We start from the raw sequence: 61,559 nt of genomic DNA, 5'->3' as shown, positions 1-61,559 counted from the left end.
CACCATGTACGCCAGGCAACTTAAATATCTATTCAACCTTCTTGCTGGACAGCAGGAACAATTTGGATAAGATAATTTCATTGGCTTGTTTGTTGACCTTTAAAAGTTTTCTTAATAATACCAGAGTATAACATCCAATTGATTATAACACAGCGCAAGTATGGTTTATTACCATTAAAATGTTTATAATATTATACCATGAATCCTAAAATTAAACCTTAAACTAATACATTCAAGATTTTTTTCAAATTTTGCTTTAAAGTTAACCAATTTGGATCACCTGATCTGTACTACCATGTGTATATTTTTCATAACGTAATTGTTTCCTGTACTATTGTCAGACAATTCTTAAATAAATATTTAAATTGAAACTGAGTTTATACAGTAACGTTATTAAAATTAAAACTAAGCAAGGGTGTATTTTCATTTAAAAGATTATGTATTGAATGCTCAGTGAAAAGTGTGCATCCATTGGAATAAATGAATGAACTAGGCTGTAACTAACAAATTTTGACTTGAATGAGAGTTTAAAAATTACATTTGGCATGTGTTTTTTGTTACTTGCATGCATGGCTGAGTGCATATTTGTGCATGTGGTTATGTGTGAGTGCATTTACAGGAGTTTTGCATACTGTTTGTGTTTGTAGTAAAGATGTTTATCTCCAGGTTAAATCAGGTTGAGGGTGTTTATTTAATTGTCCCACGTTGTTGTGTCATTTGATGAAGTTCAAATATGAGTGTTTGTTTTAAAAGCCCAACATTGTTGGTGTCCTATGGATGTATGATCAGCATGAGGTTAATTAATTGGCCATGTTGTTGGCACCATGGTGATGTAGTTCAAGTTATTCGGGTTATGATGCATTCCCCAAGATTGATTGGTGATGATATATGATAAAGTCCAAATGTGAGGTTGGTTCTATTATAGTAATAATCTAATAAATGTCCGATTTAGGTTAATATGAAGGTTGAAAAAAAAATAACCTTCAAACAAAGAATAATATGAAGGTGTTGAATTATGTTATATGATGTGGTTCTAGTTCAAAGTGAGGTTACGTTAACCCGAGGATGTGGTCACTATCATGTGTTGTAAACCAATGTCATTTAGTCTTATTAATAATTTGAATTCACTGCATATTTTGTTTGCACTTTTTTGTAAAATTCTATTTAAGATCAATCAATAACATGAGTAAAAAGCAATTCCAATGAGGTCTACTCAGTAAAAACACAGTTCTCACCAATTATATATATATATATATATATATATATATATATATATATATATATCATGACCATCTTAATAAATCCCATATGTTTTACTCAATTACATTTATATTTTGTACCTCAACATAATTTCACTCACGAACCTCACTTGCTTTAACATGTGACCGAATTTAGTCACAACTAAATTTTACACGACCATGTGCTTTCTTTCAAACATCAATGCACGTATTTTCACACTCACAGATGAGGCAAGAAGAAGGAAGAAGGTTGAGAAAATCTGCTATAACTGCCTCGGTCTACAGACCAGAAATCGTGAACTCTTTCAGCCTTCAACCCAAACTAATACATTTTACTTAATGTTAATTATTATCACCAATAGATTTCAAATTTCTTTATTGATTATCTTAATTAAATAGCTCGAATTGATTCCAGTATAAAGTTTACTTACCTTTTGCTTTAATAATTATTTTAGACTTAACATGTGATGAAAAACATAACATCTGATTTGCTTTATTAGTTGTTTGTCGTACACGACAACTTCCGCTTACCGATATTGCCGCAAACCATTTTAAATTTAAATTTGACCGATGTTTATCTGTTACAATCTATGTGCATGCAAGTTGGATGAAATGTATTGTATTGTAATACACTGTTTCAAAGTTTGTGACAAACTTCTTTAACCAATAAACGTAATGGAGTGGTAATGATTTATATTCACGGACAGGTAGAAATAATTGCTTTCTTACACCGCAACAGTATTCCTACAGCAATCTTGTATTGTTAATTGATTGTAGTGCTATAATTTAGTAGTATGAATTAAATGTTGTATTCCTTGTCATGTTGTTAAGTTGCTGTAGAGAATGAAATATAATTCACATAGTTTCAACTAATCTCCTGAGATTTTACACTTTCTCCAGCCTTGTTAACCATGAACCTATGATGAACTTCATGCTAGACATCCTACAAGGAACGTTAGGGTGACATGAATAATTGGTTAAGCTTGAACTCCTACATCATGATGCTTTCTGGCTTAATGAGATGTTAACAGCTTTGGTCTATTTCTACGGTCTTGCCAGTTGCAAAACCACTCAGATTCCTGTTCTGTATCAGAGATCCTGTGGAACATTTCAGTAAAAAAACCATGTATTGGTAGATTCTTACACTGTTTTAACTTGACATTTATCTACCCAATGCTTTAATGAGTAGCCAAAATGTTCCCTGTCCAGTTTAACTACTAGTCATGCCAATAACCACAACTACTCACCCTTCTTGCCGGACATCCTGCAGAGAACGGTTGAGTGAGATCATGTCACTTGCTAGGATATTGAACTGGTTCAACTTGAACTTCTCCTTCATGATGCTCTCCTGGTCAGCTGGGATGTTGACTGCCTTGCCCAGCTCTCCAGGTTTGCCAACCTATACGATACATTACCAACATTGACAAAATCATGACAATATAACCAGAATAACTTTGTTTATAATTTTGGTACTTTTCATAGAAATATTTCAGTTCAAAATCATTATTTATATAACCATATATTGTTTATATCTATATTTTCCCTTTTTTATCATGTGAAATTTCATGAAAATGAAGTGTGTCTTAATATACATCAGCAGAAACTTGTAGTGTTATTGTGATCAAATAAATAAAATATCTTCAGTGCAATAATGTTTATACCTAAACCGTCTAAGTTAGAATATTATGTTTCAATTAACCTATGATTTTTTTTTAAATTAAATATATTTAGAATATAACAATTTGTATACAGATATCTATGACGTATAACATTTTTAATAATTCCATGTGCTTTATATGATGAAAATTTAAACAAAATTGCCAGAATGTATTTTTATTTTTAGATTGTCTTTTAGGCCAAAAACATACGTAAACTTTTTTGAAAAATCACTTGTTGGACTCAAGAGCGCCAAAAACCGATACATCTTTTTTAAACACTAAAGCTTTGAATTTTTTTTTTTACCCCAGGGCAGGGTTTGAAATATGGGTCAGGAGTTACATTGACAATGCCCTTAGGAAAATAAGTCATGATTTTCCAAGCAGAAGTCATGACAATATAAAACATGCATCAGGCAGCTCACACACAAGGGACCTAAAGGTGAACGTATGGCTGAATTGTTCTGATATTTGCAAAAAGCCAGGAAACAATCTGGAGCTTATCTCTTGAGCCCAAAGAATATCAGAGAATAGGAGCCCACAAATTTATATGTTTTTTTGCAGAAGCCTCAGATTTGAGGATTAAATACAAGTAAAAGACACAAAGATCCTTTGAGGACTAAGTACAGTATCTGATTTTTTTTACAATATATATAAAGTTTTTATTTGTAAAACAAAAATTACAAGGTAAGAGTTGTTAGTCATTATAGAGAAACTTGCACATAGTCATAGGTGACCAATTATTTATACATCTAAGAAAAGTTCTAAACTCAAACCCATCTCCCAACTTTGTGTTTTGCGCTAACTATTCTACTATTTTATAAGAATAGTCAGGTAATACCTATTTGGGATAGTTTAGTTCATTGAGATCATGATGATATAATATTTGTTAGGGGATTTGTAGAATCCGTAGAAGTATATGTTAATACTGTCCAAAACTAAAATTGAAACTTGACCTTCATGATCCATTATGTTGTCTGCAATGGTAGTCTTTACACACCAATAACTTTATCTCTAGTCAAAAATGAAAAACTAATAGAAGAAAGGCCAAGAAAACACACACAAGGAAAGTAAAGTCTGCAACTAATTGATTGTTTGCAAACTGCCTTATGTAATATGAACTGCACAGGTACAATTCTACAATAAGTGATATGCCTTGTTTCATATTTATTTTTAGATAATAATTCTACTCAGACCATATTTTGATAACACAATGTTACTTTTCACAGTCAGCCGTTTCTCAATATCATTTAGAATATTATTTTTAATATTCCATTATGGATTTACTGTATTTGAATAAAAATTTAACTTTAATGTTTAAAATTCATGAATGTTTATTATTTGAACAATGCTACGGAACCTAACCATTGAACAAATGTAAGTTAATGTATCATGTGAAAAGATAGGCCGAGAAAGATTTAATCTGTAGACTTTTAAATTTTGCACAAAACTTCATTTCTACATAGACAAGAATGAGTTTTATGATGGTGCATGTCCAACCATGCAATTTGGCTGAGCGTCATTGAAGGCTACGATTCGGTAGGTTGACACAGTTTCTCTTTTGCCTGTTGGAGGATACGTAAAAGTTTTCTCTATGGTTGTCCACCTTTCTCTCTGCAGGATATCTCAAGAATTAAATGAGTTACAAAATTTGAAGTTTGCATGCAAACCTCAGAAGAACCTGGTATGTGACACGAGGTGTAACATACTAATACCTTGTATATGTTTGCACAGTGTTTCATATTTTCTTATTGGATGGTAAATTCTGTACGTATATATATATATATATATATATATATATATGTACTATATAATATATATATAGTATGTACATTTGCATGAGACATGTATATTTTACAACAATTCAAAGAAGAAAGAAAAAACACTTTTAGAAATTATCCAAAATGGGCTTGCCGCCAATACCTGAGTTACTATATGGGCAGGTGGAGGGTTAATGATATACAGTATAAATTTTTGTTTTGGTTACGCATATACTTCTAAATTAGATATTTTATCATTGTGAAAATTATAACTGTGTCACAAAATAACCTTAGCGCATTTTTTTAATACAAGGAGGGTTTCATAAGTCCTTAGAATCACCGTCACATGTCAGCGCTGGCAAGGTAATCCTATATCAGTAAACATGTGGCGCATCAGTGCTCTGCATGGCTGTAGTGCAGATATCACATTATTATACCTCTGAAGCAAAAACATCTCAAGGCAGTAGTGTGAAGTCAATCCATCACCAAGAAAGAAAGCAAAGGCAATGCAGTCAGCCAGAAAGGAGTTGTATAAGTTTCCTGAAATATGAAAGGAATTCTGTTGATTATCTTCTAAGTTGATAAAACTGTTCTGACACACATTTATCTCCTGAACAAACAATAGCACAAGATATAAGAAAAAGATAAAGTTTGGCAAGTATAAAAGTTATCTTGTACAAAGAACACATATATACAAACAATTGTAATTGGCAAAATACACGATTTAAGATGTAACTGGTGCTATCAACGTCTTATCAGACTGTTTCAGCACCATCAGATTTTTATCTCTTTTCCAAATTCAAAATTGTCCTTGGTAAACAAAGTTCTCTTTAAAAAACTGACTGCCAAAGAGTATGGGCATTTTTGACCTGGGGAAACTCATTTTTAAGATGATATCACGGCATTGGAAACATCACTGGATGAACTGTGAAATGATGTTAAGTTAACATAAGATTTTAGATTTTTAGACTAATATCATCACAGATACAGGTTATCTGTATTTGTGACACTATTCTGACTGTATTTATAATACTACAGCTTTGAATAAAGATCTATGACTATGACTATGACTGCATTATTGTACAGGTAGACCATTATGAAAAAATCAATATTTCTTCCATCCTATTCTAAGAACTTTCCAAATCACCCTCGAACATGCTACTACACATACTATTGTAGTAGTGTTCAAATCAATAGAAGCTTCAATTAGTTTATATGAACATATGGCATTGATGATTGAAACTTCCATTGATCTGAACACTACTTTAGTAGTATAGGCTATGTGTTTAGAATTGTTTATTATATCAGCATGTTTGCCAGTTGTTCAGGCCTTCAGACAGAAAATGAATCTTATGAATAGAAATTGCCACTTGCAGAATCCCAGGATTGTTTACTTTCTCTTCAACTCGTTGGGAACTATTACATCTATGAAATCTAAACTAAAAAAATTACATTACTGATTTCAGATATGCCTACTTTATTCTTGTCACTTTATACTGTTGAACTGTTTTTAATTTTGTTTAGTGGTATCTGGCTTAACAATTAACTAAGTGCATTTATTTTTCTATGGACAAAGTTTAAAAATTACCAATCACACACACAATTCCATTACCCTATTAAATCTTCAATAAAATATAGCAAATATAAATTTAAATAATGAACAAAATATGATATGTGCCAAAATTCTTGTTTTTGTGGACTTGTCGTGAGTTGCTATTTGAAAATGCAGAGTTACAGATGTCTGGTTTCCTTTTGGAGTCCAATCCTTATTAACCCTTTAACTGCCTTATTCCTGGATTGGCAGCGATACTGAGTGCCAGGATTTGTTAAACACTAAGAACACCCTAGGACTGAGAATTTTTTCTTATTTTTAGGAGTTTTTGACATAACAGTTTTTTTTAAGTTTAATGAATGGAGTAAACAATCAACAATGTTTACAAACATCTCACATAATGTCAATTTGTCAAATAATACAACATATTATCACTATGAAAGCTCTATCTACAAATAAACACTGGAAAACATCTTGTAAAATATCAACGTAAACATTGCAAAACTTGTATACTATATAAAGCACATAGCATCCAAGACGTTTGAGTAATGTCCACATCATTGCAATCACCAACTGGACAGCTATCTTCAAGACATTTTTAACATAATAGAACACAAATTAACGCAATATAACAGCTGATATAAGAAAAATAAAGCAGCTGATAATAAGAAAACAAGTATACTCGGGCGTGGCGGTTGTTCACAAAAATACAGTCGTAAGGCATATCTCGGGTGTGATTGTTGTTCGCAAAACTAGAGTTACAATATATATATCGAACTTGTCAGTTATAAAGGGTTAACACAGAATTCAACAAAAACTAGATTCCACTGGTCAAGAAATACTCTAAAATTCAATTTTTCTAATTGCAACCATTCAAACATTAGAACAAGGAATTGACTATCTGAACACCATTTTACTACACCTGCATATCAAAAATTTAATATTAAAATCATGCCTCTTATGACATTCAGCAGTTCATAATGATAATACTTGATTTTCAGGACTTACAATTTTCAGAACTTATAGCCAGAAAAAAATCTAATCCACATTCATTTAGCCGAATTTTTGTGTTAATCGAGGGATAATCCAAAACAATGAAAGCTGTAAAGATTGTTAACAAAATGTAATGTATGTAAGTATAATAGCAGTTATTCACAGTTTTGCATATGTATGAGCACTTCTAGTTTGATTTAATTATATTTCTGATATCAATGTTGAATTTTCCTTGTTACCACAATCAAGAAAATATGACAAAAAGTGTTTATTTATGATCATTGTAATTTATTCTGGTTTTACTATCTTTGTTCCATAGTTAATTTTGTCTTGTTTCCCCCATTAATAATATAAACACACACAGCCTACTTCTATCAAAAGATAATAATATGGGTTTTATAACAGTGTTAAAATTTATAGTAAATGTTACATAGTAACTTTGTCTTTTATATATAATACTCAATACTTGCTAAAACAGTATGGTTAAAAGTATATTTATACTAAACATTTTAATTTTCTTATCAAGATATTTCCTTACTCTATGCTCAGTGTTGTTGTTGTCAAGCGCACAAAGCATCTATGCTTTCACACTATAATTGTAAACCAAGTGAAAATAGTGGTTAAATTCATTAAAAGTATGGTTCTGTTGTGATTAAAAATTGTTTACACAGAACAGTTGATTACGTTTAACAGGCTCCTTCAATTAATAGTATTTGCTGTAATGCAACTATAGATACAAAGATGGGATTTTTTACAACTTTAGAGGCCAGAGGAGCTTGGACCAGAGTGATTAAAAAAAAAAAAAATAAGCATATATATATATATATATTTTTTTTACAGTAAAGTTGTGTTATTTAAACCATCCATAGAATACAATAATATAATAGAATCATCATCCTAGCACAGTTGTTTGCATCACATGACTTCTAGTAATTAATAATTCTTTGCAGATCACAATCATCAATAATCTTGCATATTGATGCCCACCCATGACATTACGGAAGTCATGATGATCCACAAGCTTTCATACTAAAGTTAACCATTCAATTCTGCAATACAACAATTTTTTACTATGTTTTACAGTGCAAACTGATTAAGCCTATAGGTTGTTGTCTACTTTGGTTGCTGTGAAAAGCATCTTTATCTGCTTACATTGTGGTATACGATCCATGTTAAATAACTATCATGATAAATAAGTTTATAGTTAAGATATAGTATAGTATAATATCTCTCATGTTATACTATAAAAGAAGTGGATAAAAGAAGAAAGACTAGAAAATATAAAGTGACTAAAGTGGTACAATGTAGGCCATAAAATTATAAATAAATAAATAATATCTCTCATGATAATTAGGACTGAAGATAACAAGGATAATAAGATACATAGATATCATTTAAAAAATGTTTATAAATATCAAATTTAAATACAAACGGATTAAAACTTGTATAAATAGTATACAGACCTGTTCTTTGACAGAGGGGGCAGGTTTCCACTTCATCAGCTCCCACGGGGAGTAGGTCTTCTTGCCACGGTCTCGCATGAGCTCATGGAGATTGCCCCGCCCTTTACTGCTGGTGGCCGTCTCCCCGCTACTGGTGGCCACTAGAGCCTGTGGGGTAGGAGGCTCGGGCACACCACACACCCCCCCGCCCCCACCCACCACGCCCCCACACAATCCGAGTAGAACGTCAGCACCACCACGTCCACGAGAAACCACACCAGTGATGTCACCAAGATCACCTTACATGTATGGATACGCACTTTGGTCCGGAACATGGTCACTACACTACATCACAACCTGAGGATATGTCGGGGTAGTCTTGGCACCATCACAGCCTTCCGTGGGACCTGCCACAGACAATCAGCTGTAATTAGTACAAAAGTCATTACTCTCACTACTAAGATAACATTTTCCGTTTAAACTCCATGGTGGTATCAAGTACAACTTCAGCTAGTGCTGTGAAATTAGAATAAAGTTTTTTACATTGAACTTTACCCCTGATAATCTGGTTTATCTTTTGTGCGTGTGAAAAACCATTGCAATTTTTTATTCTTTGTATAGCCTAACTGTTATCTGTTGATGGTATGCCAATAAATATTAATTATTAAGTTCCTTTTAGTAATTTGAAAACTTTAGAAGGCTTAAAAAATTACATAATCGCAAAATACTTAGGAAAATACATTAAGAATGATAGAACTGCAGTGGTGGAACTATAACTGTATGAAGTTATATAAAATTTACACCTTTTCCTGATATAAATTTAGTTTAGTATTATATAATTATATTAGGCCATGTAACACTTCAGGTATTTCTCAAAATTCAAATTCACACAATTTATATTCAAATAACACACATGGGTATATACAGATGTCACAAAGCAACCAGTTGGTGCATCGTCATAACTGGAATAAAATGGAAATATTTGTGCACTAAAATATTTTAAAAACTATAGTTATTATAACAAAGCAGGATATAAAATTTCTACCTTAAATCATTTTTAGAATTTATAAGTCTACACAGTTTTAGATGGTAAATATTTTCAAATACCAAGGTTCAACTTTATTATCCATTTTAGTAACAGACACCAGTAAATGTTATTTATTACACAGTTATTAAATTAAAATTGCTCTGCTGGCATGCATACAATAAATAAATAACGTGGAGAATTGCGGGTTACAATTAACACTAATATTGAGAGATGGAAATTATAAGAACAGTCATATCAAAATCAGTGCTATCAGTTCTAATTGACATGAAAATTAAAATCCATGTGGCCCGTGTGGACTGCAGATAGAAGTGTTTAATTTACCACATTTTGTTATTGTTTGTTTTTTTTTAATTATCATTATAAGTAACAAATAGTTAACTACTTTCAGAAAAACAAAATAGCCTTTAATACTTTAACAAAGGACATTAATTCAATAATCTTTCATTCATCCTCTCATATAGTAGTAATAATAATATGAATAATTTCTCTCAAAAATTAAACATAGTTTCGTGTGAGAATTATTTTTTAATTACTAAATGCACTAATCGCAATTGTAACACTGGAAAATGATATATGGGAAACAATAAAGAACAGTGGTCTGATGATTGTGCCTTGAGGATCAGTTGTAGCAATATAGATTGTAGTTACAGTACACAGACAAGCGAAATGAATCAATGACAGTGAGAAATGACAAGAAGACAGCATGAATTAGTAACTCTCCCGGTGAAGGGCCCACAAGTAGCGACCGGAGCCCAATTAAAAGAGGTAATTGGCACACGACTCGTTACCATAATGTGCTAATGCCTGCAACTAGACCATGGCAACAGTTAGCCACAGTATCTATCCACCACAGATGTTAAAATCATCTCCACTTACTTACATTCTAGCTTATAGTTAGTATTTAACGTTTAATTTTTTATAACTTTACTTTTACAAAGTTTTAAGTTACTTTCCTTATTGGAAAACACTTTAAAATATAAAATCTAATTATGCAATAATAGATCATTAACCTAAATCTCCATGTGTTATAAGAGAGGGTACTCCGTTGCATGCAATTTTATGTAAAATAAAGAGAAAAAAATACTAATTTAAAGTATCAATTATCAGCTTTTAAACCTCACTCATTTCATACTAACAAGATAGAGCCATATACTTTTAAACTTTATGCTTTAAAATAATTAAACATTTATTAACCATTAATTATTTAATTAGATCATTAATTATTTTTAATGGATGTCCAAAACAAGACATGTTGTATGTTGTTCTACAACAATTAGCCATGTGAGACTTGGCATTTGTTTAACTACAAAACAAAAGTAATCTATTTTAAACTACTACAATATATATGTTAGGATGGCAACAGTCAGAATGGTGTCAGAAATATCTCTCCAGGACAAGACTCATTAGACCTTCTATTATAACTGTACACCAATTAGCCTTGGATTGTACACCTGCCAGACTTCAGACTTCAGGCTCATGTTACTACTGTATTGGATTGTCAAGACAGAAATACTTCAACTACAATCTTTGCTTGCAGAATCTTACTGGATGGAGTTTCCTTTTCTTTCCTTGTTCACCATTTAATTTAATTGGAATAGCTACAATTTCTTTATTACAGGGATTGTATTTGTTATAACAGAGGAATATCTTAATCAAGCTGATACAACACAAAAATTATATTTTATACATATATAAAGTAGACGCATATTTTAAACGTACAAAAATATATTTAATACATGAAAAATAGCCTTGAAACTTTGTTGTTAAAAAAAACTATCAAAAATTCAAATAAACCAAAACTTCAAGAACATTATATACAATTGTATTCCTTCTACAAATGTTAAAGAAAATTTTTTTTTAATTATTAAATTTGTTTTTTATTATTTTTAGAAATAAACGATAAATAAATTAACTTATACATTCCTGTTTCTCTGTGAGTCCAACAGAGAAATCTATTGTGTAGTTTTCAGTTTTTTTTTTAACCCTTTCAGTGCCGATAACTTATCTCCAAAGTGTGTGCATACAGTGTTAGGTATATATAGCTCTATATGTAGATGCAAGAAATGCCAGGCTATATTTGGCAATTATTAGCTGTTCACAATAGATGAACGTATCTTCAATATTTATTGATTAAAATAGTTGTTTTAGTTTTGCTCATTCATGAAATACAAAATAAAAATTGTGAAATATCTCTCCATTTTCATTTTATCATTCACTTTCTGTACAATATCATTAGTTTGCCAACTTTTTTACCCATGTGAGTGCTATTCCATCACTCATACTGTTTTGTCCAATACACTTCACAAATTCTGATGGTGAGTTTTAACTGTTTTCACGCATTTATCACAAATAACAAAATAACCGCACTTACTTCAGAGTAGATGGTATTCTCAACAAACTGAGGCATTTTAAATATGCATTAACAAGTGTAAAAACTATTAATTATTGGTGTAATTGTGTCTTTCAATCTTTTTAAAGATTCTTTCATTAACTTTTTATTTGGGAATTTTCCACTTAGAATGTGTTAATATTATATAAATATTGGTTGTAGATTCTTAAATATAGGTTTTATGACACTGCATATTGTAATTAGCTGTTTAACATACTACAAATTAATACTGAAAAATAATCTAAGAGGATAGAGAACAATAATTTTGTATTTAATGGTTTCCTTAAATGTAGATTTTTTTCTCTTAACTGCTTTCTGCCCTATTGACAGCAGTAAGAAACTACTACAGTGAAGGAGTCAATGTTGCTTATACAATCCAGGATATTGTCAGTGACCTGACAGGATAACAAAGAAAGATTACAATCAACTAGAGCCGCAAAACGGACACATCCTGCGGTCCTGATGTGAATCGCTCATTTCAGTCAATTTGCGGCAACTCACTGTGAAAATAGACTGGCTGACTTTAATTATCGTATTTCCTTCTTTTTGGCTTGCATCTTTTACAAACAGAGGAGTGGGATATTTTTGTATCAGTTTCAGTGATGTTAACATGATTTCAATGCTGAAATATAGAAACATCACCAGTATAATCTTCCATCAGACAACATTGAATATTTATTGGTTATTAATGTTTGATGAAGTAGAGCTTAGTGGATAAGTTACATTTGTTTGTTTCTTTTGTTTGTGGTAAATTGTAAACAGTTCACACATGTTTTCTGAAATTCTATTTTATTATTGATTTTTAGTATGCTAAAAATATAATTACAATATGCATAATGTGCAATATGTCATACAAAGTACATCTATAGTAGTGTTGACAATCAAAGAAATCCTTGAAATATACTACTACTACTACTTCATTTATTAACAATGTTTACTAAAATTATTATAATTCCAAAATTAAAAATTGTTTGTAAAATGAGTATATGAACCTCATAACACAAACGGAAACCTCATAACTTAAATCTGAAATGTTTTCTCTTTAAAAATTTGATTCTCAAGAAATATTCCAACGATGGAAGTCTTTAGCCACTTTAAATATTTTTGGTTTTATATAATTTAAATTAACTAGAAGCACTGAATTGAAGAAACATATTTTCACAAGAAGAAATGTGGTATGTATAGCCTAGCCTATGTATTGACAATATGGTTTTCAAACCTGAATTAAAAGTGTTTTGTCATTTCAACATTACAATGCCTAAGGAAACCTCCAATTTTATTTTTCTTCTTATCAGTTTAAAAATTTAATTTAATTAAAACCCTTTGGATTTTAAACCTTCTTGAAAACTGTTTCCTGATTAAAATAAGGTACAGTTTGTTGTTACTATACAAACATAATAACCTCAGGAGACTACTGATGAGAAAGTTAGTTTCAGGGTCAGTTTGTAATGTCATCTCTGTAACTGTAATATCAATAGCAGGAAATCTGATGATATTAGAGTAGCAGGAGATTAGCGAGGCTGACATAAGCGAACTTCCGAGAGTGCGGAACGGACCGGTTGCCTGGGACAAGAAGTGGGGGAGGACAATAGTGGGACGCTGCAGCCGCTGTAACACCTGACACAATGCTGAGAGCCGACAGTCATGGTGAAAGTATTTAGCAACAGTACCCAGGTTCCAGCCCCAACTGTATTACAGAAAGTTGCCAGATGACATTCCAGATGCAGTGGCCTTCAGTCCACTCAGCTGTTGCTCATCCTGCTAGGGGGAGGGTGGAGGGGAGGGGAGGGAGAGAGAGGCAAGGACATTTAAAAACTGGTTTGACCTCATGCAAAGGTTAAATGCTGACTAGACTATCTTGAATATATACACTGCATTGATTCACTATAAGTTAAAAAAAAATGTCTACACCACAAAATTGTTAATTGATTTAATTTCAACAATAATTAATCTAATCAAAATAATGATTGAGACTCATAACAGAAGCATTCACTGTACTCAATTATTTTGTTTCAACACCATTTTTCAATTACTTATCAGATTCATTAAAACACATTAGAAAATGAAAACTTTGGAAACTCTTACCACTATTCACTATCTATTTGTTAATATAAGATAAAAGCTCTCTACACTTTACTTTATCCCACATGTATAATAAAAAGAGAGTACAGTATTGATGACAAAAATATTTTTGTTGTCATTTGATTTATCCAATAGAGATGAATTATTATTTTATCTGTAATTTTAACAAGTTACGGCCATAACGAAGTGAATAAGCTGACTTTCATCACGTTTGTAATATGGATACAGTTAGAAAATATCACATATTTTTGTTTTAATTTTGAAAATTTAACCTTTAAACCAAAAGCAATAAATGAAACTAAAAATAAAAAGCTGCTACAATTCTGATTAAATATTGATTATAAAACCATTACAATACTTAACCCTTTCTGGACTATTTAAAAAGTGCTAATATCTCTATCTGGTTGTATTTTAATGTTCAGTTAAAGTACAGTGTCAGTGTTGTATTTTTTTATACTGACGCTTTTTATTTTGAAAAAAATAGAATAATGCACGAGTTTTTTATCCTTAGACTAAATGGAGAGTAAAACAAGGTATAAAACAATGAGTTTTGTACACCATTATATTTTTACTTTATAAATATTTTCCTTTTGTTTTTAAACCAAAATCCCCAGTTTAATGTTTATTTTAAAGCTGTTGGTGCATCAAATCATATTTGTCTTATTGAATATGTGTATTTTATCTTATTTATTTTGTTTTGTAATATTATTTCTACTCCAATAAAATTTATACAAATCACTATTGTTAGGGATATTGAGGCCTACATCAGGTAGAGGAGGCAAATTGGTCTATTCATCAGTGGATGTTAAATCGTCATCTAGTATATCATTAATTTTTAACCCACTTTTACTTGCAGCCATTAGACAAATAAATAGTACTAAATGAATAATTCATGCATTGTTTCAACACTATAACCTAATAACTCAAGCCAAAGTAATAAAAGTTATGTACTTTCATGTGAAAATGAGGCTTAAAACATTACATTATTTGCACATTACAATTAATTGCACATTACCCTAATTTTACAACAGATTAAAAACTAAAACAAACTTGTGTTATGAATGAAAACAATAAAACTACAAAGAACCCGATTCACAGTGGCTCGAATAGTTTGTTTACATTGGCAGACAATTCACTCAACTGGAACTTGTGTTAAAGCATTAAGGGGTGAAAATGACTTAAAAAACATCTAAATAAATACATCACTCTAAAAATAAGATTTTATTTTTATTTTGTAACAAAAATTACTGAAACCATATGCATTAAAATGATATCTCAACCTAAATTTTCCAGCATTATTCAGTGGCTAAATTCAATGTCTTCTATGACAAAAAGGGAGATTGTTTCATATTAAGTTTACATGTGTGTGTATATTTTTGCACATTTATTTTCATAATAAAACCTGGGATAATGTTTACATTAGCTATGTTAGCTATAACAATCTAAAACTGCTTTTATCAATTTCTTAAAATAATATGTTCTTGTTTCCAGAAAAACTTTTAGGCAGTCGCGGTCCATAATTCCACAGCAACTGATGTTTGAAATTTTAAGTTGATCTCAAATATTCCATCAATTTAGGGATCAAGGGTAATCGAGGTTTTTTTGGGGGGGGGGGTTAGGGTAGGCATTGGTCAAAGGGATAGTCGGAATACCAATAATCACACAATTACAAGCAATTTTAGAGGTCAGAGAAGGGCTACCACCTGCAAATGCGGATAATATAAGAGTTTTCCGGTACTTTTTTTTTGTAATTTTTTTAAACAGTTTCTACCTCTATAGTGGTTTAATTTCTTTTTTTATTTTATGATCTTGTTTGTCAACATGCATCGTGTTTGCATATCTATGTAGTTATCCAATTATTTTTTCTCATTTAATGATTGGTTTGATTTTGCTGTGTTGTAAATTTCAAATAAAGGTGTTTTTATATTTTGTCATTTCCATTAGCCATTATATATTCAAGTTTGTGTTGTGTTTATGTGATGTTAAGCTTCTATGATATATGAGAACTGTGTTTTCGGCCATTGTCTTCTAGCTGAGAATACACTGTTTGTTTAGTTGTTTTAGACGGGTTTGATTTTTAGGTGAGTTTTTAAATATTTAATGAACATTAGTGATTGGTTTTTTTTTTAAATTTTATATTTTATGAATCAGTACTATCTTGAGGGATGTTTTTTTTGTCACCATCAGAATGGGGCAGCAACTATGGTGCTAACAGCCTGTGCTGGTGGCTGGAGGCATTACTGTTGGTCTATTTAACTACTAGTGCTTTTTATGAGATTAAAAATCTTTCCAAAATTTAACAGCTGTCTGTTGTTTTTTGTATAATTTTTAAGCATTTTGTTTTGAAAAAAATCAACAAATTTGTGAATTGGCTAAAGTAAACAATTAACAAAATCTGTTTTTCTAAATAACCATTATTAAAAGTCTATTACAATATTATTTACAATTTACTCTTACAATTTTGAAAACATTTTGTTTCTTCTTCAACTTTAATGTATTACTTTTATGTACTTTAATGTTCTATCTCAATTTGTACAATATCCTATTCGTAATCTATTAAATATTCGGTATAGAAGATTTTGTACAGCCATTGATAAAACGTGAATACAAAACCTGCAAATGTTAAAAAGTACTTATTAAAATTTTCAGATAAAAAAGTATAGATTCTCTCTTTCTGTCATAGGCCTTTTTCATCAAAATCATCAATTATACATCATATATTAATATAGATCTATTCAACATAGATCTATTGAGTAATCAGGCATCCAGTAGACATTTCATTCATATCATGAAAACATTTGGTCTAAGACATACCATAACCTCTTACACCAGGGAGTTTAAGGGTTCAAAAACTGCAATTGACAATATCTTTACTAACATTGATCCTAGCTTGATAAATAGCAATGTGGTGATAACTGCGTTATCAGATCATCATGGTCAGGAAGCTGTTATCGTCCTCCCAGCTAAGACCATACCTTTGCCTAAGTTTAGAATGTCGCGAAGGATAACGTCCCGCAATATCCAAACATTCAGGCATTTTCTAAAAAATGAAACATGGAGTAGTGTGTGTTTAAATCAGGGGACTTCAATGATAGATTTAATGAATTTACAAATCTAATTTCTTATTACTTTGAAGCAACTTTTCCTCTGACAAAGACAAGAATACACCCTCTTAATTCTTCTAACAGGATCGTCACGGAGAGTCCCCGAAATTCTAAGACTCAAGGATCAGCTACAGTTCCTGTAACCAAGTCGTTGTTCTTGTCCCCCACCACAGAGCGAGAAGTATCGCGTGTGATACTTGCTTTAAAACCTAAGCCATCTTGTGGAAATGATGGACTATCGTCTAAGCTTTTCAGGCAGATCCATGATTTAATTTCTTCCCCACTTGCTTATTTAATTAATTTATCTTTTTCAGTGGGTGAATTTCCTAATTCACAAAAACACGCTATAGTCCACCCTCTCTACAAGAGAGGAGCTAGGAACGTTTGTAGTAACTTCAGACCTATTTCGCTGGTTACAACCTTTTCTAAGATATTTGAAAGAATATTTCTGGATAGATTGTTGTCTTTTCTGGCGAGAAACGGAGTTCTCTCTGCAAGTCAGTTTGGTTTCATTAAAGGAAAAATCAACCACTGACGCAGTTGACTCTGTTATTTCATTTTTGACACAGGCTCTGGACTCGGGCAATTCAGCTATGGGATTGTTTTTCGACTTGACCAAGGCCTTTGATATGGTTAATCATAAAATTTTGCTAAAAAAACTTCACTTACTTGGCATTAGAGGTGTATCGTACTGTTGGATTTCATCTTACCTGCGTGGGAGGACGCAATCAGTTCAGCTTCCTTTTTTGGACAGCTATAGCTGTCAAAGAACAGCCTCGTCAAAACCATGTGAGGTAATAAGAGGAGTCCCGCAGGGTTCAGTACTGGGACCAATCTTGTTCCTCTTGTTTGTGAATGACCTCCCAAATTGCATTTCTGGTCCCAATGCCAAAATTTGTCTTTTTGCAGACGATACATCCCTCACAGTGAAAGCCCCAAACCACTTGGACCTCATGACTCTGGCTTCTGAAGAAGCACAAAAAATATCCCAGTGGTTTCAGCATAACCAGCTCGTAGTAAATAACGAGAAAACTCAAATGATCCATTTTTCTATCAGAAGTTCTCAGGATTTGGAGCAAATTCCATTCCACTTGGGGGATGAAGAGATTTCATCTGTAAGTCGCTAAAGTTTCTAGGCGTTCAGATAGACAATAAATTAAGCTTCCACGATCATATTGAGCTCGTTTGTAGGAAACTAAGCTCGGGGATTTTTGTTATTAGAAACCTGTCAAAGTTTGCTGATGCCAGAGTGACCTTGGCTGCTTACTATGGGCTTATCTACCCCTTTCTCACATATGCTGTAGTCATTTGGGGATGTGAAAGTGTACGTACAAAATTCGTTTTTAAACTCCAGAAAAGGGCGTTGAGAGCGGTTTTTGGGAAACCGTTGTAGAACTTCTTGTAGGTCGCTTTTTAGGGAGGCAAAGGTTCTAACATTCCCATCGATTTATATCTTGTACTGCGTGACATTTGTTCACAAAAACCTCCACCTTTTCAAATCTCAAAATCCCCTACATCGTCACAATCTACGTCACTCCAATATGATTACCATTCCTGCCCATAGAACAAGTTTTTTTTGAAAGACATTTATTAACCAGCGCGGCATTAAACTATATAATGCACTCACAGACTCTATGAAAAACAAAAACAAGTCCTTCTTTTGAGAGGGAGGTCAAGCGGCATTTGGTACAGCGGGCTTACTACAGTGTCAGGGACTTTGTCGAGTGCTCTGGTCAGACTAGCTTATATTAAGCTTTATGTTAAGACTAGCCACCTATGTAAGCTTTAGTTTGATTTATTTTAGCATTGACAAAAACTTTAGTGCTGTTTAAATTAATCTGACGTTTTTATATTTAATTTTATTGGGTTATTCTGAAAATAACTTAGTGTAATTAACTATTACATAATATTGTTGACGCTATTTTGCAGTGTTCTACTGTCTGACAATAAAGAATTTCTGATTATAGTTTTCATTGTTATTTATTGATAACTTTTATATTTTTCATTTAGTTGGTAGGACTTTTTATATTTTGAATTACAATAACATACTAAATAAATATTTTAACCAACTAATGCTATTTTACCTTGTGAACATAAATACAGTTTTTAATAGATTCCAACAAATTGATATTACTGTTTCATATTATTGTACTTTTTGGAATGTTAATTTGAAGTATAATAATGTCAATAAGAAAACAATTTAGAACACTATGTTTACAAAAGTAAAGCTATCTTAAATTTTAAAACCAATATACAAAGACTTTGGACCCCATTGTATTGTACTTTCCGACTGATAAAGAATATCTCATGAAGTGGAACAAAGTAATTACTAAAGTAAACATAACAGTTCCAAGAAAATCCTAAGTATAAATGTGTACCATAGTGTGTGAAATCAGCTTGAGCAAGAGATTTATACTAAATTCAACAATAGTATACAAAATTCCATCATTACATCTCAAAATCCCACGTAGAAAGTTTGTCCATGTTTGTATCAACTTCTCCCTACAAAAATAAGTTCTACAGGTGGAAAATGGCATTTAAATATCTAGTGCTCTGCTGGTTCCAACATGTAATATATTAATATATAGCTGCTGCAGAATTCGTGATGGTCACAGTAAACGTTATGACTCTATAAGGAATGTGGTGCCCAGTGACTTTATACAATGCTAATTGGACTGTGGCACAAGAGCCATGTAATTTAGGTCTGCAAAAGGAGTGATAATCTTTGTTTTATCGAGAATCAGATAGTGTTCTTGCACTTACTGGTTTGCATGCCAGAAAGGTAAGATGTGCTTATGGTATTTAATGTCATATATCTATCGTACCACACTTGATACCACATAATTGTGGTGCTTGAAATAATATAAAATTGTTTGAAGTTTAACATTGGTCTTACAGTGATAAATCAAGATGATCACCAGGATACCCAGTTGTTTGTTTACGTAGACTACTTTTACTTGCATTCATAAAATCTGAGCTCCTCCCGCCCCCCAAGGGTGCTTTCTAATCATGAATTTTCAAATGGAACATCCTCCCGCCCCCCCCAAGGGTGCTTTCTAAGCATGAATTTTCAAATGGAACATTCCTTTTTGTGATGATGCCTTATTAGAAGGAAAACAAAACACTAATTTTTTTCAAGATAACAGTTATTTTTATTATGTTATAGATATTTAAAGTTTAATTCCCAATTTATATTAACACCACTATACAGAAAAGTATGAATTCTAATAAAATATTCTGGAAAAAGCAACCTATGGGTGAAATTGAATTTTCAACCTCCAACAAAAACAATCGAGATTCTATATCAATAAAGGTCAACAATGTTTAATAGACAATTTCCCTGTTCTTATTTTCGAAGTTCTTGAAACACCCAGTATTTTTCAGTCATAGTTTTCATTTTCCAGTTGTGTATGTCTTTTTCTACAACTTCTTCCAGTACTATAGTACAATCTTTCAAGTCTATTTACATTTTTATTGGTTTAATTCTATACTCATTAATTCACTTAACTTGGTTACAAACTTCTATTGACTTCTACAATGAACACCACTCTTACTATCTTCATTGGATTCCCAAATTTCCTTTTCTGGTAATAAAAACAGATACCGAAAATAATACACTGAATAGAAATAACAATCTATATATATAAAACAAAGTCGTGTTAGTTACACTATTTAGAAGTCAAGAACGGCTGATCCGATTTGGCTGAAAATTGGTAGGGAGGTAGCTAAGAACTGGGAGAAGGACATAGGATACTTTTTATCCCGTTCCCGATTCAGGATTCCACCCCACTGGTCTCTAAAAGTTACAGAAATACCCGTAAGAAATGCATTGCAGCAAACATATGTTATTAAGTGAAAGAGCCTTTTCAAATTTAATCAGCTGTTCTTTGTAAACATATACAGTGCGACAAAAGAAATATATGTTTATATCATTTAATTACTATTTTAAATTTCTTTACACTTATAGTTTGAAAGCATAGAGTAAGCTTAAGAGAAATAGCAAATTTTGTTTCAACTGTTTCTGCAATCACTGTTTCTGTCTGTGTAACTTTACTATCTAGATAATACAATTCAAATTTGACGTAAAAATTCACCTTTAACTGCAATATTTATCTAATATAAACCATGCAAGTGCTTGATCAGAAGAGCAATGCAGATATCAAAATTACTATCTTACGTTGGCTACAAATATAAAGAATGTTATAAAACCAACCCGAGTTGTTTTTTTTTTTACAGAAGTATGGTTCTCAAAACTCCGTGTGTACATATTCTCTCAATCGAGAACAACAAAGAAAGCTCAATCATGGCATCGGAGATATAACTAATTTGATCCAGAAGTGATACACGCGCAAAGCCTAAAATAAAAACCATACGCAATTTCGCTTAACATCTGAAGCTCATAATCATTAGACTGTAATAATATGTACCTAAAATATGCCTATTTTCGTTTCAAAATTACATTGAGCACCATCATTTATTACATTGTATGTGCATTAATGAATTCCGACTTTTTGACTCCTGTCCACGATGGTCTAATATGGTTCAATTGTATACAAAAATCATAGAATATTGGAGAAAAAATTCCAGTTATTTCACAGGTGCATATTGAGACTGTTTTAAAATTTAAATCTTAAATAGACCATGAGCTTGGAGTATTTTTCAGTGACTATCATTTATCTCAGAAGGGTAATAACGACGTTCAAAAGAAATATGCCTCCTATGTCCCAATTTTTTTTGTAGGAAATCGTGTGCGAAGCCGTGGGTATTTGGTTGTAATTGGTATTTTATTGAAAATGAAGAGTTATAAAATACTATGAATTTATTGACGAACTAGCTGTACCCGCAGCCAATCGCGCATAATTGCTTTTACTAAGTAATATAAGGACTTCGGTTCTTAAGATTTGCGTGCGAAGCCGTGGGTAACAGCTAGTATGGAATAGATTAAACATATTGGTGTAATCAAGTTCTTAGAATGAGTCTTCATTGATGGCTTTGAACACCTCAAATTAAATTAGCTGTATATAAAATACGTTTATATATTGTACAATATACATGTTTTACCCTTCATGTGTAAATTATAATAAACTATATGTTAATAAAAAACACTACTTTTTCCAAATTGTTTATATTTGGAAAAGTAGTGTTTTTATTAACATTTAGTAATATTTAAAGAATTTTCCAATTGCTCCAAGAGTCTACAATTATAATAAACTGTTTGAAAAGAAAATTAAATATTTTTTCTCATTAATACAGATTAATTACAAAAATACATATATTTTTAATTAATTGATTTACAACATAAAACGTCTTCATCAGTTGCGGTGAATGTTCATTGATGTTAGTAAAGAGAAACAAAGTCACATTAGATTTACTGTAACCGACAAGAGTATTTAAAAATAAACTGTTATACTTGAGTAGTATACAGGATGGTTACCTCTAGTTTAAAAACACTGTTACGTAATATATTTGATGCAAATAAACTGGAACTAATAAAAAAAAGCATAAGAAACAACAATTATCCACGGGGAAGTTTAGAGAGGCTGAGATGAAATAGCAACAACGCTGCTAACTGAAGTGTACAGAGTGAAAGTGCTGCCGGATCTTGGTCGGACTACAGTTCGGAAACCATTAGTTTCCACCCACAATATCCTCAGGTCATCTCCTGTAATTTAAATCTGCATCCTTCACCACTTGAGAGATCATTCAACAGAACATATCGTTCTTATCTAGGCTTACTTCTGCCAATTTCTAGAGATCTTCTGACCTAGTTTACAGAAGTATATTACAAAATGGTGAATCAAGTTAAGCCATCAACGTATTTTTAAAACTTTAAAGAACAAATTATTTTAAAATTCTTTGGATTTTGCATCAACAAATACAGCATCACAGATTATAAAACAAATTATTTTGTTAAAAGATTACCATAGAGAGATACTATTTTTATCCTGTGTATTTTATACATAATGTATTAATTAATAATTAAGATGCATACAATGACATAATCTTAAATGTTATTTTTAAGTGTAACATTAATGATTTTTTGTAAAAATATTTGTGTTGCGTGTTCCAAAGGAAGTAAAGGATGGCCTAAAAAGGAAGATATAATGTGGAATTCTAAAATCAGGAGTAAAGTGAGAGACTGTACTGTACAAAGAGGATAATACAATAAACTGTTCCAAGCAGCATTAAAACCTATACTTTTTTTATGAGAAGCAAAATAGCCCAGCTAGTCTCCAGAACAGGTAGGTTCTTGAGGTGGCTCATCTGTTATAACAGTAACTTTAGATTAAAGATCTGAAATATATGAATGAGTTCGAAGCATCCTTGCTCTGTCCTATTCTTTTTATTTTATTTACGAATATTGATAATGTACACACAATCCATGTTTCTTAATTGTCAATAATTAACTGGAAACCTACAAACGAACATGTCTGTGAAAATTGCTACGGACTATTGCAGGACCTAGTTTTAATGGATCACACGCAATAAATTTCTGCTACACATTACCTCAACCAATTATTTAATAGTTAATAGCCATATTTGGGACAATACGGAAAAATTGTTAAGGAAAAGTTTATTTTTCTTACGTAATTTTCTTGTAGTGAAACTTTAAGGTTGGCAACTCTTAGTTCATTCAATATGATTTGCACATTCTGAGAAACTTCTAGATGGTGAATATTGTTGTTCTCATGTCTCATTTATGAAGATTCAAAATGGAATTGAAATAAGGAATTACTACTAATTACTTCTAGTAATTAAGTAATTTTTTTCTTTAAAGTTATTGTTTATAGTTTACTTTAATAAATACGTCTTTATTTTTACTAATTCAATAAATGTATAAACATAGCCTCACTTTTTTTAAAGCTCCAAAAAATGGGGCATTGCAAATAGCATGTACCATGGTCATACATCTTGCAAATGCTATATCACATAACAGAATTCAACTGACAAATTTACTAAAGTACGTAGACTTTGGAAGTTATTGAATCAGAAAAGGTTCTTATACTACCCACAAGACCCCCTTAGTACTGATGAGTCTATGGTGAGGAAGGCACAGAAGCACAGAACCATACAAAACATTCACAATAAACACATACAGTTTGGTTCCAAAGTATATCAGGACGTCTCCACTGGTAACAAACATCCAAACCTAGGTTGCGGGAGCTCAATAGTGATGGACCTAATGAATAGACTGATCACCAGTACAGTCTATTTGTAGACAATTATTTTACATTTGTGCCTCTTGTTGATGAATTGAAAGCTAATGGGCATGACTGTACTGGCACCATTTTGAACAGACCAAATTGAGCATGCCCCACTAATTGACTAAAAAAAGTCCAAAAAGATGCTATGAACAGTTTAACAGACACAGAGTCTGTGTCAACTCTTGTTAGATTCAATGACAACAGTTATGTAACATTCCAATAGAGCTCGAGTACTTCCAAAGGGGTCTTCCAATATTTTGTGTAACCAGGAAAAAAAAGATCTGTGTCAGACCACAATCCTATATATATATATGTATATATATATATGTATATATATATATATATATATATATATATATATATATATATATATATATATATATATATACATTAAATTGTATAAATGGCAATTGCCTTATTTAATTTCAATAAACATTGAATCGCAAAAAGTACTTGCTCCGCCGGGAGTCGAACCCGGATCTCTCACTTGCCGGGTGAATGTGCTACAAATACAAAATAATTGAATCGGAAAAAGTAGGCGCTCTGTGGTGTAATGGTAGCACATTCACCCGGCAAGTGAGAGATCCGGGTTCGACTCCCGGCGGAGCAAGTACTTTTTGCGATTCAATGTTTATTGAAATTAAATAAGGCAATTGCCATTTATACAATTTAATGTAAATAAAAGTCGTTTGACAGGTATTTGGTCTTCCGATCATATGTTAGTTTGCTTATTTAAAACGCATATGTGACAGATACGGCCAAATACAAAATAATTATATATATATATATATATATATATAATTTGTACATGGGGGGAGTTGACAGACTTGACCAAAATGTTTTAGCCTATAGGCCAACCATAAAAATGGAAGAAATTGTATTGACAGCTTATACTTTTTTCTTCTTAGTTGCAGTATGAATAATGTCTATCAACTCTACAAACTAAGTCCGACTGGGAGAAGCAAAGGGGCTTAGATTTCCTAGGATATATAAAGGAGGTTGTTCAAGTGTATCTTGGAAGAAGCGTCGTTCATCTATCAATGGTAATACCACTAAAGCGAGCAAAAAGGCGAGTTCCACATGGTGTGGCGGTTAGATGGTGTTGGACATATGATTATGTCTAGTTCCACTTAGATACCATATGCAGCATTTCAAAAAAATAACGACTAAGAAATGTACCAAATGTGGTGTAGGATACCACGCCAACTGTTTTGTAAAGTTCCATGCGCAATAAATGTAGGCAGCACTGTATATTATAAATAAATCATTTTGTATATTTTTGTCTCCTAATATTTAATAATAATAAAAGAAGTGTAATGTGTTAATTTTGTAATAATACCATATCATTTGCTTTGGCCAGTTTCTTTAATGTAGACTATCACCATATTTGTATACTCGAATTTTGTTTTAAAAAATAACATCCATCAAGAAGATCAGGTCTAAATTGTGTTCATGTGCATTTTGAAGAATCATAATATACCATCATAAGTTTTTGTCAATAATGTGAAGTAAAACCTTGTAAAATCTCATGTTGTTACTTTTTGCCAAGGGAATTCACATACATCCGTTACTCTTTCTATCCCAATTGCCATCTCTAGAATTCTATCAGAATGGCATTATTCATTCTTTCACTACTTAACAACATACAGTTACAAATAAAAAATGTAAAAATGACTCGTAAATATTCCATCATAAGGATGATTGCCATTGGCTTATTTCTAACAAATGTGCTTAATTCTATCTTTTATTAAAGTTTAAGAGCAATAACTTTGTGGGAAAATTCAGTTTGTGCTATGTTGTTGCACATCTAATTGTACATAATGAGAATTTTATTACAAGAATGACAGCAGGAATATTTTAGGAAACTTATTTTCTCAATTAAAGACATAGTATTTTAGATGAAAAACTATAAAATAATTAAGTATTTAAAAACAAACAAAATATTTGAGTATTTACATACAATCTGCTCATCAAATCATCAAATTTGGTCCTGAACACAATCCATTTACTTGGTCACAGATAATGTTTACATTTATCCACATACATGTAACAATAGATACTTTAACTGTGGAGAATTGATATTTCCGTAGAACACCAAAATTCAATATTTATAGTCCAACATGTTTCAACAAGTGTGTGGCAAACAATAACATTCTTCTAACATAATGTGGGTGTCATCATGTCTGTAATAGATAACAGCAGCAAATCATAAATGTGATTTTATAGTCTGCAATTTCAATGACTTTATAGAAGGTATGCAACATTAATGTATACAATGGGCCATTATAGGTACAACAGTTAAATACTAAGTGAATAGTTTGGTACAACAGTTAAATACTACTGCAAGTGAATAGTATGGTCACACATACAAGCCAAACTGATAAGACAAGTTACCACATAACAATTGTATTATTAAACATCAATTGGAAATACTTAAAATTAGTAATAGTCAAGTGGTATAGTGAATAACACGTAGAATTATAATCAATGGTTATTTAGATATTTGTTTAATCAATAAGAACTGATTACTGACTAATTCACAATATAGAGAGCACTTAGAGAATGCTGATTAGAGACTAAGTACATAAAATGTACTCTCATGTTACCAAGAATATACATTAAATACTTTGGAATTCTTTATTTTAGTTCATACTATAATGAGGTCAAGAAAATTTGTCCTTGTTTTCAAACAGAAATGATTAATTGGTTTCAAAACATCCAAACAATTCCATGAAAAGTACAGTGTGTTTTCAATTTTATTGTGCACTGTTACACACAGTACAGTAATACTTTTGCATGGAAATTATATGAAAACGATTCTAGGTATTCACATTTTGATCTACTTTCCTTTATAGTACTACCTAATTTGAGTAACTAAAAACAATATTTCTTAATAAATAGTGGATTTTGTTTTTGTAGCGATAAACGTTTATCATTTAGTTTTAGATCAACATTTTAGAGAAACAATTTTTATGACAGACTTAATAAATTACATATAAAACCCTCTAATTTACATTCTAACAGAACATAATAAATAAATACATTTAAGTACGTATGTGTGTTGCACTTACAAATGTTAATTAGTATGTTTTTTTTTCTCTGATTAATACATTACTGGACCTTGCTGATAAGTCTTGTTGACTTGGCAGGGCCATGACTTTGTAACAATAAACAATGAATCAACATAGCCTGTTTTATTGGCTACAGTCACACCTCTGACATTAATATTATAAAAAAATATAAATGTTTTCAATTTGTGTTTAGAAAAAGCTTGATGAACTTTAACGTTTTAAACCAAATCTGTCTAGGTATCCTTACTCAGATGTATCCTATTTATTCCCTTGGGTAGGATGGTTTAAATAAACCCAAAAATTTAATAATAGTAAGTGTATAATAATATATAAAATAAAGCATTTTGAAGAAAAACATCACAGGGGTTAATTTTAATTGGTTTAAATCCAACCTTTCCAATAGATCTCAATAAGTAGAAATATCATTCCTTGAAAGCAATGAAATTAGAAAAATCAAATAAAGAAAACTTAAGGTGATGCAAGGAGTTCCCCAAGGTGCAATTCTCGGACCTGTGTTATTTCTCTGTTATCTTTAGGGATTTCCTAATATCTTAGATTATATTACATGTACTAAGAGTCAACTCATCCTTCTGCCGATGACTCGAACTTGATCGTTTCAGTAAATAATCACAATGAAATTGAACAAACTGCTCAAATTTCAACTCTCAAACATAAGAATATTTCTTAAGCAATAACTTGTTTTTATAGATAAGCAAAACTAATTATATTAGTTCTGAAACAAAAGAGAATAGAAATACAACCAAACCAAAAATTTGTATCAAACAGGATTATCTCAGCCAAATTTTCAATACAAAAGTTTTGGGATTGCAAGTTGATAATAATTTAAGTTGGGACATACACATAGCCAAACAAATTTATTAAAAAAAATTCATTCTGGAAAAAATATATATATTCTAAAGCAAGATGATCATTTAAAAAAATATTTTAGTTCAGAAACATTGATTTTGTACAATCCATTATATATTCAATTGTATCTTATTTTTTTAATAATCTAAAGAAATTTAGTGTGTGCTTTGAAATACAAGATATAAAAAAATTTTAACATAAAAAACACAGTAGGCTTTATTTTTTTAGTACAAAAAACAACTACATATGGGAACAAAGTTTTGGAAAATACTATTACGATTAAAAATGAACCAGATCAGAATAAATTTAAAAAGGCATTGAAACATTTTCTGTTAAACAACCCTTATTAATCCTCTCATGAGTTTTTTTTAGTAGTTGTAAGTAAGCTATAATAATTATGATCATTTACGTGTTATTATTTGTATTAAATATTTAACGCTATTAAGGTACATAATTTGTGCTGAATAAATAGACATTTTGGGTAATATTTCAATTTTACATATAAGCAAATTTAATTATTAAAAATGGCAGTCAATTTTAGAAAACTATACGACATTGCTTTGAAAGATGATGACATAAATAAAATATATTGTTTTTGTGGCTTCAACATGTTGGACTCGTACCGAAAACCCCATTATGTGAAATTTTTGGGAAAGAAACAACTGTAAACTGTGATAGGAGCAAATATGGTCATCTTCAGTTTTCCTAATTTTAGTTATAATGATTTGTTTGATGACTATAAATATTAAATTCATATTTTAATTTAAAACATATGATTGTTATTGAGGACTATAGATACTTTTATATCGATTGATAGTCTAGGATTTGAGATGCGAATATTAGGTATCGAAGACTACATTCTTCGATATAAAAAACCGGGTCCGCTTATCGTACCTTACCCTATAACCTTATCTAATTTCAAATATGTTATTAATTTTTTGTAAATGTGAATTTTAAATGCCAAAATTTTATAGATATAAAGTCTAGTGCCTTTCAAAAATTGTTAAAAGTGGTTTTAGACCATATCAAGTATCATAGGTAAAGCTAACAGGCTATTCTCCAATTGTGATGTAGGTAACAGCAATTGGATAATTCGAGAAATAATAATACATCGGCCAATGTGATGTTTAAAACTCTAAATCTGAATAGCCCCTGAAAATAATACAAAATTAATGGAATAAAATAATTTACAAAATGTCTCAAGAAATGCCACAATAGCAAACCAAATACAATAACAATTTACATACTGTTAATGTTAAACATTCGTTAACATTTCTGAATGTTAAGTAATGTTATAAGTTAGCTAACAATTTCATAGATAAGATTTGTATGCAGTACAATAATTTCAATGGATGTTTTGTGGTATTCTGAAATGAAACTGTCAACACTACTAAAGATTAGAATTTGTGAAACCATACAACCTTAGAAACGCAATAACTAATTAACTTAAATACTCACATTAAATTTGGAGGTGATTTTGCATATGATTTTATTTACAAAACACAAATAAATTACACAAAATTTCATTCAAAGCATTGAGAAACAAATTATTTACGTGTCAACCGCATCATACCCATCACATTCACGGCACACCTGATTCTGAAAGATTCTGCTGTTGCTTCTTCTTCTCTCAAATCTGGTCAACGTTACTAACTGGGAAAAAACACGGTTTAGACAACGTGACAGAACTGAAGTTCTATTTGCCTCGGAAAATGATAAAGGCCAGCACAAAATATATAGTAGTAAGACCATCATTACATATTTACAGAATACTTTTGCACATTCAGAATCAAAATCTGTGATTTTAATATCGCAGTTATTGCTTGTTATTATTCTAATAGGTACTTTGGGATTATACCGACCACACCCAGACATGAATCGTTATTTGACATTTTGCTTCTACTGATTACTAGATTAGCATAGAACAAATATTTCGTCAATATAAAACAGGAATAATTGTCTTATCGCAAACCCCTCCCCATCCTAAGACAGAGGTCAAAGTCGAGCGGTCTAGTAGATAACGCGATTTGCAGAGTCTCAACCGCCCGTTCAGCTGGTGCGTCGCTTTGTTGTACTTTCCGTGTTTTACCCCTACATTTCTCCAAACACAAAAATTCAACAAAAACCAAACATTACCAAACAAAAACTAAACTCTTTATTGAAAAAAACACTCAAAACTTGTATTTATTCTTGATCACACTCCGCCTCCCAAAATGCGAGTGCCTCCGGCCTCCAGCGCGGGCTTCGGCAGCGCTGATGTCAACGAAAGAAAAACATCCCTCGAGACAAAAAAAAACCTATCAGTAAAAATATCAAACTCTAGAGGGGCTGATCAGAAATATAAAATTGAATTGTAATGGAAAGGCAATTATGTACCGTGCAAAAAACTTAAATAATCATGTAATGCCGGGCGGCCTGCCAGGCCCGTTTTACCGAATAGGCACGGTAGGCACGTGCCTAGGGCGCTAGGCAATTGGGCATTTTGGGGGGGGGGGCGCAAAAAATGGAAAATCACATTGCCGTGGTTGTATCTGCACGCATAATCATCAAACACACTTTTTATAGGCTGTCTTGAGATGATAAGTGAATTATTGATCTATTTCTCGCGAAACACATAGCAACACATGGTAACAAAGGCAAATGTAGTGTATTATACCTTTCGTCTGACATTTGCAGTGAATTTATTGAGATTATAAAGCAAAGAAGTACTGAAACAAATGAAATTAATTGAAATCAAGCAAGCTCGCTATCTCTCTTTAATCATAGACTCCCACACCTGACGAGTCGCACACAGACCAATTGGCTGTAGTACTGCGGTATGTTTCATTGCCCAATGCTTGCGCCAAAGAACGCCTGATACAACTCAGAGTGGAAGTCAGAAATAAGATCATCAATGGTTGATGAAAAGATTAATGGCTTATTGTTGCTGTGCATCCAAAACGACATTACTTTAAAATTAGACTAATAAAACATTATTGACGACTTTGCAATACGGAAAACCAGAAAAAAGCTATTGCATGAATCTCTAGTCAGTCTAGTGGTAAGCCAACAAACCAAAAAATAATCCAAAGAAAATGTGATTAAAGGAATACTATAAATAATGTAAATACTTCAAATGTAAAGAAGGGAGAATGGGTGTAACAGGTATGTTACACACATTCCCACCAGAGGCCAGTAGATTACCTCACGGCTTACCGGTTGGAAGTCCGGGACACACGGCGGGTCCATAAGTGGTGGATAATGGGAAGGCTCTCGAAAAGAATCAGGATAATTTGTAAAGGAAAGTTAAGGGATATTAAGTCTAAAGTTCCTCCCAAACCAAAACTGGTATTTCAGACTAAATCTAAATTTTACGGGGTATAGGCGTTATGGTAGGGCTGGTGGGGGGGCGTAGTCAGCTGGCAGGGGTATAAAAAGGGGCGCAACTCTTCGTTGTGCCCTAGGGGGCAGGGTGTAAAACGGGCCCTGCAGCCTGCCATAATCGGGATTCTCGAGAAAGATAAAATAACAGCGACAACAATACCGATCACAATACATGGAAATGCTTGTTGATTGATGGAATGTTTAGTTCTGTTACTCAACTACATCGTTTTATAACTTTCTAAGTTCAATTGAAAACAGTTTAAGCGTTGAGGGCATATAACGGAATCTGACCCCATTAACAGTTGATAATCGTTGTAAGTTTGTAATTTTGTAATTAAAGAGTTTGTTTTTTCGTTCTATCGTGTTTTTTTCCATAAATTTATATTTTTTTGTGTTCTTCATACTGGTGTGTTAGGTATAATCCCAAAGTACCTTCTAATAATTAGTTGAATATCTAATGATTTTTACGTACATGAATTGTTACTATTATATATAAATAATCTAAAAGTCGTTTCCGACTAATTGTAATCTACCCTGACTAAAGCCAAACTGTTGATCAGAGAAAATACCCACGTACTTCCAAGTACAGGTGGTCCCTGCTTATACACAACGTGTTCAATACTTTACCAAAGACTGTAATAAGCGCAATGGGAGAGGAACTTGCCGGTCTTGTTTTTGGCTGCTTTTTTAAATACCGGTATTACTTTCGAAATTTGTGACTATCAGGCAATACACACTGCTCCAGGCATAAATTAATACTAATGATAAGTGGTTCTGCAATATGATCTACTATTTTCCTTCAACATATTGCTAGATAGGCCATAGAACTGCCTTTTTTTCTTTTTTTCTTTTTTTTTGCCAGACCATACATCAGAGACTGACACTTGATTGCACACATTTCAGTAGCCAATACTGAGCTAGGCTTCTTTATATTTACCTTATTACACTTATAGAATCAATAAAAATAACTTTAAAATATTATCAGGGTTTATGTCCAGTTTCGACTTATATTAAAACTGTTAATTAATATAACTAACAATGGCCCAGGCTGCTTTACACTTGTTAGTTGAGTTTTTTATTAGAATTAGCATTGTAATTTATTTTAGCTTCAACAATGGCTGCTCGATAAGACCGTTTAAGTGTGGCATAACAACTTTTTAAAAATTTTTTTTTGGGGTTAAATAAAAAAAGTTGAAAAAAATTTTTTAAAAAAAATTTGGGAAATTTTAAAATTTTTCCCAAAAAAAACAGTTAAATTCTAACCCCGGGGGCGGGTGTTTGGGTTGGGTTTTGGTTCTTTTTGTTTGGTCCCCGGGGGTTATAAAGGGGGTTTGGGGGTTTAAAATAATTTTTTTTTTTAAATTTTTGAAAGAAAAAGGGGCCCCCTTTTTTCTTAAAAAATCGAAAAAAATTTTACGATTGGGGGCCAGGGGTTTTTTTTAAAAAACTAATAATTTACTTAACATTATAAACATTTTTCAATAGTTTGAAAAAACCCCTTTTTAAATTTTTTTTTCCAAATTTTTTTGTAAATTTTAAAAATTTTAAAATCAATCAATCTTAGTTTCGTTTAAAAAAAATTTTTCTTTGAAAAATTTTTTTAAACCTTTTTTTGGGGTTGGGGGGGTTTTTTGTAAATGACGCCCCCTAAGCACCCCACATTTTCAGGGAATAAACATTTTTATCTGTTTTACCCCGTCCCGGCGGCCCCACAGTTTTTTTTTTTAAAATCCCGGGGGGGTTTCCCGGGGCGGCGGACCCAGGGGACGGGCTTTAAAAAACTTTTCCCGGGGGCCCGGGTTTTCATTTTTAAAAATGTTTTACTCCGACCCCAAAAAAAAATTTTAAAAACCCCGTTGCCGTCAAAAAAAAAAAATTTTTTAATGGCTTTTTTTTTTAAAAACGCCAAAAAAAAAATATTTACATTTTCATGAAAAAACCATTGCCCGAATTGCCCGGGCATCATAAGTTTTGGGGGGCATTTAAAAGTCCCGTGTTTTTAAAACTGATGTCGTTTCATTATTAGCAAAAAAAAATTTTTAAAATTTTAAAAACGTTTTTCCCCAAGCAAAAAAAAAAATGTTTAAATAACCCCCAAATTTCTTTTACATCTAAGAGTTCAATAAAAAGCACTTTATTTTGAAATATTTGCTTTAAAAATTAAAATTTTTGGGGGCCCCCCTTTTTGGTTTTCATTTTTTCCCCCATAAAATTTCGCAGACCCCAAGGGCCCTTTTTAATTAATTGAAAAAAGGGGTTTTTCCCCTTTCCCTTTTCCCTTTTTAAACCCCCAAAAAGGGGCCCCAAAAAATTATTAAAAAAATTACCTTGTTTTATAAAAAATTTTTTTATTTTGGGGGGTGTGAAAAAATTTGGGGTCAAAACCCCAATTTTTTTAATTTTCCCCTTTTTCCAAAACCCGGGGGGTCGAGAAAAAAAATTTTGGCCAAAAAAGTAGCAAAATCTATAATCCTTTTTTTTTCCGGTTTTTTACCCCCGCACCCAAATTTTTTTTTTCCCCCATTTTTGGAAAAGGAAACCAAAGAAAAAAAATGAAAAAAGCGCTGCATGATTTTTTTTTAAAACCCCATCACAAAAACCCAAATAAAAAAAACCCCCGCCCCAAATTTTTAAATTTAAAAAAATTTTTAATTTGCCGGGTTTTAGGTATATAGATTGTAGAGGGGGAAAATTTTATCTTTGTCAAAAAGTTTAACAAAAATGACACAAAAACAAAAAAATGGAAAATTTTAAAGGTTTTAATTTTAAATTTTTTTTTGTTGATTTTAAAATTTTCCCCAATTTTTAATTTAAAATTTATAAATTTTTAAAATTTTTTTGGATATTATTACTTTAAAAATTCCCCCTTTTTCTTGGTTTTTCCCCGGAGGGGTTATTTTAAACATTTTTTTTTTTTTTAAAAAAAAAGGGGCCCCTGTTTTTTTTTCCCGGGTTTTTTTTTTTTTAAATTTGGGGGTTGTTTTTTGTTTTTTAAAAACTAAAAAGGGTTTTAAAAAAAAAGAAATATTTAATCAAAATTTTCCCCTTAAACCAAATTTTTCCCCCACAGGAAACTTGCAAAAAAAGAAAATGTTTTTTTTTTTCTAGCCATCCAAAAATTTCCCAAATTTTTTTAGCAGGGAAAAAAAAATTTTTTAATGTTTACCCGTTTTTTTAACCCAAACGAAAAAATTTAAATTTGGGCCCCCAAAAATTTTCAATCAGAAAAAATTTTTTGTGGGTTTTCAATAAGGGGGTGAAGAAAAAGGGTCAGGTCCGGGTTTAAAAAAGGTATTTTTTAAATTTTTTGGGGCACAAGTAAAATTTTTAAAAATTTTTTTTAGCGGGGTAGACTTTAAAAAAAAAGCCCAACCCTTTTTTTGGGGTTTTTTTTAAAACAAATGGTTTGATTTTTTTTTTTAAAAAAAAAAAAATTTAATTTTAAAAATTTTTTTAAAAAAAAATTTATGGGGGACTTTGGGATTTTACCACCACACTTTTTGAAGAACAAAAAAAAAAAAAATTTTTTAGAAAAAAAAATAAAGAAAAAAAAAAAAAACTTTCAAATTCCCCAAAAATTTAAAAAAAAACAAATTTTTCCCCGGGATTTGGGGGTTTGCTGTTAACCCCTTTTCTTTCTGAAAAACCCCATTACGGGGGGGCCGCCCCCGGGATCACGTGTTTTTTCAGGGTTTTCATTTATTGCCCTTTCCCTTAAAAATTAAAATTTTTATTTCTGTTTTCCCCTCTAAAATTTTTTTTATTTTAAATGATAGGACTATCTCAGGGAAAGGGGTTTTTTTTTTGTCGACTCCCCGCGGGGAAAAACCGAAGGGGGGTTTAAAACCCCCGCTGATGGCCGGGGGCCAAATCGCTTTTTTTGGGGGGCCCCGGGAAAGGGGGCAAGAATAAAAACAAGTTTTTTTGTGTTTTTTTAAAAAAAATTTTTTTTTTTGGAAAAAAGATTGTTTTTTTTAAAATTTTTTTTTTTTGGGGGGGAAAATTTTTTTTTTAAAAAAGGGAAAAAACAAAAAAGGGAAAAAACCCCCCCTGAACGGGCCGAACTGCAAAAATTTTTTAATAGACGCCGGGGGGGTTTGACCTCTGTCGAGGGTGGGGGGGGGTTTTTCGTTTTAAACAATTCCTTTTTTAAAAATTTTGGGGCCAAAATTTTTTTTCCAAAACCCAAACTAGTAACATAAAAACAAAAAAGTAAAAAAACGATTCATGTCTGGGGGGGGTTTCGGTATAACCCCAAAATCCCCCAATTTTTTAAATTCCCATTTAAATTTGTAACATTTTTTTTTCCATGTAAACAATAAAAAAACCCCAAATAACCAAATTTTTTGGGGAGGGTACAAAAAACGGCCCCGGGTTTTTTTTTACAAAAAATTTGGGAAAAGAAAAATTTCTTAATCAAAAACCCTGGGGTAAAAAACAATAAAATGATTTAAAAAATTTTTTTAAAAATTAACTTTTTAAATTAAACTTTTTAAAAACCCGCTTAAAAAAAAAGGGGCGAACCCCAAGGGGGGGGCCCGGAAAACCCCCCCAAAAATTTTAAAAAAATTTTAAAAAATAAAGCATGGAAAAGGAAAAAAAAGGGGGGTTATCATTACTCTTGTTTAAAAACTTTAAAATTGTTTGTTTTAAATTTAAATTAAAAGGGGGCCCCTTTTGTTAAAAATAACCAAAAAATTTCCCTTTTTAATAAAAAATAAAAAAAGTATCAAACATATTTTTGGGGGCCCCGGCCTTTGGGTTATTTTTTTTGTCCCCCTGGTATTTCTATAGGGGGGGGTCACATGACCCCGAAAAAAAAAACCCTAAAAAAAAACACGGCGAAGGGTTTTTAAATTACCCCCCCCATTTTTTTAAAAAAATTCGTTTGGGGGAAACGAAAAAAATGACTGCTTTTTTAATTTAAAAAAACTTTTGTTTTTTGGTGCCCATTAAAGTTTTAGAGGGTTGGGGGCCCTTTTAAATTATCGAAAAAATAAAAAAAATCATTTTCCCCGGTTGGAAAATACACAAAAAAAAATTTTTTACTGTTTTAAACTTCAACAAATTTCCCCCTTTTTTTGGAATTGGGGGTTTTTAAAAACGTGGTGGTTTGGTTTGAGTTAGGATAAAAAATTTTTGGGGTTTCTTTAAACTGAAAAACTGTACCAAAAAAAATTTAACAAAAAAAAAAATCATTTCCCCCCCCGGTAAATACCAAAAAAAAGGGGCCTCTACAGATTCAATTTTAAAAATTTTTTTTTTTGGTTTTCATGGTTTGGGAAAAGTGGAAAATTTTAAAAATTTTGTTAGGACGGGGGGTTTTTTTGGTTTTTTAAATTTAACGCCGACAAAAACCTAAAAAAATTATCGAAGAAAAAAAATTTAAAAAAAATCACTTCCGGGGGATAAAACCCCCGGAAAAAACTCTACGGGGTAAAAAAGACCCCGACTATTTTGGGTTTTTTACTAACGGGGTTTTTTTTTTTTCTTTTTCCCTTTGTATTTTTCCCCAGGGAAAAGGTTATTTTTTTTTTTTTTTCTGGGGTTTTTTATACTTTTTAAATTTTTTGTTTAAATTTTTTACCTAAAAACAATTTTCCTAACATAATTCTAAAACCATTTTTTTCCCCAAACCCCCCTTAAAACCCCAAAAACCCCCAAAAATTTGGGGAAACGGGAGGGGAAATTTTTTTTTCCCGTGCATTTTCCGACTGTTTTGTTTTTATCGTACCCGAGCAACGCCGGGAAAATTTTTTCCCCCTTTTCCAAAAAGGGTTTTTTTGGCCTTTAATGGCCCAATGTCCCCCGAAGGGGGATTTTTAAAATTTTTTCCCCCAGAATATATTTGGGGGTCAAATTTTCCCCTTTTAGTGAAAATTTGGGGTTTTTTTCTTTTTTTTTTTTATCCAGTGAACCCAAAAAAATTTTTTTGGGGCCTTCCTTTCTCGGGCCCAAAAAACGAACTTCGAAAAATTTCTGTAATATCAAGATAATTTGGGGGGTATAAGTTGTTTTTTGAGAGTTGAATTTGCCAAAATTAAAAATTTTTTCCCCTTTTAAAAGGGAAAAGTTAAAAAAGGGGTTCCCCCTTTTTTTTGGTTTTTTTACCTTTTTCCCCGTGAATTTTTTTTAAAAAAAACAAAAAAAAACGCCCCCGGGGAAAAACCCCCCGGGTTTTTTCCCGGGGCCCCCCCCCCCCCCCAAAAAAAATTTTTTGGCTACCAAAATGGGGTAAACACTTTAAAAAAAACCCGAAAGGGGGAATTTTAAATTTTTTTTTTTTGTAACATTTGAAATTTTTAAAAAAGGGGTTTTAATTTTAAAAAAATTTTTCAACTTTTCTTTAAAAAAAATAAGACATTTTTTTAAAAGGCTTCAACATTTTGGGGGTACCAAGGGTTGTTGGGGAAAAAACAACTGTAACTGAAAAGGGGGGGTTTTAAAAGGTGTGTTCTTTTTTTTAAAATTTTGGGGTTTTTTAATTTGTTTGATCACTGAAAAAATTTTAAATTTATAATTTTTAAATTTTAAAAAAAATTTTTATTGTTATTGAGGAAAATTTTGATTTCTTTTTTATCGAATAATAGTCGGGGTTTAAAAATTTTGGGGAAAATTAGGTATCAAAAATTTAAAATTTTCGATTTTTAAAAAAAAGGGTCCCCCTTATCAAACCCCCCCCTTTTGAATTTGAAAAAATTTTTGGGGAATTTTTAAATTGTAACTTGTTTTTTTTTAATGTTTTTTTTAAAAATTTTTTTTTTAAAAAAATTTGAAATTTTTTTTATTCTTTTGTTAATGTTTTTAAAACCCCTTGTTTTGTAAATTTTATGTATAATATAAAAAATTTTTGGAAAAAAAAATATCAATAGTTCGATTTTTTAAAAATTTTAAAAAACGAGTGCGGGAAAATTAAAATTTAAATTTTTCCCCAAGGGGCCGTTTCCCCAAAAGTTTTTAAAAAAAAGAAAAAAAAACTATAGTAAAAAACCCACAGTACAAAAAAAAAACCCAAAAATTGATATTTACATTTAGTTAAAAAAAAAAAAATAGTTATTTGTGATTCCCCCCCCTTTTAAACCCGGGGGTTTATTTTTTTTCAGAAGGCCCCCCAAAATTTTTAAAAAAAAGGGTTGAAGTTTTGATTGCCAAAAAAACCCCTTTAGTGATCCCAAAAAAATTTTTGTTTTGGGGAGCACTTCTTTCTGCCCCTATTGAAAGGGTTTTTCCCCGGGGGAAAAAAAATTCCCCCGGCCCATGGGCTCGGGAAATAAAAAGGGGGGGATCAAAAAAAAATTTTTAAAAATTTTTTTGGCTTTTAAGGGTCGCCTTCGCCCTGTTAAGACACATAAAAATTAGGGTTTTTAATTTTTCCCCCCAATAAAGTATATAACATCCAAAAAAAATTTAAAATTTTTAAAAATGTATTTTTTTTGAAAACAACATTTTTTTTTGTAAGGCATTTTTCTGTTTTAAAAATTTTTAAAACAAACCAAATTTAGTTTTTTTCATTTTGGGAAAAAAGGGCATGTGTAAACCCCCGTACCCCTTCGGTTTTTTTTTTTGGAAAATTTTTGGAAAGGGGGCTTGACTATCAAAAAAAGGGTTTTAAAAAACCCCCCCGTCTTAATATTAAAATTTTGACAAAAAAAAGTAATATCCAAAATTTGCCCCCTACGGGGGGCCCAGACATTTAAAAAATTTTTAATTGTTTTTTTTTTAAAAAAAAAATTTTTTTTTTAATGAATATAAAAATTTTTTATTGATATTTTTTGGGTCTTCTGTTTTTTTAAAAATTAGAAAAAAGTTTTTTTTTTTAAAATTTTTTTCAAAAGGGAAAAAAAATTAGCCAAAAAAATATTTTTATCTAAAAAATCTTCGTAAGTACCCCCTTTCTGTTTCTCATTTTTTGTATCTCAAATTGATTTTTACATTTTCCCTTTAAAAAACTCTGAACAATGGTCATAAAAAAAACGAGGCTTTTTCGTCGTCGACTTCATGTGGGTTTAAAAATTTTTTGGGCCCCCTTCCAAACCCCGGCGTTTCATGTGCAGGAAAAAGGGGGTTGTGAGAGGGGCCCCCAAAATTTTCCCGGGGTTTTTAGGGCGCTTTTTTCGAACTTTAAAACCCAATTTTTTAAAGTGTCACCGGGTTTTTGGGGCCGAGATTGTCAGGGGGGAAACCCGATTCTTTTTTTTTGGGGGTTTTTTCGAAACCCCCTTTTTGCCAAAAAAATTTTGGGTTAAAAACCTTTTGGGGGAAAAATCAATCAGAAAAAAACCCTTTTTTTTTCCCCCAAAAGGGGACAGGAAAATAAAATGTTTGCAAACTTTTCCCCCGTCTTGAATTTTTTTTTTTTTGGGGGTTTTGGGGGGGGCCCCACCCCCCCTTTTGATTGTTGTTTGGATTTAAAACCCCCAAAAAGGGGCCCCCATGTTTCAAAAACCTTTTTAAAAATTTTTTTTTAAAAAAATTTTAAAAAAAAAAATAAATGTCCCTTGTAAAAAAAAAGGCATTTAAAAATCTTTTGGTTTTTTGCAGGGGCCCCCAATTTTTTTAAAAACCCATCGGGAACTAGTTGCAAAAAAAACCTAACCCCCCCCAAAAACAATTTCCCCCCCCAAAAAAGAGTGCGAGAAATTTTTTTTTTAAAATTTCTCAGATATTTTTTTTTTGTTGCCCAGGGTTTAAACCCCCCCTGTTTTTTTTTGGTTTTTTTTTGTAAAACTCCCCTTTTTTTTTTGGGTTTTGCCCAAGAGAAGGAAAAAGGGCCCCCAATTCTCTTTTTTTGAACTTTTGGGAAAAAATTTTCCTTTTAAAAAATTCTAACCTATTTCCCCCACCTTTCCCCTTCACTTTTTACATTTTCCCTTTTAAATTTTTTTAAAAATTGACAGAACGTTTCCCCCAAAAGGGGGGGATCAAAAATTTGTTTTAAAAAAAATTTTAAACTTCAAGAAAACTAGAAAAAAAAAAAGGGGCCGGGGGGGTTTTTTGCCATGAACAAGGAACTATGCACTTTTGGGAACCCCGTTTAAAAGCGCTACGGGGGGGCCAGTAGAAGAAAGGGCCTTACTTTCGAACACCCCTTTTGTGTTTTTTATTTTTATATGTGTGGTGTTTATAAATCAAAAACCCTTTAGTATTAAAAAAAAACAAACAAACATTAAAATTGGGGACAAAAAATTAATAATTTTTTAAATTTTAAAATTTTGGATGTCAGCAAGTTTTTTTTTAAAAGAAAAGGGTTTAATTTTAGCAAAATACAAGTGTTTAAATTAGAATAAAATTTTTTACTACACCCCCACTTGTTATATTGTTCATTTTTTTTTATTATTTTGGGGTTTTTTTATATTCATATATTTTTTTATTGTAAAGTTTTTTTTGTTTTTTACTTTGTTTTTGTTTTTTTAAAACTTTGCCGTTCATGGGGGAACGTAAAAAAAACAATTTTTTACATTTTTTTGGGGAAAATTTTTTTAAATTTAAAATTTTTTTTGGGGATAGTAAAAAATTTATATATCCCCCCCAAAATTTAAACCCCTTTTTAAAACTGCCCCCCAGCCCTTTTTCTTGGCACTTTCTCTTAACTAAGAAGTTTTTCATTAAAATATAAGGGAACAAATTTAACTTTGGGCACTGGGAAAAAAATTTTTATTTAAAAGGGGTTTTAATAAGTATATTTGTAAACTTATCTTTATTGTTGCTACCCCGTTAATCCGAATGCAAAAACAATTATTGTATTTAATAAAAAAAAAAAAATGGATAATTTTATAAAATTTTCAACAGTTTTTCTTAAATTTTTGTAACATAAAAACACAAAACAAAATGTGGTAGGAATGAAAAATTTAATTAAAAAATTTAAAAAAAAATTTTGCCAAAAAACACCAAAAAAAAGGGAAAAATTTTAAAAAAATAAATAGAAAAAATTTAAATTATTGAAATAAACGGGGAAAACCAGACCCAATACATTTTTTTTAAGTGCTTTTCCCACTATTTTTTTATTTTATATATTTTACAATCACCCCAGGAATGAGCCAGAAAAAACCCAAAGGACTACTGCACTTTAAAAACACTATGAAAACGAAAGTTGTTCGTTTTTTTATGGTTTCTGTATATATTTTTACCTGGGGGTTTTCAAAGCTAAAAAGTTTGAACCCTTGTTGACTCAATTTGCTTTCCCCTCTCAAAAATTTAAAAATTTAAATTTAGGAAGAGAAATTTAAAGAAAGGTTAAAAACTTAAAAAAAAGGTTAATTAAAACCGGGGGGTGGGGGCCTCAGATTTTATTTAAATTATGTTTTTCCAACAATTTTTTGTTTTGGGAACTCCAAGAGGATGTGATCCCAAGTCTTAAAGAAACCCAAACCTTTGGGTACAGAAAAATTAAAAAGTAGTTTCTACTGATCTGTGTTGTAGTAGTAAAACATTAAAAAAAGCCCAATTGACGAAGTTTGACAAAAATTTTTGTCAAACAACTTTTTTGATAGTTTTTTTTAATTTTTTAAAAAGATCTTAATTGTTTTGTTTTGGGGAAGGGTTTTCCATACTTGGGGACTTTTCCTTTCCTTTTGGGCCCAAAACTGCCAAGACAGTGTCTAACTAGGTCTGCCCTTCGCTCGGGTAAAAATGGCAGATACGGCTTGCGTCCTACGGGATGAGAAGAAACTAAAAAATATTTTGGGGTCGACCCCGACTTTCCAGAAAATTTTGGAATGGAAATTGTTGGAGAAAAAGTGAGAAAGGGGTTTTTTGGGCTTTCTTTTTAAATTTAAAGTTTTTAAATGGGAAAATACTCAAGATAATAGGGGGGAAATTTATTTTAAGATTTTTTTTAGACACTACTGAATATATAATATACATAAGTTATGGAGAAAACACAGTATCAATTCATGTAAATAACTAATCTTCACCAAAGATTTGTTTAAAAAATTTCAAAGTTTTATGAAGATTTTTAAACTACTTAAGGGTTTTAAAATTATAAAATTTCTGAAAATCTTGATTTTTTGGGCCCTATTATCTAATCTGAACCTTTTAGTTTTTTTGGGGTTATTGGGGGTAAAAAAAACCCCTTTACGAAGAATGTCCCAAAAAAAGTTAAAAATTAGATCTTTTTATGTATTAATTGTATTACTGGAAAAATTCTTTTAATACAAGGGCCCCACTCTAAAAGGTTTTGAGTTTTCCCGACAGCCCCAAAAACATACTGAAAATAATTTGATCATTCTTATTAACTGTCCGAGAGCCTGTCAGTATCAAACCCAAGCAATTTGGGGTTCACCCAGTGTAAATCTGAAACCGGAAAGATCAAATTTCTGAAGCCAAAGAGATTGAGAGAGCTTTTTTGGGGCAAAACGTTTTTCACAATTTATAATCTTTTATGGGGGCCCTTATCGAATGTCTCAAAATTGCCTTTGGTTGAAGTCCCTTTCCCCGTGCAACTGTTTTTGGGTTGGTTTTTGGATTTAATAAAAAATGGAAAGGGGTTTGTAATTCGTTAAAAAAGAAAAAATTTTCGGGAAGGCCCATACTTTTCCTTTTGCCCACTCAGATAAACTTTAAACCCGGGTTTTAAAAGTCAGGAGAATTTTTTTTTAAATTTTGCTCCCAAAAACGTTTTGGACAGATGAGCAATAAGCTGAATGTTTTGAAAATGAGGGGGAGCGGGACTCTCCAGCTGCCTAACAACAGTCTTTTAGTTTTTTCCCCCAAAATGTTTTACTCAAATTTTATTTGGAATTTGAAAATTTTAAGTTTTTATAACGAATGTGTTAAGCAGAAAAAATTTGCATTAAATTTTGCCAAAAACTTGGGCTTTCCCAGCATCAGGCGTTTTCTATAAAAAGGAAAGGTTTATGAGGGACTTTCTATGGGCGATACACAAATAAAGAGTGGTTTAGGGGGTTTTAAAAAAAGGGCCCCCAATATCATATGAGGAAAAGGCCCGGGATCTGGCGGGCCCAAAGAAACGTTTGAAAATTTTTGAAACGGTTCTTTTCAGCAATTAATAAAAAACCATCGATTGACTGTTCCGAGAGCGGGAAAGAAAATTTAAAATCCCAAAAAACGTCAGTTTGTAACTTTTTAAACCCCAAAGATTTAAAAATTAACTGTTTTTCCCCCCCAAAATTTTTGTTTCCTGGGGCTGCTGACAGAATCCAAAAAAGAACTGTCGACTTGAAATCGCACGGGAGAAATCTGGTTTTGAAAAAAAGTGACCCGGGGGCTATTAAAAAAAAAATTTAAATTGCTGGTTTTGTTTCAGGGGTTTTTTGGGCTACAACCCAAAAAACAAAGGCTCAAATTTTAACAGTGAAAAAACCGCAAAGAGAAATAGGGCCCCGGAAAAAAGGCAAGAAAAAGTCAAAAGCAATGTAAAAGAAAATGTTGCCCAGTTTTTTTTACCAGGAGGGGCTTTTGTTCACCCACGAAATATCCCCAGACAGTGAATAAGGAGTATTATCTTGGGGGTCCAAAGGTGGCTACGAGATGCATAAAAAGGGAAACGGCCGGGAACTGTGGACAACCCGGGAAATGGATTCTGCCCCCCGCCCAACGCGCCAGCTCTTTCCTAAAAATTTTTTTCCCAGCTTTTTTTTGGTAAAAAACACAACATCAAAAAACTACGACGCCCCCCCTACAGCCCGGGACAGCCCCTTTGGGGACTTCGGGCTTTTTCCGGAAAAAAAAAATTTTCCCTTTTGAAAAGGAAAAAGATTTGACGATGTTAAACCCAAATAAAAAAAAATAAAACAAAAAAGGGAACCTTTTTGCCTTTTTTGCAAAATAAATTTTAAGGGGGGTTTCCGGAATTTGGAAGCGTTGCAATAAGGTAGGGTTTGGTGGGGGGGGAGTATTTTCCCAAGGGGGGAACCAATTGCTGTTGCGGGCCCCCCCGGGGAGAAACCCGTCATTTTAAAATTGCCAGGGCCCCAAGGTCAGATTTTTTTTTGGACAAAAACCCGTATAGCTTTTTTTAAAACGACCCATTTCCAACAATGGTAAAGAAACAATTTTGGTGAAAAAAAGTTATGAAATGCTGTTTTCTACAAAATTTAGGGGAACGGGTAAAGGGTTTTTTTTAAAGCAGGAAAAAAAAAGGGCCCCCTGCCCACAGCAACCACACTAAAACAATGCTTGCTAAAAGGGTTTCTTCATGACTTGAACATTGAGAGTTTAACTTTCCCCTTCTAAAATTTGCTTTTTCTGAAAAAAAATTTAATTTTTTGGGCAGGAAATGGCAAAGAAAACAAATAAAGGGGACCCTCTTTATTAAAATTTAACTACTACCCCCATGTTTTAAATTGGGGTACAAAACCCCAGCCAAAAGTTTAAATTTTTTTAACAAGAAAAAATTATTTGCCTAATTTGTTCCTAATGAAAATGTATTTTTTGTGATAGTTTTAATATAATTGAAATTATTTTGGGTTACAATTTTTAAAAAAAACCCGGTGACGGCCCCGGTAAAACAGCTTGAAAGAAACATGTGCCCCACTTAGGTGATTTTAATGGGGCAGACAGGGACATAAATTTGTTTTTTTGAAGTCAATTTTTGTAATACAAGCTTTTTTGGTTGAGCAAAATGGGGAAACATATTATTTGTGTTTCATGGGACTGTCCTCGAAAATCAATAAATGTGTTTTAAAATTTGGGATTATAAAATATTCGGGAGGGTTATCCCTGTATTTTGGAGGGAAGACCTACCCCCCGACCCTGCTGACCCCCCAGGGGACAAATTACCACCCGACATCCCCCCCAAAACAAACCCCCCCCTACCAGCCCCCCTTTTTTACACTGTTTGAAAGAAAACCGTCATTTTTTGCTGGCAAGAAGCTGAAACAACATATTCCCAAAAAAGAACTAAAAAGTTTAAAGGAATAAAAGCTAAAGGGTTTTTCATGAATGACTGGCACATAAAGGGCCCCCTTTTCCACCCAAGATGAATATGGGGCCGGGGGAAAAGGGACATTCAAGAGTGACATTATTTTTGTTTAAAATTTTAAATTTGTATCCACTTTTAAACGGACGCTTTAAAACCTTTCTTTTAAAAATTTTGGGTACTTTGGGATTATACCGACCACCCCCCCAGAATGAATCGTTATTTCAAAATTTCGTTTCAAAACTGATTTACTAATTAGCGTAGAAAAATTATTTCGTAAATTTAAAAAAACAAATTGTTTTTTAATCGCAAACCCTCCCCATCCTCAACAGGGGTCAAAGCCCAGCTTTCTAGTAGTAACGTGTTTTGCGAGTCTCGCCCCCCGTTTTTCGGGCGGGTTTTATCGTTTTGGGTTTTTTATTTCCCGGTTTTTTTAAAACCTCTACTTTTTCTCCAAACAAAAAAAAATTCAAAAAAAACAAACATTTTCCCAAAAATAAACTTTTTATTAAAAAAAACTCAAAATTTTGTTTTTATTTTGATCACTTTCCCCCAAACCAAAAGGGCGAGTCCCTGGGGCCATCAGCGCGGGCTTCGCCCGCCCCTTTTCCGGTGTTTGGGCCCCCGCTGTGTCGACGAAAAAAAAACCCCCTGAGATAGTACCTATTCAGTAAAATATAAAATTTCCCAAAGAGGGGCAAATTCAGAAATAAAAAATTGAATTGTAAGGGAAAGGGAATGAGGGTACCTTTGCAAATCACTGAGCCCCCCGCTGGCCCTTTGGGGTAATCAGGATTCTCGAGAAAGATAAGATAACAGCGAAAACCCAAATCCCGATCAAAAATACCTGGAAATGCTTGAAATTTTTGTAATTTTGAAATTTGGGAAAGAGTTGTTTTTTCTTTTCTATCATGTTTGTTTCTAAAAATTTCTTTTTTTTGTGTTCTTCATACTGGTGTGGTGGGGAATAATCCCCAAAGAAAAAAAAATTTTGTAAAAAAAGATTTTTCTGTTTTCTAAAACAATCATCATGCTAAACAACATTAAATAAAATTTTAAACCCCCAATTTTGGGGAAAAAAGTGACCCCCTTTATAAAAAAAAAACCGGGATTAAAATTGGTAGCCCTAAATATAAATTTTTAAAAAATTTACTTGGCGGGCCCTGAGTTCAAAAAAGGCTGGGGCCTTGGGGCCAATGCCTAGGTTTTCTGAGGGAAAAGGGACCCCCCACTTTTTTAACCTGTTTAGTATCATCTCGGGCCTCCCGAAAAGCTATTAATCGATTTTTCTTTTAAACCCTTTGGAGCCCAACTTCCCGATATAGGTTTACAAAAGGGGTTTTTGCTGATCGGGCCCTTTATTTGGAGACGGGAAAGTATGACCATGGGGTTTTTTTTTTTATTAAATTAAAGAAAATAAGGAAATTACTAATAACATTCTTGAATTTTTTTTTGGGTCCCCGATGGGAAAAAACTCACCCAAAACTTATTTGGCCACAAAATTAATACCGAAGTACGAATAATACTGAAGTACTCGGGGCCCTTTTCTAATTTTGTTTTTAAAAAATTAGTGTTATTTATGCTCTTTATTTATTTCTGTGTTTTGTTTGATTTAAGGAAGAACAATAAATCAGTGAAATTTGAACTAGAGTAGGCCTATCTGGCAAAAATTTTGGGTTTAAATTTTCACAATTTCAATTTTATTTTTCCCAAATTTTTGGGGGAACACGTGGAAATTTGGGTTTTTGTAAAAAATTTTTTTTTAATATATAAAAATTTTTTAAATTTTGAAAAATTTTTTCTTGATTTCATATTTTTTGTAGTGTATTATCCCATACTCACGGTTAAAAATATATAGGGCTTTATCCCTAAAACCTTTTTTTAAATTACGGGCCAAGACTTTTGAAAATATTTTTTTCTATCTTTTCAAATTTACAACTTATAAATTTTTTTTAAATTTATTAAAATTCATACAATATTTTTTTCCCAATTTAATGAAAATAAATTCTGGTAGCCCATTTTATAATATACAATAAAAAAAAAAACCCGGGTTTAAAGGATTTGATTTGTTTTGGCCTAAAATATACCCCTTTTCTCTGAAATTAAACCAAACCCCAAAAAAATACCCCGGTATTTCTGGTTTATTTTTTTGAAATTTAATAGAGGGTTTTCCCAAATTTTAAAAATGTTTTGTTTCATTTTATTGAGTCTGTAGATGCATCCCTTTGGGCCTAAAGGGGTTGTTTTAGACATTAAATTTTTTTAGTTTTTTTACGGGAAAAATTTTTCATTGGTTGTTAAAAAAAATAAAATTTTAAGCTTTGGGGGGGAAAAAACCTATATAAAAAATAAAATTCCCTTATTTTCAAGAAAAAAAATATTATGGTGCAACCTTTTTAAATTGGGACTTTTTTTAAATTCTTTTTTTTATATTTTTTTTTTTATACTTTTATTACAAATAAGAGTTCCCTTTACCCTCCCCAAGATCAAATTTTTAAGTATAAAATATATGTAAAAATTAAAAACAAATTTAAAGTAAAAAATTTTTCCGGTTTTTGCCCCTTAAAAAATTTTTGAGAAAAGGGGAAAGCGAAAGCAAGCAAAGAAGATATCATTAAAGGGAATAAAAAGGAAAGAGTGCAATTTTCTGTTGTTTAAAATGAAAAAATTTTGACAAGGATTTTTTTGAAAGCTGAGGTACGTGATAGTGGGTTTTTAAACACTTCTTAATACTAAATTGCACTTTGTTCTTGAGAAAATTTTTTAAAAAAGACTTTTTTTGGGACAAATAGAAAACATTTAAAAAAGGGGCACATGTAATATATAAAAATATCAGTTTTTAAATCATTTATCGATCGAAATTTTTTTTAAGTTTTTGTTTTTTATGTATTTTTTTTTAAACCATTTTTTCATTACAGAAGGGGTTTACTTTTTTTATTGATAAAATTAAATTTCAAAAAAATAAACTTTATAAAATCCCCAACCCCCATAATTAAAAACCTTTAGTGGACAAGAATCTTTGAAACATAAAAATTTTTGTTTGTAAAAAACGTGAACTTGATTTAGAAACAATAAAATCAAAAATTAAACTTTATAAACTTTTTTTAAATCTTTTAAAATTTTCAATTTTTTTATTGTATACTTTTGAAATTTTTTGTAAAGCTGTTACATAAATATTTAAATAAAATTTTTAAAAAACCATTTTAAATATATTACCAAACCTTTTTTAAAAAATTATCTAAACATTTTTAAAACCTACTTTTTTTGGTCAGTGATGCAAACAAATTCTTTTTTCATCCAAATTTTTTTAACAACAAACCATTTTTTGGTCCCCCTAGAAATTAAAAAAAAAATTAATAAGAATAAAACCCTTTTTTAAATTTTTAAAAAAATGTAAAATAAAAAGAGAAAAAAAATCTTGCACAAAGAAAACCAGGTTTAGTTTGAATAGACAAAAATTTGGGGTTCCCACAATGTTATTAATGTCCCAAACAACTTTTTATGACCACCCTTACAAGATTTTTTAAAATAAAAAAATTTTTTTAAGAAATTTTTTAAATTTAAAAAAAAAATTGTTTGTAAAAAATTCCCTGAAAAAAAAAAAAAACCCCTTTTTTTAAAAGACTAAACCCAAAATTTAAATTTTAATAATAAAAAAGGGTTTTTTTCCAGTATTTTTGTAAATAAAATTTCCTTTTAAAAAAAAACCCCTAATTTAATATACTAAAAAGGGCTTTTTATTTTTTTGAAAAAGGGCAAGTATAATGGGAATACTATAATATATTTTTAATACTGGCAAGCCTAAGTTTTTGCAATTTGCCCGGGGTATTGAAATCTACCCATGAACTTTAACTTTTGAAGAAAATTTTTGGGAATCCCTTTAAAATGGTAGGAAAGGGAAAAAGGAAAAAGGGGAAAAAATATTTATTATTTTTTTTTAAATTTTACCATAAAAGAGGTGTTTTAAATTCAAGCTTTTTGCAAAAAAAAAAAACCAAAACAAAAGGGTGCAAAAATTAAAATTTATCAGATAATGTAATTTTTTTTTACCCCTCCCCCCCTCCAAAAATTTAGAGTTGCTTAAGAACTCCACCCAAAAATTTTTTTAAAATTCAATAGGCCCTCTTAGGAAAATTAGTGGTTTTAAAACCGGGCTAAATTAGGGAGCCAAATCAAATATTTAGGTAATGAAATTCCCATTTTAAAAGGACGGTTATACACAATGCTAAAACCATCAAGTATAAAAAAATGATTTGCTGTCAATGATGTACATAAATGAGGGAATCGTGAGGTTTTTTGTCATGGCCATCTTTGGGGGGGTTTTGGTCACCCACGTTTTCAGGGGAAAGGAAGCATATAAAAACGTCGATGAATAAAGGGAAAAAACTTTTTCATCAAAATTCCCACTACCAAGTTTGACGGACTTGAGGCAACAGCAAAAACGGGGCTATGGCCGAAATTGTTATATTTCATGTTTTTATCTGTTTTAGGGCCATCACGGGCGGGGGGTCAGAAACTATTTCAGTGGGAGGGGAGCAAAATAGACATGGGATAAATGCAAAAAAATTTGTCCATAAAGGGTTTGGGATACCCCTCCCTACTTGCTTAGGGGGGGCCAAACTGGGGAACTAAGAAGCCCTTTTTTAAGGGCCCATTTTTCTAGACGCCCTTTTTCGGGGCCCACTCACAGCTCTAGGGAAAGTTTATTTCCTTAGAAATCTCTCTGAAAATGATAATCATAAAATTTTAAATAGAAAGGGGTTTTTTGTGAAAAATTGAATATTATTTGTAGAAGGGGGTATTGATTCTCTACTCCTATTAATAAAAATTGTACTTCAACATTAATTTTTTCTCTTTAATGATAGTGCCCCCTAAAACTGGGAAAACCAATAAAAAATTGGTGGGGAATATTTTTTCTTTTTCCAAATTGTTTTTTGGGGAATAACAAAACATTTTTGTACCCATTGTCGGGATCTAGAAATTTGAAATTGAAATTACTGTACTGAAAAAAATTAGAAAAAAAATTTCATCCAGGAGTTTTGAATGCTTTAATGTTAATTCTACGTTAAAGGGTTTTCAGGACGTTTTTTTTGTGGATTTTTGAAACTGCAGCCCAAAATCATCTGATACATTCCCCCGGGTTCTAGTCTCAGATAAATTATTTATTGTCATATGTTATTGCAAAGCTCCAAAATTCGATAAGATCTACAGAAAAACCTTGGTTAATCAAAACAAAGGGGATCAATTTTTTTCCTTTTTAACCAAAATTTTTCAGTTAACACAAATACTTTCTAAAATAACCTATTAGAGGGGCGTAAGGGAAAAATTAAATTTAAAAATACAAATATTGAAAAGAAAAACAATGGAAGGAAGAAAAATACAGGGGAAAGGGGCATGTAAAAGGGATGGGGGGAAAAATAGAATCCCTTTAAAATAGAAATGGGGGGAAGGGGGAAAGGGAGGAAAGAAGACCAAGAGGAAGACCGAGGGGAAAGGGGGAGGCCCAAGTGGGGAAAGACTTTTAGAAAAAGGGGGGACAAACCAAAATACAGGTGGATGAAGAGGGGGACCGGGGAAAGGGAAATAAACTAAAGGGGAGGAGGTTTGTTTACGAAACCCGTGAGAAGGGAAAAAGGGCTGACGATGCCGACAAACAAAATTTTTTTTCTGAAGTTTATATTTTCGGTAATGGTGGCAGGGGGGGGAAAAGATGACAAATAGCAGCGTTGAGTGAACTCAAGGACACATAATTTTCCCAGGTACAGGGGATGTATCGGGCATGCATTACTCTTTCCTCCCAAAAAAGGCTATTTTTGGGTGCAGTGTTCTGCTTTTTGAATATAAACAAACTTTACTGGTTTTTTTATATACACGTTATCTTTCATGGAACGTTTAACGACGATTAAACTAAAGTTAATTTTAAGTTTGTTTAAACCCCCAAGGGGTTTTACCGTTATGAAAACTTTTAGGGGAAAAAAGTGTGGGCCCTTTTTAAAGCTTTCTGACGACCCCAAACCCACAGCAATCAGCTTTGAAATAACTATTTTTTGTAACATCTATAAAATAAAGAAACAAAAATTACTTTAAATTTTATAAACAAAAAAATTTAAACCCAAGACCGGGATTGCAAATTTTATTTCAAAAAAATCCCCAGTTTAAAAAAAATATTATCTTCTTTTTCATCTGGATTTCAGTAAGTTTTTTATTTTTTTTTTATCAGTTTGGGGAAATAAAATATTTTATTTCCCTTCAAGTGGTTTTTTTTTTGGTTTTTTTTTGGGTTTTATTTGGTTTATTATTGACTTATTTCGGGGTTCCCCCAAAGAACAAAATTTTAAATTCCGAAATGTTTTTTTTTAACTTCTAAAAAAAATTTTAAAAAATTTTGCACCATCTTTTTATTGGGGGAAAAATAGTTTTTTATGATTATTTTTCTAAAATTTAAAAATGGCCAGGAAAAGTGTTTTTTACTTGTAATTTGAAATAGTTTTTCCCAAGGAAATTTGTTTTTAAGATAAAAACAAAAAAAAATTTTAAAAAACAATTATTTAAAAGGGTTAAATTAAAATTAATTATTTTAAACTAATTTGGCATTATCAGGGAACCATTTCCCAAACTATAAAATTTGATGTGTTGATTTGTAAAACACTTGTTACACAATACAATCTTTTTTTAAATTACATCAGATTATTTAACAACTCACCCAAATGATTCAAATTTTATGTATTTAAACCCAAATTTAAAAATGTAAAAATTTGTTAAAATAGCCCAAAATTATCTTGATTGCCCTTGCCCCTTTCATTAAATTACGTTTATAATTTTACGGGAAATTTGTGGATCTTAGTGGGGAAAATAAGGGAATTGAATGTTTTTACGTAATTAACATTGAATGGGGAAATTTAAAAGGGTTTCCAATGATATGTTAAGAAATAAAAATTTTTTAAATACTTGATAAATATCTGAAATTTTATATACAAAAAAGACTAGATTTCAAAGATTAAATTTGATGAGAGTTTTTGAAACTGTATTTTTTATGAAAAATTATATTTTTTACCTGCAGTTTCCCAAACAGGTAAATAAATTAGTCTGGTTTTTACAAATAATCACATTTTGACGGGTGGGGTAAAAAAAAAGGGGACTCTTCAGATTCCCTTGTAAAATCCTATACGTTAGCCCTAAACCTGTAAACGAATCGTTTACAAGGTTAAAAAAATTTTTTAAAAACAAAAAAAATAAAATTTTTTTACAAACAATTTTCCCCCTCCCCTTGTAAACGGGTTTTAAATTGTTTTTTTTGTTTTTTTTTTGCTTACATAAATAAATAACAATTGTATTAAAAAAAATAAACCCTTTAAAACAAAAAAAGCTAAGTATATTTCTAGGGGTTTTATCAGGATTTCGGGAAAAGTCGAATAAAAAACAGTCTTTTGAATTATTAGAAATTGAAATTTTTTTTTTAAACTGAATTACCTAAATTAAATAATAAAACCCTTTTGGTTCAAATACATTATAGAGAGAATACCAAGTTTTATTTTCCAAATTTTCCCCGGAAACTTGAAAACTAATTTTTTAAATTAAACTATCAGGGGGGTTCTTTAATGTAGTAATTTTTTGAAATTTTTCATTATTTTCCTTTAGGAGCACCATTGCTTTGGGAGGTTTATTTTAAGTGTAAAATGTTTTGGGGGAAAACTTTTTGAATAAGAAGACTACCAAAACATCACTGAGTCACTTTTGGGGTTTTACAGGGGGGGGCTGTGACCTCAGGGGCCCACCGGTGTGGGATTTTGGGTCCAGCCCTAAAGGGTTTTTATTTGTTGGACTTTTTGGTTTTGGGGGCTGTTGGCCGGGAGGTGGCCCCAAAAGTGAAACCTTTAAATTTGTTCCCCAAAATTTTGGGTACACGGGTTTCGGGGAAAAAGCCAAAAAATAAAAGGGTAAGAAAAAAAAAGTAAATATATTCTCAGTGACTTCCCAAAAGATTTTTCCTTTTTTTGTACTTTTTTTCCAATTTTTTTAATTTGGTGTGGTGGGGTGGGGGGGTTGATTTCAGTGAAAAAATTTTTGGGGTTTTAAGCTCAAATTCACCTCCCTCTTATTTGCAGAAACGCAATTTTTTACTTAAATAGAATGTTTTCTGAAAAATCTGGATCCACAACTGTCTAAAGTTTTTCCTTAAAATTTTTCCCCTTAACTTATTCATATTACAAAATGTTGAGAAAAAATTTTAAATTGATGGCAAAATTTATTGAAACCCTTCCCCCCTTCTTATAATTTTAGAAAAAAACATGCTTTCCTTTTAGGGGTATATTGTGTACGAAATATTTATATTGAACTGTATTTGAATTGTCTTTTGTGATTGTTTTTTTTAACTTTAAAAATTTCTTTAAAAAAAATTTTTAATTTTTTTTTAATAGGTGTTCTACGTTTAGAGGGAAAAAAGTTAGAATATTTTTTTTTTGATCTTTGGGGGAAAAAAATTAGGGAACACAAAAAAACCCTTTTTTATTTTCCCAAACATTATTTAAATTTTTTTTAAAAATTTAAAAAAAATGTTTTTAAAAATTAAAAAAATAATTATTTTTTCTGTTTTAAAGAACAAGTAACAAAACTTTTTTGGCATGAGCAATGTCTCCTGAAAAAAATCTCCTGTTTGGTAGGTTACAAAGTTTTTTCCTCATAAATCATCTTTACATTCGTTTTTAGGAAATTTTCTAGTGGCATTCAAAACTTGGCCTTTTTTGGGAAAACAAGGTCAGATCCTTAAAAAGGGAAATCCCCTTTTGTCGCAATAATAAAAAATAAAAAAAAATTGTATAAATAAAAATTTTTTTGTGAATACTTCCTTTTAACGGGTTTTTTTACAAACCCAACCACAATCCCCATTTTTGGGAAAGGGGAAAGTTGTTTTTTTAAGCCTTTCAGAAGACAAATTTTTTGGTTTTTTGGGAAAATGATTTAAATAATTGGGGACTGTATGATGGCTTTTTTTTTTCGTACCTTTTAAAATTTCCCCCTTTAAACCACCTTAAACCTTTTAATTTTATATTTGTTTGTGGGGAATTTAAAAATTTTATGTTAAATTTAAATTGTAAAAGAATTTAAATTATTATAGAATTGTGAACTAAACCCTTGGAATTTTTTTAAAAAATATTTACAGGGAACTTTTAAATTTTAAAAGGGGTGTAAAGGCCAAAACTCCTTGGGCCTGGGGCTCAATTCTCGATTTTTTTTAAAAAAGTAAACAAATTTGAACCCGGTTTTAACCCCTTATTTTTTTTAAAAGGTCTTTTTTATGATTTTGAAATATTTTAAAACCAAAATAAATTGCATTTTTGAAATAAAAAAATCCTTTTTTTCATATTTAAATTTTTTTTTGATATGCAACAAAAAATTTGGTTCTAAAGAAACCCATGTTTTTTTGGGGTTTTTAAATTTTGGGACTTTACAGAAACCTTTCTTTTTTTAGTGTGATGTGTTATGCTAAAATTTTTTTTTTTATTTTCAGTAGGGAAATAAAGTTTTTTAAATTTATTTTTATGGTAAGTAGTTTTTAAATTTTTAAACCATTTATTTTAATGAAAAAAAATTTCTTGCATGAAAATTTTGTTGTAAAAAATCTTTTTTTGTACAATTTTTAAACATTTAATCTTGAAATTATAAAAAAAACAATATTTGATATATAAATTGTAAACAACAATCTCAAAGGGTTTTAAAATTTAAAATTTAAAAATAGCTAACATAAAATTTTAGTTATTTTAGAGGCTTTTTCACGGCTATTGTTTATTTGGCTGACAAAAATTTTTGTCTTTTTAACTATAATATAACTAATTAAATTTTTAAACCCCAAGTTTTTTTGTTTTAAAAAACAAATTAAATTTTCATTTTAATTTTTGTTTGGGAAAGATTTTTTTTAAATTTGTTTAAAACAAAACAAATTTTTTTCTACTGATTCACATCCAAAAATGAAATTTTTCCCGACCCCAAACGTACCTCAAACATTAAAGTTCGGGTTAAAAAAGTAATTTTTTTCGACTTAAATTAGCAAACCCTTTTAATTTTTCCTTCCCTTTTTGTTGAAAATTTTTTTTAAGGGGAAGTGGGGAACAGAAAAATTTATGGGGTTTAAATTTTGGAAAATTTTAAAACACTCATTGGGAAATTTTGATGTGGGCCAAAAGTGGGGGTTTTTGGGGATGCATTAAAAATTCTTTTTTGCAGTATAATACATTTCGTGTTGGTGTTTAATACATACTGTTTTGTACATAAAATGGGTTTCTTTGTTTCAATACTTTCGTTTGTAAATTCTTCTGTTCTTTTTTTTTTTCAAATCAAGCCTGAGTTAGTAAAACAGAAAAGTGATAAATTTGGTTATGGGCGTCAATCCCCAAAGTCCGGGGGAAATAGAAAAACTTTTTAAAAAACACAATACTCTTAGGGCAAAGTCTCAAAAAAAATGCAAAAAATGGCCCCACAAAAATTCCCAAAAAATGTGTTTACAGTATAAAATCAGTTGCAAAAGGGGGGGGAATACATAGGGGGACAAAAATAAAATTAAAAAGTTTAAAAATAAAAAACCACAAAGAAAAAACAACAAAAAAAAGGGTAACAGAAAAATAAAATTTTTGTACAACATTTTCGTCTGAAGGGGTAAATTTATCTTATGGAAATTTGGGTTTTAAGCCAAATAAAAAACTTTGGGAACCTCATTTCTTTAAAAGGGAAAAAAATAGAGGCTTCATCATTAAATTAAAAGACCCACCCAAACATCAAACCTCATTTTAAAATTTGACCGTTTTGATCCCAATTTTGAAAATGAAATTTAAAAAAAAACCCAAAAAATTTCAAAAAGAAATTTGATATTTGTAATAAAACATTTTGTAGTATTTGTAAAAGAATTTAAAAATAAATAAAAAGCCCCCGAATTGTTCCCTTCTTTTCTGCCGCCAATTTGTTTCTGCTGGGATGATTGCAATTTACTTTGCCTCAGTCATCCCAGGTGGTTTTGGGTTTCGGGGACGGTTAAACGGGCTACCCCAGTGGCCAAAAATTAAACCCCTTAAAAAATTTTTGCCTTGAAGAGTAAGGGAAATCAAGAGGGTGACTCGGTACATGGGTTTAAAAAAAGTTTATTGAAAAAAAGTTACTTTGGGACAAATCTGTTTTACAACATGTAAAATTTAAAACACCTGTATAAAATTTTCTACGAGAAAAAAACAAATTTAAAAAAAAATACTAAGTTGGGGCTTATGTTTTCCCAATTTTCCCCAACCCCTAACTATTCTGGCCCCACCTTTTCCGCCCCCACCGGTTCCTCGCTGGCAGTTGCGGGGGGGACTGATCCCCCAAAACCATGACCCTTCTCCCCCTGCAGTTTTGGGGGAGACTGATGATTACTGCTGCGCCTCGCAGGCTTTAAAAACCAAACCCATTAAGAGCGATTAACGGGTTGTACATATCAAATTTTCCCAAAAAGGGTAATGATCTGTAGATTGCGGGTGAACAGTGACAATTTTAATGTTTTTTTTTGTTTTAAAACTAAATTTCTTTTTCTAACGGGCCAAATTTTTCTAAAAGTAACAACCCGTTATTGAAACACATTTTAAAAAATACATAAAATCAAGGCCCACATTTTTACATTTCTAATACGATTACAAAATAATGGGTTTCTATAAAACCTGGTTTGGGCCCGGGGAATGCAGATCCCTTTTTACCTTGGGAAAATTTTGTAGGGTTTTGTTTTAAAAAGTCAGTTTTGTGTTTTGTTTTTTTTTAGGCGAATGTTTCAGAGTTAATAAAGTTGACCAAAACAACATGTTTGTTGGGATTTCTGACTTTAAACATGTCCCCAACACTTGGTAAAGATTTTCTTAAAATTTTAACCTAGATTTTTAAATTTAAATGTTAGGTTAGTTTTTTCCCCTGAAAAAAGAGATAGATTGCGGGTCTTTAAAACGTAGTGTTACCCGATTTTAAAAGTACCACTTAACGAGGGGCCAAAAAATGCATGTTTTTGTGCAAAAATAAATTTCGGTTTGTTTTTGTATGGCAACAGGTTAAAGGGGCTAGGAGTAGAGCTGGGGGAGTTGTGAAGACCGCGGGGCTTTGTTTAACGCTATTTTTCAAATTCAAAAACCCCAAGACTCAAGGGAATGTTCTCCCGCCCAGCCCCTTTTTCCCCCATGAAACTTTCCCCCTTTCTTTAAACAATATTGGCAGAGGAGGTACTGCAAAAGTTAATTGATTTTTCTCTTTCATTTTTTCCCTTTTTAGTCCCCCAAAGGGCAATTTAACAAACTTAAAGGTTTGTAAGAGGATGGGAAAAAAAATTCCCTTAAGGTTCATTAAAATTGGCAAAATTTTTTTAATTTTCTTATTACGTGCTCACTTGAAAATTGACTGAAAAAATTTTTCCTTTTAAAAAAAAGAAGTTAAAATTAAATAAAAAGGGGTCCCCTTTTGTTTTAGATTTGCATTTTTGCAAAATAGAATTATAGATACATCAATTTTTGACCCAAAAGGTAATTTAAAAATTTTAGTGGGTTTTTTAAAAACTATAACAGTTAAAGAAGTTTGCTTTAAAAGGGTTTACAAATAAAATGCCCTGTTATGCCTTTAAAATCCAAATTATGTAGTTTGGGCAAAATTTAAATTTTATCACAACAAACAGATCCCCATAAATTGCAGTTTTGTCAAAAACGTGAGTTAGAACCCAAGGGTTCTATCTGAGTATTTGGAAAAAAAGTTCAGGAGATAATTTTTTAAAGTTTCTTTTTCTTTTTACCCCATACAAAAATTTAAAAATTTTTTCTGGTTAAAAACGGATGGGGAAAGGAATATTTAACTCAAACTTTGACCAAATTTTCATTTATTTATTTAAAAAATTAACCAAAACATTTTTGAAATTTATTTGTGTTCTTAAAAATTTTTTACAGCTTTCATAGAACCCTTTTGACTTTGTATAATTTTTTTTTTTTGAGGGTTTTCTATAGTTCTATTTTAAAAAACGCAAATTTTAGTGTTCAACCCCGACAGAAGGGATCCACTTGTAAATGCTTTTTAAGTTTATTAAACCCTTTTCAGTTGACACAAAAAGGCCTGGTTTTTGTTTTCCATTGGGGGCGGAAAACCCCGGGGGTGTCACAATTTTTGTTGGTTTCTTTTTTTAGGGTTTTCGGCGTTTTAAATTCCCTTCATTTTCACCAGGGTCAACTTAAAAAAAAACATGAAATAAGGGGTTTTTTTTTATAAAATTATAGCTGATTTTTACTTTTTGTATGGAAAAAGTTTTTTTTAATCCATGCTTTGGCCACTTTTTGAAAATAAAAAAATGGTTTTTAAACGTTGTACAAAAATTTAAAAATGGATTTCTTTTTTTTTGCTGACAGGAGAACTTTCAGTAGAGAAAAGGGGGGGACCAAAAACCCCGGATTAAAAACCCCAAAAACCTTTTTTTTATTTGAGTGTATAAATTTCTACCTCCCCGAAAGCAGGAGTGCCCCCGTGTAGAATATTTCAAAAAGAAGGGCTGAATTCTTTTCGTTATCTTAAGGAAAAAATTTCTACAGCAAAAGAAATTATTGAGTTTCAATTTTTTTGGCACACAACTATCACTCCAACAGTAATGTCTTTTGTCCTGGATAAAGAGGACTTATTTTTTTGCAAAAGGGTTTTAAACCCCTGGGGCTTGCGATATCATTTCCCGCAACGACCGCACAAAACCCCCAACCAAAAATTGCACAAAAAAACCCCTTCGATTAATTTCCCCTTGGGAACCTGGACTGTTAGATTGGGTTTAAATTTTAAGCTTACGTTTATAGAAAAAAATAGCTAACTTTTGGGTTGCAGGGAAAGAGATGACGTTTTGAAGGTCAAATCCCAAATTTTCCAAAGGTTTTTTCCTCTTTGTCTAACTTTCTTTCTTGCCCCCTGATGTTTTTTTTTAACAATGTGCCCTTTTTAATTTTTTTAAGGGTCTGTCCCTCAATTTTTTTTTCTTTTTCGTCATTGGGAAATTTTTCCACAAAATCACATCTTTTTCAGAATTTGGGGGCGAGAAAATCTTAAATTTTTCTCGTTTAAATTAAAAAAACATTCTATTTCATAGATTCCTTTTAAGGCACCAAAACTGTTTTTTTCGCGATTTTGCACATAGAGTTGGAAAAATTTAAAAAATTAAATTTCCACATAAATTTTTCCTTTTTAGTTTTATGCCCGGGGAGTATTTTAACTCAAAAACGGGGGAAAGATTTCTATAAAATTTTTTTAAAACACATCTTTGTCACCCCTGTTTTTATTTTTTCCCTTATTTTTTTTACCTCTTTCATCACGTTTTTTGGGGTGTTTTTGGGCAATTTGTCTTTTTTTGAAATGCCAATTTTAGTCTGGCTTTTGATTATACCCAAAAGTTATAAAAAAAACTTTTGACACTCTTTTTTTTTCATTATTACAAACAAAAATAACCAAATGCAAATTTTTTTTCCTTGTTGGGAAATTTTTAACTATATTTTTGAGTGGAAAATGCCTTGGGAGTAATTTTTATTAAAAAGTTTTTTTTTCCCATTCTCATCCCAAAGGGGGTTTTTAACTTATCATTATAACCCTCCCTTATCATCTTTTTTATTTTTAGAAAAAATTTTGTATTTTCTCTGCAGTCCTTTGCTCAAATTTTTTTCCTTGGAATTGTTTTACCCGTAGTTTCTTATTTATTCCCCCTTTCCCCGGTTTTGGGGTTTTTATTTTAAAGAATTTTTTTTCTTCCCAAATTTTCCCGGATTCCTCTTCCCTTTTTTTGGTAAAACTTTCTTTTTTTTCAGGGGGTTGCTTTTTGGACTCATTTTCCCGATTCTGACTTAAAAATATTTTAGACCCACCAAAGTCTTTTGAAAACATAATTTAAATTTTTTTTGAATACTCCATTTTTACTTTATTTTTTTCACTAAATAATTGTAAAAAATCACTTATGAGTCAAATAATATGAAACATTCCTCAAAATACCTTGCTAAGGGGGGGTTTTAAATAAACAACAGTAAAAAAAAATTTAGCTGTGTTTCCCAAAAAAATTTTGCGTCAGGGTAGAACCATATGGTTCAAGTGCTTTCCACCCTTTTTTTCCCCATAAAAAAACTAAATTTCCCCTACTTATAATTTTTCCCAAAAATTTACATAATTTGTTATAAAAAATGCACTTTCTAACTGTTTAAAAATGTGCAATAACATGCAAAGTTCCCGATAAAAAACAAAAATTTTAAAAAAAAACCCGATCCTTGGTTCTCAAATCAAAGAAATTTCAAAAAATTTTTAAATATAAAAAAGTATAAAATATTAAAGAAAATTCCCCTTTTTTCTTTAAAAAAATTAAATTTTAAAAAATAAACTTTAAAAAAAAAATGTTCTTTTTTTTTGGCCTGGTAGACCCCCCGATGCCTTTATGCAGCTCTCAAAAAAAACAAATTGTGGGCAGTGGGCTGGCGTGATGACCCCAGAGCCCCCCCCCACAAACCCCCCCAATTTCTCGAACTACCCAATTTTTGGGAGTATCCCCTTTTAAAAAGATGGTAATCGATAATATTAGGGTTTGTTGGTAATAATTTGTTTAAAACAATCAGAGCCAAAAAAAAAAAAAGGTTTTCAATTTTTAAAAAAGGAGTTGGGTTTGAATGTAAAGGGTGTGATTTCTGTATGGGAAATTTTTGTAAATAACAAATTTTTTTTCAATTTTCACCCAAATTTAAAAAAACAAAAGAATTTTTTTCTAATTAAAGATAGTGTGTGGGGTCCCCTTTTTTTAAAAATTCTTCACAACATTTTAGCATTTAAGCAATACTTTTTTTTTTTAAAAATTTTAAAAATTTTTTTAAATCATGAAACCTTTTTTATTCTTAACTAACTATGGATTTATTTTCCCCCCT

At 31.2% G+C, this 61,559-nt stretch overlaps 1 protein-coding gene across 1 annotated transcript; it reads right to left on the bottom strand.

Moving 5' to 3' along the window:
- Nucleotides 1–2,485: 2,485 nt before the first annotated feature.
- On the bottom strand, nt 2,486–30,018 carry LOC124371377 (polypeptide N-acetylgalactosaminyltransferase 5-like; the record flags this gene model as incomplete). The annotated part of the gene is made up of 3 exons (XM_046829707.1): nt 29,865–30,018; nt 8,662–9,047; nt 2,486–2,637 (listed from the first exon to the last, which is right to left on the bottom strand). Coding segments are annotated over exons 2-3 (230 nt in total), but the record flags the coding sequence as incomplete, so codon positions are not given.
- Nucleotides 30,019–61,559: the final 31,541 nt, after the last annotated feature.

The sequence above is a fragment of the Homalodisca vitripennis genome, unplaced genomic scaffold (assembly GCF_021130785.1).
Source record: "Homalodisca vitripennis isolate AUS2020 unplaced genomic scaffold, UT_GWSS_2.1 ScUCBcl_1333;HRSCAF=4813, whole genome shotgun sequence".
Taxonomy (NCBI): domain Eukaryota; kingdom Metazoa; phylum Arthropoda; class Insecta; order Hemiptera; family Cicadellidae; genus Homalodisca; species Homalodisca vitripennis.
The sequence above is the reverse complement of the archived record's forward strand: the minus strand, read 5'-3'. Positions and strand labels throughout refer to the sequence as shown.